At 43.2% G+C, this 72,089-nt stretch overlaps 2 protein-coding genes across 2 annotated transcripts; both read right to left on the bottom strand.

Moving 5' to 3' along the window:
- Window positions 1-14,272: 14,272 nt before the first annotated feature.
- KCNK17 (potassium two pore domain channel subfamily K member 17) lies at window positions 14,273-47,627 on the bottom strand. The gene is made up of 5 exons (XM_063125400.1): window positions 47,379-47,627; window positions 36,648-36,759; window positions 21,790-21,956; window positions 17,968-18,136; window positions 14,273-14,865 (listed from the first exon to the last, which is right to left on the bottom strand). Exons 1-5 carry the CDS (start codon window positions 47,625-47,627, stop codon window positions 14,603-14,605), a joined length of 960 nt encoding a protein of 319 aa, XP_062981470.1. The 3' UTR covers window positions 14,273-14,602.
- Window positions 47,628-54,391: 6,764 nt separating this feature from the next.
- Window positions 54,392-69,404, bottom strand: KCNK16 (potassium two pore domain channel subfamily K member 16). The gene is made up of 6 exons (XM_063125399.1): window positions 69,358-69,404; window positions 68,014-68,284; window positions 59,496-59,610; window positions 58,682-58,848; window positions 56,651-56,816; window positions 54,392-54,615 (listed from the first exon to the last, which is right to left on the bottom strand). The coding sequence occupies exons 1-6, from the start codon at window positions 69,402-69,404 to the stop codon at window positions 54,392-54,394; spliced, it is 990 nt and encodes a 329-aa protein (XP_062981469.1).
- Between the last annotated feature and the right edge of the window lie 2,685 nt (window positions 69,405-72,089).

Genomic DNA, 72,089 nt, shown 5'->3' with positions numbered 1-72,089 from the left:
GTAATTTATGTGCCACATAGTACTGGGGCCAGTGGAGACTGATGGCTTCGATGTCAGTGGGGGCCCTCCAAGTTTTGGCTGCCACCACCACCCTGCTGCTGCCCCCAAAAGTGCCACCCTGGCTCCTGTCAGACCCCAAATGTGTTCGGCAGGCTAGCAGGAGCCTGATGCCACAGGGGAAGAATGTTGCCGTCCACATGCCCTCTTTCCCTAGAAAATTCCCTGCCACGCCACCAAACAGCAGGCTGGAGAAAACCCAATGCAGCACCTTCCCATAAACCCCTGCAGTACCATGGTGGGGGCAGGAAATCCCCACGTCAGGAGGGAATGCGGGCTTTCCAGCGGACATTTGGCTCCTCGGGTCCACCCCCTGCCCAGCTTCCAGCAACCTATCAGTGGTCACCATCCAACCTGGATGCGAGGTTGTGATGATCCCATTAGAAGGACCATGGTGACCTCACTTCAAAGGAAAAGGTCAGAATAAGTCCCTGACTTTTTAAATGCGGAGCTTCGGGGAAAAGACCTGCAGTGGCTACAAATTGGCAGCTGTGTCATATAACTGATGCAGCGCCACCGTGCAGCCACCATAGGACAAAAAAGCTGCATAGACAGGAGGGTTCCAGGTGGGGGAGGCTGGCTTAGCCCATAAACCTAAACCAAACAACATTCTAGTCAGACACAGTTAGCTCCTTTTCAATGAAAAAAAAAAGTGGTTACAGTGATGTTTAACAACAACTCCAGGTTGGTGCTACTTCATTTAACAGCTATTTATAGTCAACATGGGATTTTAACTCCTCAGCTGGTGATATCATCTCAGGAATGCAAGAAGCACTTTACCTTTAAGTACCCAGCAAAGGACAGTGCTCCAGGTTGCAAGGCAACAGAGATAACAGTTATCAGATGATATTGTCTCCAGATGCTGGAAGCACTGGATTGGTTTGAAAGAGCTGGAAAATTTCCACATCAAATGTGGAGAACAAACAGAAAGATATCCAGAGCAACCAGATTAACTGAAGTTAAAGGAACATATTTTTTTTGTAAGTGTAATGTGTTAGAGCTATGCAATCGAGGCCTGTTGTTTCTATTTTGGGGCAGAGGCAGAGAGAGAGAGAGAGAGAGAGAGAGAGAGAGAGAGAGATGTTCTGCAAAACCTAGGCTTCACAGAGTTCAAGGCATAAGAGTTGGCTTTGAATTAAATCTTCTGGTAAAATAACGTGAGTTGTCTGTGTGGGAAACGAGCAGCTGAGCGTTTTATTTGGACAGTCTGCTTTGCAAATATTACTTTACATTAATATCTCTCTCAGGCATTTGGCAACAAATGCTGAGTTTTTAATCAGGGCCTGGATTTGTCTTATGGGTGATTGTTTAAAATTGTTTTAGATGTTTGCTTATTTATTTATTTACATTTCTATATCATCCAATAGCGAGCGCTATCTATAACACCCAATAACTAAGATGGATGTTAACGGTGTAAACTGTTTATTTTGTGTAAATGGTTTTACACTTTGCATAATGCGTTTTAATAGTTTTGAATTTTTGCAAACTGCCCAGAGTGCTTCAGCCACAGGGTGGTATAAAAATACAATAAATAAATAAATAAATCACAAATTACAGGGTAACGTCATCTGCAGTAGGGGTACACAAGCAACCCTTAAAAAGTTTTATGACAGTTTGTTGTCTTTTTTATGGGCCACATTTCTCTCCATTATTTATTTACGCAACACATGAATTTCATTATTTGTTGCAATCACATTCATTTTCATTACTCACATTTTTGATGTGTGCTTGGTCCTTTCTTTAGCTTAGTTTTTGCTGATGGCTGTCTCCTAGTGAACACTATTTGATTAACCCACAATGCCCCAGATATATCATTTTCCAGGGCATTGTGGATAAATAATATGGCAGCTACCAGGAAACAACCACTAAGAAGGCTCCCAGTCAGTCCCAACCTTTGAACGTGTAAGCCCCAACCTCTGAATGGCATGAACAACATGGAAGGTGACTGCAAGGGGAATCAGTGACAGTTGCCTCCCCCATGTCCCATCAGTGGTAGCAGTGAAAGACAAAATTTGCAGAAATTCTTTCTTCTTTATTTATTGCATTTACATTCCATCTTTTTTCCTCCAAAAAACCAAGACAGCACACATAATCCTCCTCTCCATTTTATCCTCACAACCACAAAGCTGTGAGGTAGGTTGGGCTAAGAGTCTGTGATTGGCCCAAAGTCACCCAGTCGGTTTCCATGGTTGAATGGGGTCTAGAACCCAGATATCCCAGTCCAGCCACTGTACCACACAATTGCCTCGCACGTTACTCCCACCAGCAGAAGCCTCTTCATAAATGGAAAGAGCACTTCCAGTGGTAGCTCAAGATCCCAGCCATAATAAATGAAATAATTCAACCATGGCCACCTAGATCAGGTCTACAGTCGCGTCTTCCAGTAGCCCCCTGCAGACTGCTCAGTCTTTTGAAAATCACAGGCCCCAGGCTAGAGCTTTGTTAGCCTGTTCAGTAATCTGGGCCTGCTCAAGAACAACGCCCATCTCTCTGTCATTAAAACTGTGTGTGTGTGTGTGTGTGTGTGTGTGTGTGTGTGTGAGAGAGAGAGAGAGAGAGAGAGAGAGAGAGATGAAATGAAATGCAAGGTCAATTATAGATATTCACAATTGTTCTGCAACCTTTCTGTGGACCACCTGAATGGAGCTTGCAGACCACCAGTGATCCATGAACCCCAGTTTGAGGACCTCTGCCCTAGGAGACAATCTATATTTCAGTAGTGGAGGAAACAATAAAGGAAGGGAAGGGACCAAAAGCAATAAAACGCAAACTTTGAGGACTGGATATATCCGGAGTAGGGAAATGTTTTTCCTGTTGAAATCCACATAACTTCAGTCAAAACCTGTTGATCCACATTTCAGCAGTGGGTATGGTCAGAGACACAATTGGATGGACTTACAGATTGACTATTACCTTTTGCAATGGAAAAACAGTTACTTACGTATTTTATTTTGTTATATTATACTTTTTAACTGCCCAATAACCCAAGTTCCCATGGTGATGTACAATATAAGATCAAACCAGCGGCAAAGATCAAAGACACTCCAGCACATAAAACCGGCAGCAATAAAAATGCAGTGAGCTAAAAGCACCAAAAATGTTTTTCAAATGCCTGGGAAAATAAAAAGCCCTTTGTCTGGGGTAAAAAAAGACCTCAATTAAGGTGCCAGGCAAGCCTCTTTGAGGACGGCATTCTGTAAGTGGGGTGCCAGCACTGAAAAAGCCCTCTCTCTTGTAGCCACCTGCCTTGCTTCATTTCGCCCTTAGTGTCCAGATAGGTAAATTTGTGCGAGGTTCCCTCCATCAGCATTATTGTTGGAGGACAAAGCAGGATGGAGTAAATCATATAAATACCCTGGAGCAGGGCTCATGAGCGGACACAGCCTGGGGAGAGTCTGTTGGTCTGCACTGTGAGGTTTGGAGGTCCACATTTAGCCCATCAGGCAGACAATTCCTCATCCCTGGGTTAAGTAATAATAGGTTTAATGAACAGGATAGATTTTTGAGGAGGGATTTGAAGAGCAGGGGAGAGATGGCTTCAAGGACTAGGGGGCAAGCGGTGCATTGGGCTGAGAAGCTATGGAGGCCCAGAGAACTATCTATGGTGACCCAGAGCAGCTCCCCAAGGTCTCAGGAAGGAACCTGTTACCTGAGGTCTCCTTTAACTGGGGATGCCAGAGACTGAACCTGGGATCAACCTGGGACCAATGGTTGATCTTTAGCTCAAGCATTGATCTAAGTCAGGAGATATGAGCTGCTATTTGAAACAGGCTAAGGAAACAGTAGATCTATTGAAAACCTAGCAGCTAGGCTTCCACCATTTTGCTTCCTAGTTTTTGAATATTCTGTGTTGGAAGTCTTGTATATGGATCACATATGGAGTTACCTTCTGCTGAGCAGAACCATCTACTGAGCATGTAGCTCAATATAGTCTGTTGTTTTTAACTCGTAAGTAACTTTCCTGACACTGAAGCAGAGATTCCCCCCGCCCCCATATCCCTTCCTTCTAACTGGAGTTGCCAAGAGTTGAACTTGGGACTTTAAATATGCAAAGTAAGTGATCTTGCAACAATCTACAGCCCCTCCCCATACAGAGCTCACCAGCTCACAGGTCACCCACTGTGTACTAATGGTAAATGAAGCCAATACTGTGCAGTTATGCACGTCGCAACCCATATTTGAGTTCGTTAACCCCAAGGATTAATCAGGTGGATTCCATGGCTTGCTTGGGAATGAGATAAAAGTGGGTCAGGCTCTGAAGCTTAGTTCCTATTGGTGACTCTAAGAACTTCTCGCAGACAAAAGATCAAAGGTTCTCAGAAGGGAAGGGCAGACCAGGTCATTCCATTCCAAGCAATATTCCATCCCTTTCGCAATTTCATTTTGTTTGGGAGATGTAGGTAAAAATATCTCTACTAAGCCTGATTAGAATTGGCGCAGCTAAAAATTTCACTGTGTGCAATTTACTTCTTAGTGCAACTCAACACACACGAAGTCTACCAATGGTGGTTTTTCACAATAGTGATATCATCATGTGTTGCAGTCTGTGATGTCTAACTGTTTCGTTTGTAGCATTTCTGATATATCCTGACCAGAACATCTTCAGAAACTGTTGCTGATGAACAATATACAAGGCATTGATTGCACTCTTCAGCTTTCCACCACTAACTCTCCAGAGCAGATGGGAGGGCATTGGGGACTGCAGGGCAAGGAGGGAGTCAGCGAAGATTGCCTCTTCTGCTGAAAAGCCTCCAGCATGCTAGTCACCTGCTTTTAATGTTTTAAATCAATCAATCAATCAATCAACAACCCAGGAACGCGCCCCCCCCCATTCGTGGGTTGTTATCATGATGTACGGGCCAAGGAATTTTAGGTTGTTTCAGGGTTAAACAACCTAGAATTAACCTATCAACAAACTATGGGTGATTATTGGGTTATCTCTAGGTTGTTTAACCCCTAACAAATGAGAGTTCTGGGTTCAGACATTATGTTAAAAACCCAGGAATGAAACTTGTTGGTTGAAAGTAGTAGCAATGAGCTTCTGTTAGGCTATGACAATTCCTGGATTAAACCACCCAGGAATTGCCATCAGGTGTGAACCGGGGACTGTTCTTTTGAGAACGCAAAAAGGTTCCAGTTACATACAAGACCTTTGATCAGTGCTGGTCACACTCTGCACTGTTTCCTTGTATTCTCCACTTTTTCATCAAGCGAACTCCAATTTTGCCTTCAGAATATTACACATATCAACTCTTTCCCTTTGTACGCCTTAGTCCAAACATTATTTTTCAATTTTCCCAGTGTTTTCACATAGAAGGTAGCTGTGTGGTGGTAGAAAGAAATTTATGGTAAGTGGGGAAGAGCAGTAGAACGATGAAACTTGACTCCTCTCGGTGTGTTCTCATTGTATATTTGTGTGTTCTTTTTAAAATCTCTTGCTGCTTTCCACTGTGTGTATTTGAAGATTTGGTGTGTGTGTGGGGAGGGGAGGGTTTATTTGTTAAGCTAGCTTGAGTGCTATTTCCAGAAAAACAGTGTATACATTTGCTGAGTAAATAAGGGCAGAAACCTATGCATGTTTAGACAGAAAACCATCCTACAACTCCCAGCATTCCCCAGCCAGCCATGTTGGGAGTTGTAGGACTTTTTCTCTGTCTAAACATGCATAGAATTGTGCCTTAAATAACAGGAGGCCTTGAGGGACGGACATTTCCCCAGCCAAGAGGTCTTGGAAGTGAGTAAAGAAAAGAAGGCAGGAAGGAAGGAAGAAGGAAGGAAGGAAGGAAGGAAGTGAAGAGTCTCATGAATGCAGTTTCTGTATTAGACACTTGGTTTTGTTCCTATGAAGTTATAGTAACCCAATAGGTCTTGTCTGAGAGTGTTTTGGAAATGCCCTCTGGTATGCAAACTATTAGATGTATTCCTTTGAAATCCTGGCTGACATTTACTGCTTTCCTGGCCAGATCTACACCAAGCAGGATATAACGGTTTGAAAACAGTAGATGTAATGTGTCCTGGGCCTGAACAGTTGTCAAAACTGCTATAAACCGTTATAAATCAGTAGTGCAGATCCTGCCCTTGGAAAAGCTCTCTTTCACTTGAACTCTAATTAACAATAAGCTCTTGGCTGTGTCCTATATTAGAAATAACCTCAGTTGTATTTTTTGATGTGCAGGAACTCATCTTGATAGCCCCAATAGAGAATCCAGGGTGACTATACTACACACACACACACACACACACACACACTTCTCTATTATGGTGCTTTCTTCTGACTGCATAGATTCAACTGGTAAAGCACTATGAGCTTTAACAACAACTGCAAAATATTCAGATAGCAGAAATGCAGCCATTAGCTTTTAATCAGAAGTGCAAACCACCTTAAAAAGAAGTGTTAGCATTGAAATTGTCAGCCTGAAGCAGGAACCTCATTGAAGAAAAAGGAAAGAGCTATCTAGCCTCCACGGAATTATTTTTCTCCCTCAGTGACTTCCTCTATGCTAAGCTGCCACAAACCATAGAAGACTTGAAAGCTTTGTTATTACCTCATTCATTTGGCGGAGCCAAAGCAGCCTGTCAATTACCCTGAGGTTCAGACAGATGACTTCATCACACCCACTCTGAAGAAAGTCCTGGACAGTGGAGGCTGGTGGCTCCGATGTCAGGGGGCAGTGAATCCACTCTGGGCTTCAATCAAGGTGCTTCACAGCTTGGACAGCTCCTTTAGAGTTCTAACTGGATCCTGAATAGAGTTCTGACTGAATCCCAGAGCGGATTCATCGCCCCACTGACAATCCATCATCTATTGCAGGTCCTGAACCCTTGTGCTCTTCTCTGCTTTATATCTTTTCTTACTGGGTTTACTAAGCTTTGGAAAATTGGTCAGTGTTTTAATGTCCTAACCTAAGGCTTATTGATTTAAACTCATGTTTGGAACGGCACTCTGTTTATTCATTCTGGTGCAGGGATTCTTCGGAACTTGTGAAAATATTCTAAATGGGAAGATTAAGCAGCAGCAGCAGCAGTGGGGCCATAAATTTAATCACAAAAAAAATATACATAGAGATCACTGGAATTGCTTTTTAGTTTTAAAATAGTAATAATAATGAATTCTTAGTTTTGATCCCAGGGTTGTAACAGGATCTAAAATCCAAACACATATTCACATTAATGAACCAAGGGGCTGTTCTGGAACATTTGGGGGAATATTTTGCTAACTCCTGAACCTTCTAAAAGAGGCCCTACACGATTAATAGCTACAGGGTGAGCAGAATGTTGTAGTGACCAAATATTTTTGTCCTGTGCAGCTTTTAAAAGCATAGGAGCGTCCCAAGGCCTGGTGTCTATAACTTTAGAACACAGGAGGTACTCTTAATAGCAGATATTAAGCAGCGGCTATTAAGGAGGTACTCTTAATAGCCGCTGCGGAGCTCCGATTTGGATCCGGACCTCCGCAGTGAAGCGAAGCGGACCACTGGCGGATCGGTGCGGAGCGGACCCAATTCAGAAGTTGCGGATCAGGATCTGAAGCAGATCGGGGGGTCTGTGCACAGCCCTACCCACAAGCAGGACAGGAATGCAACAGCACCCTCCCGGCCATGTTCCCCATCAACTGGTATACATAGGCGTACTGCCTCTGACACTGGAGGTAGCCTATCAAGACTAGTAGCCATTGTAGCCAAGCAAATAAAGCCAACAAAATAAAGAATATATGTGTAGAACAGAAAAGTGAAAGAGTTGGAGAACTTTCACTAATCAGGATTCCCCACCCCCGAACAGTAAAGAAAGGTCATAAAATGCAAGAGACATTCGCCCTATGCAGGCATTCAACCTACTCATGTGAGGGCTAAAAGGGTGGTGGGGGCATCACCATTCCAACCTGCTCAGTCCTTGACTTTCCCATGTTGGAAGGGAAGGTCTGAAGAGCCTTTCACATGTTTGGAACATTCAAGAGGCAGCTGGACAACCATCTGTCAGGGATGCTTTAGGGTGGATTCCTGCATTGAGCAGGGGGTTGGACTTGATGGCCTTGTAGGCCCCTTCCAACTCTGCTATTCTATGATTCTATGTACTCATTTGGACATGAGTAGACACCTCCATTTGATCAGGAATACTGGGTTCCTGATTAAGTGGAGACTTTTACTTAAATTCAAGTGTACACAAATAGAAGACCTCATGGCTCAAGATGCAACAATGGAGTACTAAGTGGGTGGGGGTGGTAACATTGGGGGCAGGGCTTGTGTGCATCCTCTTGTCCCTGCTACTCTTTTAGCCTTCATGTGAATAGACTGAACATAGGGTTAAGATTGATTGAAGTTGCCTGATTCATGGTAGTGAACTCTAAGTGGGAACAATTTGTAACATTGTTAGTTAGTTATTACTTATTTGTTATAAAGAACTGCATTTTACATTTTATAATATAATCTTAAGAAAAGTGATATAAAAGGGTAAAAGAATGGGGCGGAAAGAGGAAAATAAGCACGCTCAGGTACCAGTTTTTTCATACTGGCTTTCAGCTCCATCACACCTATTCCCCCGCCCACCCTGGTGTACCTCCGAAGGTTTTTTTTACCTCCATTTCATAAACGCTGCAAGGGATCCATCACACACGGTCCCTTTCACGTGGGTTTTGGCTTGTTTGCTCTTCCACTCCACCCCGCTCCTTCTCCAGTTCATTGGTTGTAGTGCTCTGATGGGTGTGGGCTGTTTTCCCCCCTTGCTCTGGTTTTGTTATCTAGCAATTACTGATTTAAGGTTTCATCAGGGCTTCGTTTCTTCGGGCAAGGGTGGGTGGGGTGTGGAGCACTAAAACGTCCATTCAACTGATTCAGAAGTCCCTATGATGATGTGCTGGAGGAGAACCACCCTGCCCTCCCCTTTCATCAGCAAGACTCCATTAGCACACGCCCCCAACAAAGGAAAAAGCAGGAAAATAATTGACTTTCCCCACACCAAAAAAAAAAAAAAAAACCGCAACAAGAGGGGAAGGGTCAAGATGAGTGCAAGACAGGGACGTCATGTGAGTACCATGCTGCAAAACCACATACCAGGCATGACGGGTGTGTGCTAAATCACTGGTGTGATGGAGCTCTCTATTCAGATGTGACTGGGGGTGAAGGGAGGTTAGGGTTATGGAGTGGGGAGCGTTAGCGAATCCACGACGTGCACGCCTGTCACACAACTGGGAACCGCACAGCATGTGTGGTTTACTTACCGTTCTCCATGTTGTAGTTAGTCCCCTGACCTCCCGCCACTGCTGGTGATCCCAGCAGCTGTTGCACTGGGAAAGCGCGTATGCCGGCTACTCCATCTGTCGCTATGTGACAATGTTCATAGAGTCTGGCTGTGACACAGTTTGGCTTATTTTTCTTGAATAAGTCACCTTGAAAAACCGTGGTTTGTTGTTGAGTTGTTCAGCATGATTAACAAGCCACACTGCATGATTAACATTGCATGCCAAAAAATGTCCTGGGTTCAGACAAGACACCAACCCACAGTTCAACAAACAACCTACAGTTCAAAAAACAACCCCCACTCAACCACTGAGTGCAGGTTAGCGCATTGTGTGAACAGCCCCATTATCGTGCTTCTTGCCACTGAAAATGTTTGGGCAATCTAAAAAGTGGGAAACAAGCATTTGAGCTTCTTTGAGTCACTTGTTTTAAATGTAATGTATATTTCGACAGGGTGTGAACTATTTAGTTGGCCTTCAGCTTTGAATAAACACAGTACTAAAACAAAATGTAATTGCAGGTTCTTTAAGCAAAACCACATATATCACCTCAGAACAAACCTTTGAAAGACCTTAAAATAACTCTTGTAATTTTCCAATGCAGATTGTGGAAGAATCCAAGCCATCTGCGGCAAGCACGATAGCAGTGGAGCGGGCATGTTTTTCTTTAGTCACCCTTGAACGAATAACCTTCCACATTTTGGCAGACAACCATTCTGTGGATGATGGTGTTTTCTCTGAGTTACAAATCTCCTTCTGCTACGGCTACTTTATCCTGCCATAAAGTCTGGACACAGCAGAAACTTGCAGAGAAAACGACAAGAAAGCTGAGATGTTGGAGGCATCTTTTGAAAGGGATTAGAAGGAAGATGATGGAGCTACAATGGGAGCCAACCCTAATAGTATATAGGAGCTAGGATTTGAGGGAGGCTCCAGAGGTTAAGTCCATTCAAAACTTTCACCAGCACAAAACGCTCTGAGTGTACTTCTCAGATGGGACATGGGTGCCAGTGTTGAAAGGGGTACATGCAGAGAAGCAATAGAATGGAACGGATTCATTTTTTTTCTTTTTAAAGGAAAGGAACCTCTCGTGCAAGCACTGAGTCATTACTGACTCTTGGAGGGATGCCAGCTTTCGCTGATATTTTCTTGGCAGGCCTTATAGCGGGGTGGTTTGCCGTTGCCTTCCCCGGCCGTGATTACCTTTCCCCCAGCTACCTGGGTACTCATTTTACCGACCTTGGGAGGATAGAAGGCTGAGTCGACCCGAGCTGGCTGCCTGAAACCAACTTCCGCTGAGATCGAACTCAGGCCATGGGGAGAGTTTCAGCTGCAGAAACTGCTGCTTTACCGCTCTGCGCCAAACGAGGCTCATATTGGAATGGATTCATAACATTGTGATGGACACCAGCATAAATTGTTTTAGAATGGATTAGAAAAGTATTCCATGAATTTGCCTATTTATTCCATCTATTATCAATGATATTAGGAAAGGGAACCAATTGGCCTCTACCAGAGATTCTACGAACACCCTACTTACTGCAAAAAAGAAAAGAAAAAAGCAAATGCTATTTTGGACTGCATTAACAGAAGTATAGCTTCCAAAACACGTGAGGTACTGGTTCCCCTCTATTCAGCACTGGTTAGGCCTCATCTTGAATACGGCATCCAGTTCTGGACACCACACTTCAAGAAGGTCGCAGACAAGCTGGAGCATGTTTAGAGGAGGGCAACCAGGATGATCAGGGGTCTGGAAACAAAGCCCTATGAGGAGAGACTGAAAGAACTGGGCATGTTTAGCCTGGAGAAGAGAAAACTGAGGGAAGACATGATAGCACTCTTCAAATACTTAAAAGGTTGTCACACAGAGGAGGGCCAGGATCTCTTCGCAATCATCCCTGAGTGCAGGACATGGAATCATGGGCTCAAGTGACAGGAAGCCAGAATCTGGCTGGACATCAGGAAAAACTTCCTGACTGTTAGGGCAGCACAACAGTGGAGCCAAGTACCTAGGGAGGTACTGGACTCTCCCATACTAGAGGCAGCTGGACAGCCATCTGTCAGGTATGCTTTACTGTGGATTCCTGGATTGAGCAGGTGGTTGGGCTTGATGGCCATATAGGCCCTTTCCAACTCTGCTATTTTATGATTCTATGATTCCTTCACCTTTGCTTCTAGGATGCTTTCTACATGAGGCTTTTATTGTGCACTCATACTTCCTCACTCACAATAGCTTGTGTGTCCTTTACATAACTTTGTCATCCTCCAGGGTCTTTCCCATTTTTTCTCATTGGCATTGTAATTGTGCGATTTTGGTTTACCACTGTGCCACCTAATGGTTGTGTAACGGACCACATAGAAAGTCAGAGAAAGGAAACACCACCATCCCCATCCCCAGGGAAAAAACACTGTAAAGGAGCCAATTTTAATTCTGCACAGAATCTAGAAGCAGAAGCCTCAGTAAAGGTGCAGATTAAAAGACTCATGTAGAAAAGCCCTAAATGTGGTTCTCTAGCCACACGCTTAGGAACAGCCATGCTGGATCAGACCAAGGGTCCATCTGGTCCAGCACTCAGTTCACACAGTGGCCAACCAGCTGTCGACCAGGGACCCACAAGCAGGACACGGGTCCAACACCACCCTTCCACCCACATTTCCCAGCAACTGGTGCATACAGGCTTACTGCCTCTGATACTGGTCTCTTTGCCTTGCTCCCTCATAGCCCGTTACTCACCAGCACACAGTTACTCACAAGCAGGCTGCTATCCATGAAGGGTTCCCTCTCAGAATCACAGGAACTGGACCACAGGAGGTTCCAATAACAGGGAAGAAAGTGTTCATTTCTCCTTCCATGCCTGCTGCAATCCTGATAATTATCAGTCCCCCCCTCCCCCTGCACTGCAGCCCATGCCATTTGCATTCTTTAAAGCCTGCATTTTAAATGCAAAGATGTAGTAAGGTGCTGTGTCTAATTTGTCCCTGAAAGTTAATTTAAAGTTGTCTTTTCTCTTTCGCTAAGCCTCACTCTTTTATCTTGGCATAACAGGAGCCATATATTATCCTAAACAGCAATGTGTGGAATATAAAAGCCACATTTTTGAAAATGTACATTTTACATTGCCTGTAAAACAGAGATGGTGGCTGCCTGGAGCAACGAAGCCCCATAAACAGACTTGAAATGCAGTTTGTTCCATTACATGCAAATTGCCTTGTTTGCTCCTCAACTCCCCACTGTGCTTTTGCACGATATTGTTAAAGCTGCTCCTCAATAACAATAAGTGTCAATAAGGTGCTAATCAGGGCAAATCCCCCCACAGCTCCCTTCTCAAATAGCTGTGGAAAGCAAGGGAAAGTTATAGTGAATGTTCTTAATGTGCAGAAGGGGAAAAATTATTTTCTAGCAGGGCACCAAGGCATTGCAGGGTGGTTTATTGTTCTTGAACAAGCCACCTTGAGGACCCACAGATTCTTGTTGGATTGCTCAGGGCAGTTAACAAGCCACACTGTATGGTTAACAAGCAGCCCCTCGGAAATCGTGCTGTAACCCACCTTACGGAAAAAGCGCTGCATTCAGACAACCTGATAAGCCATGGTTCAACAACCCACCCATAATCACTGGTCTACTTTGGTGGGAGGATATATAGCTGAAGAATGCATTAGCAGAACTGACTTAGGCAAAGTCTGTACTCAGTTCCAGTGTTGCAGAGCAGAAATCACCGGCATGTTCTTCTTCACTAACATCGCAAGAAATGTGCAGTCGCATGGACAACCACGCCAGCCATTGCTTCAGCCTGCAGTTCAGATATCGACAGCCATTCAGGCATTTGCTCATTTTCAGTGCCCAAATATATGCTCTAGATCAGCCTTTCCAAAGCTGGGGTCGCCATATGTTTTGGGCTACTACTCTCCCATCATCCACTGTGTGTGTGTGTGTGTGTGTGTGTGTGTGTGTGTGTGTGTGAGAGAGAGAGAGAGAGAGAGAGAGAGAGAGAGAGAGAGAGAGAGAGAGAGAGAGAGAGAGAGATCTGTATGGTGTTGATGGGCTTCTTGCCTGAATGAATTCAGACCCCATCCTGCCTTGTACTTACTTCCTTGAGCAAGTTACTTTTCTTTTAGCCTCAGCAGTTGGCCTTCTGAGAAATGGGTGTTTTGGGGGCTGGCTACACCCTCCATGGCTGCGATTTTGTGAGAGTGCCCACAACACCCTCTCAAAATTCCAAATGTGCCCAGAAGGCAGGGGATCCTTGACCTATGCTATACTAACTCCAGGTATGTGATCCCTTCCAGATACTGCTAGTAATTGATGCTTGAAACAATACGCAGTGATGTGCACATCATAGCAACTGCCCATTGAACACAATCAGACTCAATTCTAAAGAAACATGCAAAGAATTATGCTGCCAGTACATGCCATACCTGCCCATTGTCATAGTTGTACCGCACAGCTATAACTATTTTCTTGCTCCAAATTCAATGAAATTCTGAGCACGCAAATATCACAGAATATCGCACTGAATGCAAAAGGGATCAGGAATGAAACCTTTTCCCAGCTTTTCCCAACTTTGGGTTCTGAGATGTTGTTCGACTACGATTTCCATCAGGCCCAGCCTGCATAGCCAATCATCAGGGATGATGAGAGCTGTAGTCCAACAACACATAGGGATCCAAGGTGTGGGTGTTTTAAAACAACATAATGATCAACATTGTAACACTTCCATCAGTTTTTTTTTTTAAAAAAAGCTTTATATATACACAACAACAGTATCTGCCAAGCTGTCTTTCGGAAAGTACAAGTGTTCTGTATTATGTACAAGAGAAGCATCTATACAGTGTTCTATTAGACAAATATCCCTACAAACTTTGTGTATTACAATACTATACAAGCGGCCTTTTAGCATTGATTTATAGGCAAGAAACTCTTCATTCCTCACACTTCTCCTGCACAGAAAAAAGCCGTCATATAGAGAGGGGAGAGGTAAAACTTTATACATTGCCAGCTTCAGATGCACACAATCGAATGGTGATGTTCATGGTCATCCAACTCATATGCCCACAGCAATCTAAACCCTTACTGCTGATTGCTGACCCAAGATATACTCTTTTATTCTTCCTACCCAGCAAATGATTTTCTTGTAGTTGGCAGTCCTTGGATAACCCATGGAGCTTACTTCGATTTCCACTGTGGCCTGAGTGACAAGTCTAGCAAATGTCTGTTAGGGCCAAAACATGGCACCCAAGTGATGGAGGGCCCAGCCAGATGTTTCCCTTGTGTAAGAACCCAAACACGTCAGTTGATCAAGAGGTACATGCAATTCAATCTGGCCCTGCAGGCTTTGTGTCTTTCGTGCTGCAGTTCTGCCCATCCTCAGTGCCCAAACAGATATTTGGGTTGCCATGTATTAACTCCTCCTCCACATCTTTGCTGTTCCTCTTGCAGCACTGGCAAAGACCTCCGGAGTTCTCTAGCAAGCTGATGCAAAGATTGATGATTAGGGCTAGCCAAGCCATCCCAAAGAGAATCCACAGAGACACCACATTCTTATACCAGCCTGGGTAGGTGCGCTCTGGGTTCATGCCTAAAGAAAAACAACATATGAGCCATTTATAGGTACACAGCATCACTCCCTTAATTCGTAAAATTAGCAGTCAGGTACTAAACATTTCATGATGAACTGAAGCAAGCAGGATACTTTTGATGACTGAGAAAACTAGAACGTAAAATCCTACAACGTCTGGGGAAACTGGGAGTGGTCAGAGACCAACTGAAAGAACACACTGAACTGTGACTTCATTACCCAAGGATGTGTAGTACAAATAAACCATGAATGAGGGAGCTGTAGCTAAGAGACATTCTCCATACACAACATCATGAAAAAGTAGCTAATGAATGTCCATCAGGTTGAGGAGGGAATGTAATGCATTTCTGTGTACTCTACACGAAAGAAAAGATGTCCCCACCTCTTGTGATATCCCAATTTGTCAATGTGGGGGGGGGGGCACACAATGTCAGGGATGGAAGGCAGACTCTTCCCTCATTGCAGTAATAGGTATATCCCAGTTTCTTCCCCATTCACATATATACACAACCATTCACAACCATTCACATATATAGGAGGACATAAAGGGATGCATTTAGGAACATCATTGGGGTGGGGGCTAAAATCAGCCCTTTGTGACCCTAGCCATTAAGGCACAATCCTGGCTCTATCTGTGTAGCCCTAACCTGGGTACTCATTCTTGGTCACTCTACTGCAGTAGGCTCTTGTTCATATCAAGTGTAGCTCTCTATGGGCTCACCTACACCAAGCAGGATATTCCACTATGAAAGTGGTATCTAAAAGGCAGGAGCCACACTACTGCTTTATAGCGCTATTGAAGTGCACTGACAACTGTTGGGGCCCATTGACTCATGCCACATATCGCTTTCATAGTGTTATATCCTGCTTGGTGTAGATGTGTCATGGGCTCCAACAGTTGTCAGTGCACTTTAGTACCACTATAAAGTAGTAGTATAGATCCTGCCTTTTATATACCGCTTTCATAGTGGAATATCCTGCTTGGTGTAGACGAGCCCTATGTCTGCCTGCCTGCCTGCCTGCCTGCCTGCCTGCCCCTCTCTCTCTCTCTCTCTCTCTCTCTCTCTCTCTGTGCAGTAGCTGCTCATCAGCAGCTCTCTAGCTTAGCCTGTTTGCTTGCGTTAGTTGTGGGCTGTTGGCTGTGATCTGGGCTACTAAAGGAACCTTTGGGGTGGAGAGTTAGGAGACCTGCAGCTTGCCAGCTGTACAGCGGCCGAGTAGGAAAGGGAGAATAGAATGCAGGAGCAATAAAGGAGGAGTCCAATAGGCAAACAGAAATATGATTGGCTAGCTGCAGTGGTGCCCCCAAGTGGCTTCAGTGGTGGTGCCCGGAACCTTAGTGGCTCCTGCTTGAAAATTAGTGAAGATCACTGCTCTAGTGTGACAGAATGTTGTGAAAGAGAGGCAGAATGTTGAGAACTGCCTTTTAGAGAGATGGGATAGGACAGACTACCATGCCACTTTTAGAATATATGTAATTTACAATTTTTGCTCATTAGTTCTCATAAATGTGTTCATATTTAGCTCTCTTTCTATATCCAATATTATGAAACTGGAATCCAAAGGTATGACTACCAAGCAAGTCCACAAGCTAGAATTTAACCCAGTTCTTCTAATCTAAGGAGCTCATTCCACCCACTAAATTGCCCTTGCTTTTATTGCAGTTGCAACCCAAACTCCAATCCTAAATCTAGTGTTACATATTTTGTTACGGCAGCAGCAGCATTTGTTTTCAATGTGACTTTATATTGTCATGCTTATATTTCATCCAAGAAGAACTGATTGAGTGGAAAGGACATCTTCCTAACTTATGGGAATCCAAATGGAAGCAACAGAAGCAGCTCTGTGCAGAGAAGACCAGAATGGCCCAGTCCAGACAGAAATAGCTCTTACTGCCATTTGTTAATGAGAGTGGCATTATCTAGGTAGACTGCAGTCAATATTCAGGGCTTGCGTATACAGGGAAATGAAATATACTTACACCATATCAACTAGTTTAACGTGGTCAGGTTAACCTGTACGAAATACCCTACACCAGCCTATTTATTTATTTATTTATTACATTTTTATACCGCCCAATAGCTGGAGCTCTCTGGGCAGTTCACAAAAATTAAAAACATTCAAAGTATAAAACAACAGTATAAAACCATAATATAAATTACAATATAAAAGCTCATCCAGATAAAAACAGCAGCAATGCAAAATTACAAATTTAAAACACCAAGTTAAAATTTATTTATAGACTGTTAAAATGCTGGGAGAATAAAAAGGTCTTCACCTGGCGTCTAAAAGCATATAATGTAGGTGCCAAGCGAACCTCCTTAGGGAGCTCATTCCACAGCCGGGGTGCCACAGCAGTGAAGGCCCTCCTCCCTCCGCTAGGCTGAGGCACTCCAGATCTTTTGGACTACAATTCCAGGGTCATGTTAGTTGGAGCTCAAGGGAGTTGAAGTTCAAAACATCTGGCAGGCACCAAGTTGGGGAAGACTGCCTTATACTGTGCTTCAAATACCCTCAAATTACTACTGCAGAGGCATGAATGCGGTGTTCCATATGATGTACCATGCAGGGATGCCTTTTTCATTAGCAAAGGGGAGCTTATCTCTAGCTGGGTGTGTGTACATGCTCAATATGTGAGAAACACCTCTCACATTGGAAGGGTTTAAAACCTTTTCTTTGCTGCTGAAAAGTTAATTAGGGCGCTTGTATTTACAAAATCAAGCAGAGAGTTAAGACCTTCCCTCACTGACAAGGAAGGGCACTGCAGCAAAGCACAACAAAGTTGTTTGTGAAAGTGAAGCAAGAACTGTCCTGTCACAAACTGAGTCTGTGTAAACAAGCACATAAGTGCTTGGGGCAAAGGGCCCTTCATGTTCAAGTAGGGCTAACTCTTTCAGTTAATACTGCGGAAGAAGCAAATGTTTACTTGTCAGCTTTGAATTTGTTGTCACTATTGGACTTACACTTCAAAAGGCTTCTTTTCTTTTTTTGGTCCATAATGAGAACATAAACATAGTAGATACTGAAAAAACAAACTAAATAAACCTACTGGTTTATCCAAGTCCCAGAACATTCGGTGTATAATAGGCCTGGACTACTTACCGATGACATAATCTCCAAAGCCTATTGTGCTAAGAGTAATGAAAGAATAGTAGAATCCTTCTTCGTAGGTCCATCCTTCTATGGCTGTGAACAACAGCGGAGGTAGCAGGAAAAAGAGTAAAAGGCCAGTAACCAGAGCACAGCTTCGTGTCAAGACAGCTGCCCCTCTCTAGCAAGACATAAACAAAAAGCAATGCTTGAGGTGTGAACAGAAAGAAGGACGCAGACTCTGGTTAACTCTCATTAAGGTGGATAGTGATTGACAAGCTTATCCTTGGAGTGGAATGATTCTGTAGAACAGGGTTGTATTCCCAGTGGCTAAACACATGGGAAAAACATAATGATCATGGTCCAGAGAAGGTTTATATTCAAGTTCACTGGGTACCATCTGTACTTAACAGGCCCTTTTCAATGTAATGCTCCCAGCTTCCTGAACCAAAGCTTAGGAAGCCAGGAATGAGGATCAGAAATAAGTGTTGGGCCCATGTGCTCCTCCCCTTGCATGCCATTTTTGGTGCCACAATCTTGGACTCCTAAATCTGCATAATAGGGTGGTTTATGTCTGATATGGGGAACTGTGGATTAATGTTGGTTTATGAGCCACAGTCTGAAACCATCATTAGATCCTAGGTAGTAAACTGACACTAGAACACAATTCCCCATTTCAGACACAATTACCTGGTTTGCATATAATGACAACCCAGAGTACAGATTAAGTATGGGTTGCCATTGAATTGTAGGTTGTTATTCAATTGTTGGTTGTCATTATGTGCAAACTGGTTTATCTAAGAATTGTTAACCAAGAATAACCCAGAGTTCACAATCCATCAACAAACCTTGAGTTCTCTTCCTGGGTTATCTGTGGTTAACAACCCACAGATAAACCAAAGTGCAGGGTTTGCATGTAACACCAACCCATGATTCAATGATAACCCTATGTTGTCGCTATGTGCAAACCAGACCAATGAGGAACTACAGTTTAAAGCAGGGTTGGGCAACACAAGGCCCATGGGCTACATGTGGTCCCCACTGTCCCTAGTTGAACCCCAGAATTGGAAAAAAAAAATCTGAGGCAAAAAAGGTGTCTGTAGTGGCTACAGAGCACCAAAAGGATCAAAATTGGCTTATTTGCAAGCTAATTTAAATCCTTTAAGTGCTCTGTAGCCATTATGGGTGCCATTAAATTATTATTTTTAATCATCATCATCATCATCATCATCATCATCATCATCATCATCATCCAGTGCTTCTCGGGGGCAGAAATGGCCCTGACCTCCTGCAGTTGCCCACTCCTGGTTTAAAGACATTAAGATTGCAATGTGGAAGCCAAAATGCAATGGGGGAAAGTGAGGAAGAACATTGGCCCAACATTCATTCCTGGCTTAATAAACTATGGTTTACTAAATCAGCAATGCAACATCCAAACTGGTTCAATGTCTGTGGACAAACTTATGGTATCAAGACTCTGAGAACACTTAAGGCAGAAGTTAAGTGTTAACACTTAAGCATGTTTAACTAGCTGTCTATAATTCCAAATGGCTGTGTGTTGCATTATAGTTTTCCATATGAAGTATCTGCACAGCATCTGATTTTTCTCTCAGTCCCCAAGAGGATCTCAACTCACATTGTTAAAAAAACTCACCACATGTCTAACCCTCATAAATGTCGGAAGAATCTTTAAAACATGATAGTGTACTCTGCTAAAACCAAGGAAACCTGGGGGCAGGGTAGCTTTGGATGGTTCTTCTAGCGCCTAAGAAATGGAGACTTCAGAATGCCTTCTCATTAGCCCTAGTCATCTCAAGTTATTTGCTCTGTAAGCACCTTGCTGCAGTAAACCTGACCTATGCTTGTGATGCACTGTGGCTTGGACGCCATAGGTTGGTTTGTGGAGGAAGGCTGGTAGATCCATTGTCTCGCTTTTGATCCCTGTGGGTTTGGCCTTGACTGGTCACCCTGTGACTCAGAGACCTCAATTTACAGATGAGAAACGGAATATTGTTCCTTCCAGTAGTTCATGGCTTAGCTTAAATTTGATCTTGGATCTTCCAGGAAAATCCAATGCTTCTCAAGGCAGATTTAAAAGATACATGACTAATGAGTAGAAATTGCCACAAATGTGGTTTGAAAGAAAGTTCTCACCAATTAAAGCAGACAGCACTATCAATTTTAGGGCAGAAGTTTTTGATGTTCCTTAGCTTTCAATTACAATGGCTGTAGTATATTTTGTTTTATTTCCTTTCTTTTGTTGATACGGAGAAGTTGGGATGGTGGCACAGCTGAGATTTCCCTCCTTCTCCCCCTCTTCAGGATAAGTGGACCTTTCTGGGGCCCATTTTTAAAAATCATTTTTAGGCTTAGGAATCCTGTGTTATTGCATGTTAGAAAATATCCTTGACCAACACACAACGCATTTTCTTTCACTGACATAATTTTTTGAGCTTGCAATAAACATAGATTTTGGCAATTCGGCATGCAACGTTTTGGATTTTGACTTGCAGGTGCATACAGCTTCCTGCCAAACAGAGGCACAGTAAATGGAATAGAAACAGATCCTTAGCCTGCTCTGAGCCTGGTGTTTTTCTGTAAAAGCTGCTGTGTTGCAGTGTTTAGGCCTAGCAGAGGAAATGAAAAAGTTGCACAATTTTTTTCAGGAATACTATGCATGTTACTCTGTCCTAGCCTCCTTCAGATACCAGGACAGGACTGTGTACATGCGTCATGTTTTCTGGATACTTGGCGCTAGAGACGCCAGCAGATAGCTTGAGGAATGTGAGGACTGTCCAGACATAATATGAGACAAACATGGAGGGGAAAAGGCAACAGGTAATAAATCAAGCAACAAACAACAACTGCTTAGTTGTTGTTACATCTGGTCATTTGCATTACATTTTGGTGATGCCTCCCTTTCCCCCCCCTCCTGATATATTTTACCCCAAGTTTCGCTTTCTGAGTGAAAGCTATGACTCACACCTGCTTAGGATCACCTTTCAGCATTATACTGCAGCAGCAGAAGACTAAATATTCTAAAGTTGTCTCTGTTGAGAAGGGAAATCCTTTTCCCATCTCCAAATCACCCTGCTAGTTGCATTTTGATACTTTTTTTTTTAAACACAAATTATCCATTTCTGAATTCCACAGCAATATAATCTGATGACATATCTGAGAAGGGACGAACATCTAGATGAATTGGCAAATGATGGTAGGTAAGAGTTAGAAAGTAGTAGAAGTGTTTTATAATTTACTGGAAAGCAAAAGTGTGTACACACACACACACACACACACACACACACACACACAGAGAGAGAGAGAGAGAGAGAGAGAGAGAGAGAGAGAGAGAGAGAGAGAGAGAGAGAGAGAGAGCTACTGCTTCCACATGTGAGAGCCCTGTTTTTATGTGTGCTCAGTTTGGTGCCAGTTTGAGCTACAGTCCAAAAATGTTCCTAGGCTGCACTCACAAATACACTTACGAGGGAGCAAGCCCCATTGACTGGGACTTGCTTCTTAGTCCTAAACATGCTCAGGATTTTGTTGTTCATAGTTTTAAAGTATAGTTTCAACAGACCACTTAAACATGGGGAGAAGTGAGCATTAATGTCTATGCTCTGGAGGCTGTATTGTAACAATGCAGCAGCATGTGTCAATTAAGACACCATTCTGTTATTGTACTGGGATAATGGACTGGTCTGCAACATATTTAAGTCAAAACTGTGACTTTTATCTCCCTGTGTTAACTTATTAGAGGCCAGCCTGGGTAAGCTGGGTACCAGTTAACTCACCCATGTTGGCCAAACTGACACATGAAGTATCCACATTTCTTACCTGCCAGTGGAACTTCTCACCCAGGCGGAAAGTACACAGCTGAACACCAGAGAGCATCAGCTGTCCTATCCTGTTCAGGAGGACAAGGTTTAAGGGGATCCCAAACAGGGCAAAGAAGATGCACAAGACTTGTGAAGCCACTGTGGTAGGACTCAAGTTACCATAGCCTAGAAGGTGAAGGAAAAGGTTGATAATTAGTTTAACAGGAATGATCAGAGTCAGGTGGTTGTAACAACAGGATCTGTTTCAGTGTTTCTTGGCAAAAGAAGAAGTCATTGGTTAAGGACATGTGACCTATATGCAGTGACTTATGGGTGACTTATGTGCTCCTATCAGAGAATCCCAGTTTGCCGTGTTGTACAAACCTGGTTAGCATGGATTATGTGAGGGTTAAACAACCCTTGCATAACCCATGGTCTGTTTTAGGGTTAAATAACCCATGACGAGCCATGGCATATTGCCTGAACCCAGGTTCAGATTCACATCCACCTCTTCCTCTCCTCTTCCAATATGACCAAGAGGAGTTTGGAAGCTTCTGCTTCCATTTTAACATTTCCCACAGTTTACCATTATTTCCAAACTCTAAACTGTAGTTAATCTTTGTAAAGAATGGTTTGAATTTGATTTGTACCCACTACTCAGAGTTAAGATTAAGTTTGTCCTGCTTTTGAGCTTACAACAAGTCATGCATCCAAACTTCTCTCTGTAGCCATACTGGAGTGGGAGGGGGTAGCACATGAGCCCAAGGCTCACTGTATCCTCATATGCTAAACGTCTTCATATGCTAAACCATGGTTCAGCTTTACATGTGATTACAACCTCTAGAAGCACTACCCTCCTCCAATCACAGTTCCCACCAAGCCAAACCTCTACCCCTTTCCATGCAGGAAATACTTCTGAAATCTCTTCATTGGCTTCCAATTCACTCCAGAATCCAATATAAACTTCTCCTGTTGACCTTCAAAGCTTTTCACGGTCTAGCTCCTGCCTATCTCTCCTCTCTCATCTCACATCTCGCTCGTGCTCTCCGCTCCTCTGATGCCATGCTTCTCGCCTGCCCAAGGACCTCCACTTCCCTTACTCGGCTTCGTCCTTTTTCTTCTGCTGCCCCTTACGCCTGGAATGCTCTTCCAGAACACTTGAGAACTACAAACTCAATCACAGCTTTTAAAACTCAGCTAAAAACTTTTCTTTTCCCTATAGCTTTTAAATATTGAGTTTGTTCTGACTCTATACTGTTAGCTTCACCCCACCCGGTGCCTATTTACACTTCCCTGTGCCTGTTTGCATTCTCTTTCCCTCCTCATTGTTTACTACAACTTTATTAGATTGTAAGCCTATGCGGCAGGGTCTTGCTTTTTACTGTGTAATCTGTACAGCACCATGTACATTGATGGTGCTATATAAATAAATAATAAATAAAATAAGAACATTCTGCTAAAGGGAATGGACCAGCTCTTTCTATATCAACGTTTTCATTACTCTGTTAATAACAGAGTGACGGGAAAGATGGAAAATAAAACTGCTGTTCCTCCTTTAAACCTTTTTCTTAACTCTATTTTCAATTGCCAGATACTGGGTTTTCCCCAGTGGCCCACCACCCTTGGTAAGCATCTGATGAGACCCACTCGACTGATCACAACCAAGGAAACATGTTAAATGTCATCATGGCTAAAATGTGTTTGGCTGCCCAGAGGCAGGTGCCAACAGCACTCTAGATTACAGAAGTGTCCTAAAATTAGGATATGTTCATGTTTGCACATTTCAAAAGACACTGTGCTCCATTGCAAACCCATATTTAATTCTACTGATGCACCCCACAGAAAACAATGTGAAGTTTTGTTAGCTACTGCAGGGGAGGTTAATTCTGCCCAGTAGTAAAAATAGATATCAATGCGCCACTTCTGTATACTTTTACAAACACTGTTATGAGTTGCAATGGCCATTGGCTTGGTGCAAATAACATTCGATTTGATTTGAACACACTTCCTCATAGAATTGCTTGCTCTTTCTTCTGTGTGTTCTCATGTATGCTTTAAATAGAGAGGGAAAGCAGTAGGCCATTTAAAAGGGAGGTTTCAGAGGAAAAGAAATGGTCATAAACCACAGCATTCAAAATAACCACAGTGATTAGTGTCAATAAAAACCATTTTGCTTAATAGCACACTATTTACTCCTGTCAGTTCAGAACTCTGTAAAAGGCAGACACATTTAAAGGGTTCAAGCTGATTTAAAATGCAAGTGAAAAGGAACATTAACTTGCAAGTCCTTAAACTGGATTCTAGAGCCTGGGAATTCAGAAGCATAGTTCTTAGCACCACTGGCTCAATTTCTGGAAGTTTATCAGTGGGCTCCTGTGTAAAAACATGGTAATTGGCACCATGCAACAGACTGGGTTATTAGTGTACTTTTAAGCAATTGCCCTGATATTGGCTTTCCAAAGATCGCTAGCTGTTTTGAGTTGCCTTACCCTTTTCATTCCAGGTAACATAAATGGTTCATTTTTCTTGGATTTGTGTTTGCATGATTGGTTGCTTCCCTGTACCAAAAACTCACCTGTCCCTAGGAAACAAGCACATGGTTCTAACCTAGCCAAAAGCGCTACATTTGTATGTGTAGAGGAGCATTAAAATAATGTGTGAACGCATTCAGAGATGCAAGCCTCCACCCTTTGCCTTCTGAAACAATATACTCCACAGGGGACTTCAGCCACCAGCTTTTTTTTTTTCTGAACGTGTAAGATCAGGTTACATCAGCTCCGATTCCATTTTAACATCCTGGAAAAAAATGTTAAATGGGTGCCATGGAGCTCTCCAGAAGAACACAATGCAGAACGGTCTGTCCTACTACACCACAAGTATGGTTTTCTTTGATCAGCTTGGTTTATATTGGCATGCCATTTGTTAGCTCAAGAGGTGAAGATGGCAAGCCCTACACTAAAAACTCAAAATACGACATCAACCCACAATATACAAATAGAAGCAGTTCTAAAACAGGATTATGTGGAAAGAGGGCACAGTCCATTAAAAAAAGCTTTGCAAGCAGTCTCAGGGTGCAAAAAGATGAGGCATAGGGGATGTCCACAAAATCCCACATCAAAGACCAATTTAACCCTATGGCATTTCAACTACCTCTCTGATCACTCAGCCAGACCAGAGGTTACAGTGACACTCAAAGCCTAGATGTTTTCTCTTTATCTGATCTTGAAAGGCTGAGGCAGGGATTTGAAGTGACAATTGTGAGCACAGAGCCAAGGCGTATACTTAGACAAAACCCAAAATCCAATCTGAAATTGTGTGTGTTTTTTATCTGAGTGGCCCTTCCTAGTTAGGGAGATTGACACTTGTCAAGGTAGTGATTTCTGGTGAAAAGTATTCTCTTGAAGATATTTAAGCAGGTCATGGGGCTGAACATGAAACCACTGGATTAAAACTTGACCAAGAAGTTCAACCCTATTACCTGTGGCATGAATCAACATAAGGGAGAAACAAGCTTGCAACACATGTTAATTAGCTTGCCAAATGTCAGGATCTTTGTGTTATCATCAACATTACTTTACGAATGGTCACTATAATGATTTTACATATATTTAGGATGCGATCCTATGGTCCCTAAGAAGGTTTTCTAGGACACATGGGTTTTTTTGGGGTCTCCCACTCTGAGGACAGAGAGAGCGAGATCCGACCTCAGGGAGGGAGAACGGACCTGCTGGGATGCTTCCTCTGAGAGGCTGCAGAAAGGTTTGCAGCCAGCACTACTCCGAAACAAGAATTCCAGCACAGTGGAGCACAAAAAGGAGGCCCCTGATATAGTCCTGAAAGGTGTGTGTGTGGGGGAGAGAGACTGGACATTAGCGCTTGCCTAATTCATTTCCCTCCCAATGGGAGGGAAAGTGTTTAAGTGAGAGGGGAACCTGAAAACGGGGGAAATGCAGCATCTCCCTCCCTTCTGCCCTGCTGGTGTGAACTCAGCAGGGATTCAGATGAGGCAATTCCTCTGTCTTTGAATCTCTCCCTATCCGCCACTCCCACTAATAGCATTGCTCTGCTGAGCTTTAATGTAATTGTCAATGACGGTAGTTTTTGCGTTTTATTTCCCTCTGACCGCACTGCTCAGACTTCCCCCCCTTCCTCTACAACCATGAATATTGTTATGCACATGTATAACTGTCAATTTCAGCTGACACTTCATGCATCTAATGACGTGAACTCTAGTCTGTGGAAGATTATACACCCTAAAAAATGTGTAACTATTTAAGGTGACACAAGACTCTTTGTTGTTTCTGGTGGTGAGCAGTTAGGCAGGAACCAGGTTTTGTAAATCAAGCAGGAGAGGTTTGTGGGCCAGCAACCCGAACGTGAATAGGTAGCCTGGACTGCACATCTATGGTGGAAGTAGCAAACAGTAACAAGATGAATGGCACATGCTGGGGAGGCCAGAAAAAATTGAACAAGCCAGGATGGAAATATGAAGGCATAAATAATAATAATAATAATAGTAATAATAATAATATTAATAATAATGATGTCAACATTTAAAGTTCAGTGCACAGAAAGCAATAATCACATTCCATGTATTAAATGGCATTAAAAGCTTGTATTATCATACATATGTAAAAAAGGAATGTGTGTGTGTTTGTGTACGTAGCATATGTGTAAGTAGATATACATATAATGGAGAGAGAGAGAGAGAGAGAGACCTTTCCAAGAGAAGCTAGCAAGACAAAACACATGATGTGAACTATATTTATCTACAGGTGGTAGTCAGAAAAAATCTGAACTCCGCACCCTCCAATTTCATGTTTTTCTCTAATTATCATGTTGGGAGGGATGAGGATCAATTCATGGGTAAACAAAAAAACCTAGCTCACATTTAAGCTCAGTTTGGAAAGGAGTAAACTTCAGACTGGATCTAAAGATGGAATGAGAGGAGCTGTGTGAGACTGGAAGGTCTGGCAAGGTGGGAGGTGAAAGACTCGGAAGGTCAATGGGAAGATAGGCAGCAGGATCATGGAAACAAGAAGGGAACCATGATGGGGAGAAGATAGGGCATGAAGAAGAGTGCTAAGAAGGAAAGCCCTGAGTGAAGAATGGATGGAAATGGCTGAAGCTGAGGGAAATGTAGTGCAGAAGAGCAAAGGGTTCAAGAAAGGAGGAGCATCTAAGAAAAGCCTCTCATACAGGGCCAGGCCAAGACATTTTGCTGCCTAGGGCAAAGGACAAGATGGCATTACCCTAGCAGTCGAATCTGAGATCAATCCTGGCAAGAGAACAATGACCTCCACCACACTTAAGGCCGCAAGGCACAGAGAAGCTCCACCCTCCAACACCTCATTGCAACTTCCCGCTCCCCCTCCTCAGCATTTGCCACTTGAGGTAGAGCTGCCCATCTGCTTCATGGTAGGGCAGCTCTGCCTTAATGAGAGAACTGAAAGGTAAAAGGCTCAAGGTGATACTCTTGAGAGAGGTGCAAGGAAATGAAACTCTGTCTGGCAACTGTTGTAAGAAACATATTTACTCAAGAGCTGAAGACTGTTCCCATGTTATCTGGGAAGTGTTCTATTCATATAGGATTTCAGATTCCTTGTTTTCACAGTCTGTTCTCCCATAAAGTTAACTCAGGGTGTTACGTGGTTCTGAGAGAAAAGAATGAGATGTTTACGCAGCAGAACCGGAATCGGCAACAGGTCATGGTGACCTGCTAGGTAAATATATCACAAGATACTCAGTAGCCTGCCCTCATCACAGCACTTGATTTTCCTCTGTCCTCCCATATGCATCTTACGCTGAGCTCCTAATAGGTTCTTGCTGGTTAGAGTGACCATATGAAAAGGCGGACAGGGCTCCTGTATCTTTAACAGTTGTATTGAAAAGGGAATTTCAGCAGGTGTCATTTGTATGCGTGCAGCACCTGGTGAAATCCCCTCTTCATCACAACAGTTAAAGCTGCAGAAGCCCTGCCCTCTTTTGTATCTGGTCAAGAGGGCAAGTCTCCTGCAGGCTTTATCTGTTGTGACGAAGAGGGGATTTCACCAGGTTCTGCATGCATACAAATGACATCTGCTGAAATTCCCTTTTCAATACAGCTGTTTAAGATACAGGAGCCCTGTTCTCCTTTTCACACGGTCACCCTACTGCTGGTGGTACTTGTACAAACAGCACCAATCTCTCAGTCTCAGCTCCACGTAATAGGGTTACGTGGACCTTCAGGGTTGTTTACTGTAGCGATCTATGTGAGCTGTTTTGAGTCACGTAGGTGAAAGCACTTTATTATTCCTCATACTACTTACGGGCCCATAAAATGTCAAGGAGAAAGTGTGTGAGTTTGCAGACTTGAGGGAAGGGTACCAGTAGCTGTAGTTTCTATACTGATTCTCCCTTCAGTCAATTTGTTAGAAGGATTATAAACAAAACAAAAAACTTTACTTCCCTAGTGTTCCTGTCAGCAGGGCACTCTGAGCACATTCTGCAGAGAGGGAAAGCTTGGACACAGCTCTTGACTTCCATTGGTCCCCTTATCTGTTGGTTGTTTTTCCCCATCTCCTTTGCCCCCCCCCCACTGCAACCTGGCAAGTTTGGGTAAAAGGTGGGTGGGGAAATGTAAATTGGCTGACTAGAGGGCTGCCAGCAGTAAGAGGTTCAGGATGAGTGTCTCCACACTTTGCAGAAGTCTTGTGGAAAGCCAACACTCTTTCCCAAGGATTCTTCCCCCAAAAAAGGTTCAGAAAGACCAAATCCATCCTAAACCAAGATGAGCATGTTTCTTTCACACAGACATGCACACACGATACCCAATACATCAGGCAGCTGAGTATTTGATATATTACTTTGCTTTGGGCGGTTTGTTAATGTAACCAATTCAATAATTCATTTGTTTGCAATTTGCTGGAGGTAATCATAGGATGATGAATCTGGCTAGATAAACTTCCAGAAAAATCACATCCAGGCAGGATCTCAATTTTCTAAACAGGGAGCGTTCTTTGTATTAAAAACACACACATGTGCACGCGCACCCCAATTGCACAGAAAAATTAAAACGGATTTCCCCCTCAGACCTAAAATGTGAAGTGGAAAAGCCACAAACACAACAAGTTTCAGACTTACTTTAGATGTACAAGCAGCAGATCTCGGAGAAATGCTTTCCACCTCTGAACCATCTTGTACTGTTTTCAAAAGGTACACCAGCCGTAGGCATTTTGATGCCCTCCAGGTGACAACTCCCATAATCCCTGACCACTGCCCATGCTGTCTGGAGCTGATGGGAGTTGTAGTCAAAAACATCTGGACAGCACCATGTACCTATCACCCATGTACACTCACAGTAAAGAGAATGTATAATTCATGTACCTGATTCTGGCAATACTGATCGCCATCAAACCGTTTCCATTGACTATGTACTGCCATCTAGTGGCTAACTATACATTAAATAATACATTCCTCAATATAGGAAATAAGTCCTAGAGCAGTGTTGGGGAACATATGGTTCTCCAGAGGTTTGTGGAAAGTAATCCTCATCAGCTCTAGCCAGTACAGCCAGTTGTGATGGATGATAGGAGTTGCAGTCCAACAACATCTAGAGGGCCACACATTCCCCATCCTTATCCTATAAAATTAAAAAATATTTTGTAGAGGGGCAGTGCTAAGAGGAGGATATTTTTCTTTACTTTACCCTCACTCTCCAACCACCCCTACTCACAAAGCTTTTCATCCTGGTCCAACTAAGAATGCACATGCACATCTCAATATGGTTGGGTAAGAACATCTGCAAACACATTCCATGCAGAGCTATGCAATGCAGCATGGTGCAATGCAGTGACAGCCAGTGTGGTGTAGTGGTTAGAGTGTTGGACTGGGAATCAGGAGATCCTGGGTCTTGGGCATGGAAGCAGATGGGTGACTTTGGACTAGTCACTGACTCTCAACCCAACCTCACAGGGTGGTTGTGAGGATAAAATGGAGAGGAGGAGGATTAGGTACACCGCCTTGGGTTCTTTGGAGGAAAAAAGTGGGATATAAATGCAACAGATAAATCAAATAAAAATAAATGCAGAGGGTGTGCCTACATCCAATTCCCATCTGATTTTCACCCACAATTCCCAAGGCAGCAAGTAGTACTCACACAGATCTCTTCAGCTGGATTGAGTGGCTTGGCTCTATGGAGGTAGTTCTGGGGACAGACCTGCCTGAGCCACAAAATGTCCACAATAGCCGAGGGCATGCAATGGGTCTTCCAGAGCTCAGCTTCATGGAGCTGGCTGAAGAGACAGCCTCCGCTGCCGCCACTGCCACTGCCCTGCTTGAGATGGGAAATGCATGGCACAAGCAAAAAGTTTGGAGGGGGGCAAGGAATTGGGCTCAGAGCAGTGAAGGCTGGTGGTTCCGATGTCAATGGGGTGGTGAAAATCTGCTCTGCGTTTTGGCCAGAACCAGCTAGGACTTTAGAGGAGCTATCCAAGGTGCTGATCTCATTTTGGGAATAGGGTTCAAAACTTTGGATAGCCCCTTTAGAGTTCTGACTGGTTCTGGCCAAAACCCACAACGGATTCACTGCCCCACTGACATAGGAGCCACCAGCCTCCACTGGCTCTTTTCTTAAAACGTCAAGTGGGCTGCTCCCTTCACAGTCTGAAAGGATCCCACTGGGCTGAGAGGATGCACAGCCTCTGATCCCAAACCCCTTTAAGGGGTAGACTGGAGGGAAATAAGCAATTTCCTTTATCCTAACTCCCTGCAGCAGGTAAGAAAAAGCTTGTGACTGCCTGCTGCCTGCCAAAGTTCAGAGATTCTGGGGTAGGTGCCCTAGCACATGGGGAACAGAACAATTGTGTACACAGAAAGTTTTCAGGGAGTGAGTTCGGAAAGAAGGAAGGCAGCTCCTTGCAAGTGTGAATGTCTGTGTAGCAGCAGAGAATATGTTTTTGTTTTGTTTTTAAATCTCCAAAGACAAAGCAAATGGCCACTAGTAGTGCACCCCATTTATAATTTTTTAATAGATTTTTTACAAAATTAAGTTAAAATTAATATTTTATAAACTGGATGTGCTACTACTGGTCATTGGTTTTGTCCCTGGAGTGCTGTATCAGGAACATCACATTGCCTGCTTATATTTTGAAATCTGCTAGACCACAGCATAGAGTTGATCATTATAAGGCCCAACTCTACTAATCTGGTCCTGATGGTAGCAGGTCTCTAAATATGCTGCAGTATTTCATTCGCACGATGCTTTCAAATCCCAATCAAGCACTTTCGAAACTTTCCTGTCCATTTTGGAATGAGCGCCGTTTTGATGTGATAAGAGTAAGTAATAATTCAAGGCCTGCAGAACGACAGACGTACGGTGAGGGAGCCCTGCCACCTTGTGACTGAACTGGAGACTAGTAAGAGCACAGAGACAAGTGTTACTGAGTCATGCGTTTAGCTATATGTGGACGTGCCTATTTTTCAGTGCGAGACGTGCTGCTCAGTTCCCCTTTTCGGCCCAGTGCACACACTGTGGAAGTAGAAATTAGCAACCAGATGCACACACATTGTGGCCTGAGAACACTTGGTGTGCAACTATTTTTACACTGCAGAATGCAGGAGAGGCAACTCAGACTCAAACTACATTTGATGGCAACATGACACTTTCAGACTTATATAAGGGAGGGGAGGGCCCCCTGTTTTTTTCAGGAAAAGGGCTGCACAGATGGGGTGCTAAATGTTCCCCCTTGCAGCTTGCTTCCTCACAGGCTCTCCCCAATGCCACTTTTCCCCAATTTTGACCTTTAAAGTCCTAAACAGTTGGAACCTAGTTACTTGAGGGACTGCCTTCACCCATGTCAGCCTGCCCACACTTTAAGATCAGAAAGAGAAGCCCTTCTTGTTTGCCCACCTGTCAGGGCAATTAGGTGGGTGTCCACATGGGAGAGGGCCTTCTCTGTGGTGGCCCCAAACCTCTGGAACAAACTCCCATCAGAGGTCCGCCATGCACCATCCTTGCAGGTTTTCAAGAAGGTCTTAAAAACATTTTATTTTACCATGGCCTTCCCGTGATAAGTATTATTATTGCTGTTATTGGTATTATTGCTGCTATTGTTGATCCTGCTAGTTTTATTGTTTTAATTGCTGATTTATTGCTTTTAATATTTAATTGCTTTTAATATTTTATGTATTTAATTGTTGTAAGTTGCCTTGTGAGGGCTTCTGCCCTGAAAGGCGGCCAAGAAATGTTTTAAATAAAATAAAATAAATAATACATAAATTTGGCTCCAATACTAAAAGTTAGCCTGAATGGTAGCGGAAGAAAAGCACCCAGGCAGTAGAGGCTTGTGGCTCTGATGTCAGTGGGGTGGTAAAATTGCTCTGGGTTTCAGTCAGAACTCTGAAGGAGCTATAGCTCTTTAGAGTTCTGACTGGTTCTGACTGAAACCTGGAGCGGATTCACAGCTCCACTGACATCGGCGCCCCCAGCCCCCATTGCACCCAAGGGCGAGCTACAGACACCAGGCCTCGTCTGGCTCTCGTCACGCATACATCCCTTTTGCCCTTCAGGTACTCCCCCAGAGCCCAACTTTATACAGACACAGATTGATACCTTCTCCGTGAGCCCTTGCCAAAGGAAGTGAGGAGGAGGGCCTTCTCTGCTGTGGCACCACGGCTGTGGAATGAGCATCCTAGAGAGGTTCTTGCCTTCTCCTCGTCGATTTAGACTTATGCTGTTTCTAGAAGTTGTCAAGTACAAGTATTCAAATCCTACTGAACTGTATGGTTTGTCAGTCCCTGATATAAAATGTGAACAGTGATTCTGAACTTATTACTTTTATTCCTGCAGAATAGAAATCTTCACCACAATTTTGGGCATAGAGTCCAACATTTCTCTTCAGGAAGGTAACGATTACCATTCCTTCCTTAAGGCGTGCTTACCATTTTTATAAAGGGTAAAGCCCATGGGAATCCTAGTGGAAATTAATGTTTACCAACGTCCATTTATTTGTCTGTATTTCAGCAAACAGTCTACCACGGGGGTTAGAAGCAGCCAACATGCCAAGTTTATATGTTTATGTTATGGTGAATGCTTAACTTTTGAAAATTGAAAACGTGTATTACTGACGGAGTTGGAAACAGTGCATACAATTGGGAGTCATCGTTTATGTTTATGTAATGGTGAATGCTTAACTTTTGAAAATTGAAAACGTGTATTACTGATGAAGCTGGAAATAGTGCATACAATCCGGAGTCATAGTTTCATATTACATTTATACGTTTTCCCTTGTTTGTATTCTTTCATGTTTATGACATGTTTTTGTCCTTGTTAATCACCAGTAACTTTGCTGTTTATTAAATGTTTGCTAAACGTCCATTGACATTCATTATATGACTGCTGGCTAAGATAAATTGTGTTAAGGCTTTTGGTATATATACACAACACATTGGGCTCCCTATATTTTGTGCGCTCAACTTCAGGAGTGTTGGTGGATTTTTTCCCTTTCTTTTCAGCCCTTGAGAGGTTCACCTGGCACCTACATTATACTCTTTTAGACACCAGGTGAAGACCTTTTTATTTTCTCAGTATTTTAACAGTTTATGAACTCAATTTTTAACTTTGCTGTTTTAAATGTGTATTTTAAATCTGCATTAATTTCTGCATTGCTGCTCAGTTTTATCCTGGTTGTGCTTTTATATTGCATTTTATACTATGCTTTTATACTATTGTTTGTTTAAAATTTTGAACGGTTTTCTTGGTTTTAATTTTTGTAAACTGCCCAGAGAGCTTCGGCTATTGGGTGGTATAGAAATGCAATAAATAAATAAATACCAATGAGCCTGCTGCTGTTGTGCATTGCTTGACACACACAAAACCACACCACATTAGTACTCACATGCTCAGATTCAAATTGTGAGACAGACCCCAGGCAGCACATGAAAGGGCAACCGCAGAGTCATGCAAGAACATTGACTCCCCACCCCTAAAGCCCACAGAAAGTTTTTTATAGGCTGCCGGAGCATTTCTGATGTCAGAAATCAGTGAACCGATCAACAACAATGTTTGGTTTGTGTGGTATATGCGTAAATGTACATCTAAAAAGAGAATAATAATATAATATCAAAGAGGTCTAAGTAGGATGATGCAAAGAAGGGAATGTATTACCACCCCTAGGCAATCCCTTCAGTGAATCACTGGTCCTCTGTAGCCCACATTAAGGCTATTGATGCACTATCTCAAAAAGAAAGGGGGGAAGGGAAATATCAGAGAGAGCTGCAACTCTTTAGTTATAAATAGAGACAGTTGGTTTCTTTATTTATGAAATTTGCATTCCAGCCTATGGCTCCCAAAGGAGCTCTCAAGGCAGCTAACTATATCTAAAGACCATCCATAAAACATCTAATAAAATACATTCAATAAAGCCGTAAAAATCACGAACTATAAAAACAGAAAGACAAAGTAGTCTCAAAAAATCCTATGTGCAAAGCAGGAAAACTAATTAAAATCCCCGAATTATTTCCATGAATCCTCGAAAAGCACAGCTGAGACAATCATCATGCCCCTGGTGTTGGCTAGTCTCACATCAGACAGCACTGGTGGACATCCATTGGTAAACCAGTGACTGAACACGCAGATGAGAGTTAGAACACAAAATCTGAACCAACATCAGCAAGCAATAATCAATATTACTTAATGCAGGTTTAGGCCATAATTTTCATCTGTCTTTGCTATCGGCTCCTCAAAAACCTTCAAAATTAGCATATATAATTTAAATGGGGGGGGGGGGGGGAAACCAGAAAGAAACATCACCCACTGCCCCTTTCTTCCCAAATCATGTTGGGATAATGGGGTAGTTGGGAGATAAGTTACCTCCGCAAACCCAATAGTAAAGGATATTTGTCAAGAGGCTCAGTGCACCCTGGTTTCAGCAGATGGAAGGAGGAACACTCAGCATTCTTTCAGTTTCTCTTCCTCCTTCAGATTTCATGTCAACCCCTAGACACCTGTCCCACATATGGACAAATCAGGCATTATGGTGTGGCTTTGTCCCATGATCTGGGATCTACTGTCTCTGTGTGGATCCTCTTCAGAATGCTTGGAGCTTATGGGTTTAGGTGGGTAGCATAACAGACTGGACCTTTTCATACATGGCGCCTCATCTCTGGAGCTCCCTGCCTTTGCCCAACCATCAGCCTCCTTCTTGGCTTTTAATGGGATTTGACGTGTGCTACTTAATTGAGTTTTATGACTGTGTTGTTATTTTGTACTTATCGTGTTATGTTACTGTTAGCTGCCTTGGGAATCCCCAGGGTGGAGAGGTGAAATGCAAATGTTTCATATAAATCTTATCAGTCATATGCTACAGGGGGAAAAAATCCTCCAAGAAAACATGTGAAGGTTAAATAAACTTTCTATGCAATAACTGTTCCTAGTAACTTCTGAAGTTTGAAACGTGATCTGACCCACCTTTTGACTTTCGGCAGTTATGTTTCTTGCAGTTTAACTCCAGGCAACAATGTCTCAAATGTGGCCAAAGACTCCGGACTTAAGGGACCCCATGAGGATATCATGGACTTCTTGTTATTATAGTGGTCCGAAATGTCCCTTTCACTGGAGAACAGGTAATCACTGAATGGTAAAGCCTACTTTTTTTGCAAAACTAATTGACATGCGATGTTTAGAGCACAGTCCTATCAATTGCGCCCTTGATTATGAGAAGCCCCTGAAGTCGGAAGGTTTTGATTATTCAATGCAGGGCGGGAAGAACTACAGAGGGGATCTTTGCCTCCATGTCCCCCCACCCTTATATTTCGCTAGATGGGCTTTTTAGCCTATCTAGTGATGGCACTTCATAGAAAGCGAGGAGGCTGGCAGAGGCTCAGAGAAGCTCATACCCAGACCTCTCCAATATTCTCCCCTCCTGACCCACTTGGAATACCCCCTTCCCCCACCCTTTCTGAGGTTGAGTTTCTGACCTTGGAGGGCAGCCAGTGCAGTTCTTTCAGTGCCTGCTGTGACCCGGGGGCGGGGAGGTGGCTTCAGATCTCTGACCCCTCCCCATTCCAAGGTTGGAATGCTGTCTCTGGCTTGGGAGAGGGGTGGGGAAACCCCAGGATCCTATGGCCTCTAAGACAATGTCTAGGGGGCATAGGATTACTCCCTAAATGTGTCTATGAATTTAATGTGCAGGTTTTGTTTTTGTTTTTTAAACAATGTAAACAGCATGGCTGATAATTTGCCTACATTTGTAACTTCAGGAGAGATAAGGCTATTAGTGGCTACTAGTCATTACGGCAATATATCACCTCCAGTAGGAGGATGCTGTTGTAGCCATGCCCTACTTGTGGACTTCCCATTGGAGCCACCAGTCGGCCTTTATGGGGCAGAGGGTGCTAGACTGGATGGGCCTTTGGGCTGATCTTGCAGAGCTCTTCTTATGTTCCTAATTATTGGAATCACACCAGATAGGCAGAGGGAATTTAACTCTTTCCTCTCCTGCTGTGGGCCAGAGTAAAATCCCTCTTCTGAAGCTCATAATTGCTTTGGGGGGGGGAAGGGAGAAATCTCCTATTGTCACCTATAAGGGGATTTCTTCCCAATACAAATACTAGCTAATGCTACTTGATTTAAAACAACAACAAACTGAAATCAGATGCAAAGACGCATTTAATGTCATGTCAAGTTTGGCCCTAAGTAGAGACATGACTGCGTTTGCAGACTACCATGCAGATGAACAAACTTTCTGCAAAACAAAGCAGAAGAAGGAAGGAGGATTATTTGCAGGAATCTTCCCATCCATAAGCCAACCTTGTTTCCTCAAGTTGACATTTCCACACCAAGGAAGGAAGCAAAAACTAGGCTTTGTTTCTGGAACTATTTTACAGAAGAACTCCTACCGATAGTCGTTACTGCAGAAACAGAGAAGAAGAAGGAGCCAACGAAGTCCCATCGGCCCAGACTTGTATTTTCCTTAAGGTAAAGTCCACTCTGGTAGGCCTGAATGATGCCCTGCAAAAAGGCAAGAAGAAGGAATGTATGGGTGAGAGTTTCTTCGCTAAAGGCAGTCAAGGCTGTAATTCCTGGGAATAAGTTCCATTGAACTTACTTCCAAGTAAACACAAGTTGGATTGCACAGTAAATCAGCTTAAGTTGCCTGTCTAGCTGGCATGACAGGAATGCAAAACTTTAATACCCCTTTAAAGAACTAGGACAAGTTGTGCCATGGAGTTTGGAAGTGATGAATATATAAATATACTAGTGAATGTACCCAGCTTCATGTGGGTTCATACAGCCCTTAGTCATGCAAAGTCAGGCAGCTTTCACAGTTGTAGACATTGTACCTGCCCCATCTGAGTTAAATCACAGCCACTGTGACTCCTAGGTATAGTCCCTGCCATGGTGCACCCTTATAGCCCCCTGAGAAAGGGGTCTGCTCAGTCCATGTTCCCCCACAGCAGGAGAGACAGGGAAGGCATATAGTTTGGTCCCTCAGACCCCACACAGCCTTCAAACTATATCAACTGCAAAGCATTTATTTAGTTATTACATTTCTATACCAGCCAATAGACGAAGCTCTTGGTATGTGATGTCTGTCACCTAGTGGAACACAGGAACCTACCTTAAACAGAGTCAGACCATTGGTCCATGTCGTCCAGTATTGTCAACACTGATTGGCGGCATCTCTCCAGGGTTTCTAGCAGGAGTTTATCCAACCCTACCTAGAGTTGCTTGGAATTGAGCTTCCAAGCTTCTGCCTGCAAAATATGTGCTCTACCACTGAGCTGTGGTCCTTCCTCAAATGACTGAAGATGGATCAGCAGGCATCAAATGCATGGATACATTCAAATTAATTGAGATTAATTCATGCATTTAGCAACCAAATAATTTCGAGGTGCACATCCGTAGGATCTCCTTAAAACAAATGCTAAGTTTCATGGTCTTAGTGCTAGAGACATCTTTTATTAGTATATAAGAGGTGAGGTAAGACAGAACATCATAGATCGCACCTCACCCATAGATGGGGGCTGTAGGGCAGCATACAAGGAGAAAAGAATACAATAAAATACAGTAAAACATCAATCCATACAAATAAAAATGGGAGGATAAAACAACAACTCTTCATGCAGTTAAACCCATACCACAGAAACCAATTCAAATGCCCAGACAAATAAATAACAACAACATCATTTTAACCTGGTGCCTAAAAGAGCACAACATCGACTCCAGGCAAATAGGCCCAGGAAAGCATTCGAGAGTCAGGGTGCCACCGCAGAAATTGCCTTCACCTTCGTGATTTCATAATGCATTTCTCTTAACCCCTCCCTGCCACCCACACACTGTGAGCACCTTGGAGGAAAGGGAAGGAAAGGAACCTCTCGTGCAAGCACTGAGTCATTACTGACTCTTGGAGGGACGCCAGCTTTCGCTGACGTTTTCTTGGCAGGCCTTATAGCGGGGTGGTTTGCCGTTGCCTTCCCCGGCCATTATTACCTTTCCCCCAGCTAAATGAGTACTCATATACAGGCTCATTTATAGGGCAACTGGAGCTCCACTGCAACCTTGCCATTAAAAGCAAGTTCTGCGCTGACAAGGGCATAAATGGCATAAAGCAAACACAGGGCCAAGCTAGACACTACATAGGAAACGCATCCAACAGTCTCCCCATGGTTTCCCCCCCTTTTTCATGGAAAAAAATCCATAGGAGAGTGCCAGTCTCTGCACTGGGAGGGGGAAATGGGAGGGGATGTGCAGGACCAACCAACAGTGGTTTCGGCTTTAAAGTGGGAATACTGGGGCAGGGCAGGCATTAATTGCCAAAGGCAGAAGAGACCAGAAGAGGAACTGGTATCTATCCAGAGTTGAACAGTTTAATCATCACCAGTTAATGGGATGTTTAAATCAATCTGTTTCTTGGGAGGAACTTAAATGGGTGGGGTGTTTTTTAGAAGAATGTGTACAACAACTTGGAATCTACAGGTTTTGTTATGTCTGTGTTTTGCGGATCATTGGGCATCTTTCTTTCTGTCATCTACTCTTGGATGGAATTGGATTGGGTTTTTTTTAGGGATGTACGAAAATGTCATTCCACATGCACAAGTGTGAATTTGCACAGATCCCCACCAAAAGTGGGGCGGGGGGGAAACAGTCTGTAAGTCTGCTGAATCCATGCCAGTCTGCTGTGGAATCTGCAGGGTGGAGTCATAGAAATCCAAACTCATTTGAGTTCATGGCAGACTTCTCCAGCTTCCCTAGCAATGACTTTGATTTATGGAATGAGGTGATTCCCAGCAGAGCAATGATGAACAGAGAAAAGGTGAAGGAGATTCCTCTGCCATTCCTCTGCTCAAATTGACAGTCCCTTGTAGCTTGTTATCATAAATAAAAATTGGGAGTTACACATGCATCTCATGTAACCCGCTGGGTGTAATACAAAGAAATATGAAGATTAAGACCCTTTTCCCGTCCCACAACAAACCTTTCCAGAGCTGTGGAACCTACTGATACCTTGGAGAGGAATTGCTTCATTTATTGAGTGCCCCAAATGCCCCGGCAATAGCCATGCAAGTAAAAGCAGATTAATTCTGCATTCATGGTAAAACAGTGAAGAACTAGAGCTCTTGATTGCCTCTGGCCAACCCTCTTCCCAACTGAAATACAATGACTGTAAGCATCTTGGTACTCAATTCTAAAACTTGAAAAAAAAACCAACTTCAGTGAACACCTTCAAAAAATGAAGCTCAGGATTCAGGTGAATCACTATTACATACATACATCAATATTAATGGACTAAAGATACACCAGTTTAATGGTCCATGGCACTCTACATCTTAGTGTTTTTCTCCATTTCTATGCCCTGTAGCTTTATCTTCTTCTTTTCAGCCTGATTAATCATTCTACTTCAGAAATAAACTTTGAATTTTGCATAGATATTGATTTCCACACTCCCTTTCCAGGCATCCATATGTCTGACAATATCTTCCATGGTACAAGGTTTGCGCCTTCCTGAACATTAACAATCTGTAGCCAGGGGTACTGAAGGTTCTTCTGCTTGCTTGTCCCCTTGCTTCTGACATTGCAGTACACACAAAGGAAGTATAGTGATATTTCCTGCATGTGATACTTCTTAGCTATGCTAATAAGTTTCCAAGGCCACAACCCTGTGCACACTTAGTTGGGAGAAATTCCCATTGAACTCAGTGAAGGTTCCTTCTGAGAACACAAGCATGGGATTATATTGGAAATCACATTGGAAATCAACATTTCCTTGTAGGAATACCTGCAGCTGAGGGCCAGGTTATGAGGATGGTAGAAGAAATAATGATGGCTGTTTTGAAATTAGTAGACCTTGTCCTTTTCAAGCGAAAGTTCTTATTGCTTTACCTTATTGACAGAGGAAGTGTAAACGTTAATCTTAAAATGACTTTTCAGGTACATAGGTGAAAGATCATAAATCCTACTTTGCTCCTTATCAGAGAGTTTGGCTTCAGAAAAAACTTAGCTCCTACACAGATAACGTGAAAAGAAAACGAACCTGTACAACTATGTAAACAAGGCCCGACAGAAAACATCTTTGCACTTCTAAGTAAATCTAAAGATTATGATTGCAATCCTATGTACACTTCTTAGGATTAATCCCCATTGAAATACACACACTGATTATGCTATAAATTACAACAGCTGTGTTGGCAGCTGCAGCCTGTTTACTCTCACTTGGCTCCTCCTGCTAGTACAAGAAGCTAAAAAAACAAAAATAGTTTGTTTAGTGTCCGAAGCAGAAATCCTGGCTTGTTACTCCCAAACAAGCCAGGATTTGAAAGTCACAAACAAATTCTGTTGTACTGTATTCACCTTAACTGTTACTATTTACAAATGGCTTTGGGAGGTTGTATGGCAAAAATGGCATATAAATGCTTAAAACTAAAATAAAATATGGTATGCTTTTGGGGCTTTGATTTTTACAGTCTCAGATAGACGTTTTAGTGGTGTACTCTTCCTTCTCTTTTGATTCCTCCCAGTTCATACCCACCAGAGTCATAGTTGGTGGTAGCACAAGGACAGCCAGCACCTGACCCAAAAATGGCTTCTGCTTGTAAAGCGCTTAAGGACAGGATACACCCCATCAATGCTTTTTTCCTGTACCAAACTTACCGATTTGCCAACCCTCCTCCCACATGCTACTCAGGGGCAAAACAGCATTAAAGACATAGCTAGCAGCTATGCTTTTTCTTCTTCATTTTTACTCTATTGTAAGCACAGGTCCTGATCCAGATCAGGACCCTAGCATGGGTGTAGGGGGTCTTTAACCCTTTCCTGTGCTATGGGCCCAATCCAGATCAGGATGGTCCTCACCTGCAATTTACACTGCAAAATATTTGGATTGGGGCCCTGCACTTACACTAGAGTAAAAAATTAAATTAAAAAGACATAGCTGCTATCTACATCTTTAAAGTAGTATCTGCTTTTGTCCTCTATGAAGTTGAAGTTGCTATTCAAACCTGTTAGAGAGATCATTTGGATTCCCACTAGGCAATCCAATAGGCAAGTGGAGATATAATTTATTACAGATAAATAGAAATGACCTACTGTATAAGAGAGAGAGAGAGAGAGAGAGACCATGAAATGTAATTTATGAAGCTATGAAGTTAATATTCTTCTGGATAAGCCTACTCCCAATTGTTTTTAAAACTTATGGCAGATAGAAACTAAGCACAAAGAGACTGTGCAGCTCATTAAACATGCCACATAAAGAACATGAGTGAACTAAATTGTTGACATGTCATGGGATCAGGGAGGAAGTTAGTAGAACAAAGGTAACTAGCCCAATAATGAAAGTCAGCCCCAAAATGTGTTATGAGTTGAATGGCTGTAGCTAATTCAGCTCTTTCAGCAACATGTGAGTTGATGTCATGCACATTCTCTCCATGGACAAAGGGTGGACATCCTGTAAGCACTACTGTGGAACCACAGCACTGTCCCCTTAAAATCTTGATACAGGCATGAGGCTTGGAAGAAGTAATACATCCAGGAGCTTTTCAGTTCTTCTCCCCACCCCCCGCCCCAAGCCTTGCACCAATGTTAAAAGTTCCATTCCTTTTATACGTCCACCACTCCCCAAAAAGGTTGAAATGCCTCTTCTAAGGCTTTAGTTACTGGTAGTAAGAGTTTAAGCTAAAATAGGGTGACCATATGAAAAGGAGGACAGGGCTCCTGTATTTTTAACAGTTGCACAGGAAAGGCATTTCAGCGGGTGTCATTTGTATGCATGCAACACCTGGTGCATGTTCAGACAGAAAAGAGCCCCACAACTTCCAGCATTTCCCAGCCAGCAGGATTGTGTCCTTAAAATAGCAGCAGAGGATATGTGAGAGGCCTCTTAAGATCAAGTTAGGGCACAGTCCTATGCATTTTTTTAGATAGAAAACATCCTACAACTGCCAGCATGCCCTAGTCAGCATGACTAACTAGGGGATGATGGGAATTGTAGGCTTTTTCTGCCTAAAATGCATGGGATTGCATGCTTATGCTACCACCAAACAGGGTAGATAGATCATTGGTTTAATTTTCATAGAAGAAGCAGTAGAGGCCACAACATGCCATGGAAGTGGCATGCCACTATCCCATGGCAGGAAAGGTTGAAGGAATTTACTCCCAACAAAATCAACGGCAGGGAATTGTGTTCAAAGTTTATATTTACAGGAAAAAAAAATCATCTCTACACTTTTTATGAAGTCTCTAGTTTGAATTCTTAGAATTTTTGGTAGAAGAATTGGAGAAGACTTCTGTTGATGCCCCTGGGAGCCAGCTGATAGAAGAATTCACCAGTCTGTAGGGTTTATACCATTCAACTTTCACTTCTGCATGTGACATGCTAGCCTCCAAAAAATGTACCCAGGATGAGTAATTTCCTGCCTGTACTATTTTAAAGTTCTGCGTCTTGTCCATGTTGGAGATAAGCCAGATAAACAGATAAAAATGGGCATGCCAGCCTTCATTTCATAGAGCTAATCTCTATGAAGAGATACAGTATCTCCGCTTAGGGTCTAGCAATCTCTATGGGTATTTTAATGCAGTAAATGCACAGCAGTCAACTCATTTGTTGTGATTAAACCATTTATTTTCTGTTGGTAAGGGGAAAATTTAATGGCGCTTGGTATGTCGTAATTGAATTCGCCCTTTCCCAAACAATGTAGCCATGCAATTGTCACATGAGGCATAGATGTGCAAGTATTGTGGACACCTGCTGTAAGTTGCCTAGATCCTTTGAACGTTGATGAGTGGTCAGTATTCTACAACCTACTGCTTTGTAGGCCAAGTGTTCCTCTCCTGTATTGTTCAAGCTCCAAAGGATTTACCTGGCTTTTGAAAAGTAATGAAGACCAGCAAGGCTAAGCCCGCTTCCCTGGAGCAGGGATCTACCACTTTGTGAACTCTTGCTTTTAAAATTATAGTTTTAAACCTCTGAAGGATGTATATGACAACTTCATCAGTCCCCTCTCTAATACGAGAGTGTCCACCTTTTTTATGGTGCAACCATTCCTTTATAACCATTCCTCTCCACCTACCTTCAATTGATTACATGTGAATCAGAAACCGCAGTGATGTTGAATCAGGATTTGGAGAACTATTTAACAATATATGATTTGGATACAAAACTGCAGATTGTCCATATAAGCATGAGCAGAAGGGACACATAGAAAAGCAAATTGTAAATAAATTGTTTATATGAGACTTCTGGAGTTTTAAAAAATCCCCAGTAAGGTGCCCTCCCTTCTAGTTAGGTTATTTAGGGTTTTTTAAAAGAGAGAGGGGGGTAAATATTCCCACTCAGTGAGTGAAACCGTTCCTTGTGCATTATTATTGGAAGCTTGTCATTTAAGTTCTCAGAAGCTCCCTGGTGGAGAAGAGACCATAAAATAGTAAGTAGAGTGGGAAGAAGACACCAGATCTAACACTAAAAATCCCTGCCCCACAAGCAAGGTTTTCCTAAAGACTAACACACAAAGCCCAAACCACACTCTGCCAGAGGCAAGAGTAGAAGCCAACAGGGCAGAGCAAAGCGCCTGCATATTGCACAAGCTTCAGATTACTCCAAAAAGTGAGCCAAGTTTGTAATTTCTTTGATCAAAAAAAAGCAGCAGCAAAACTGCAGTAGAAAACGAACTTGCAATTCTCTGAGCTCTTTTTATTATTATTATTATTGATCTACTTTCTATAACCCTTACCCTTCCTCATCGACTCACTGTGCTGTTTGCTATTTTCACGTACCAAATCGTATCTAAGCCCCCACTTATACTGGAAGTGCTGCGCTTTTGTGTTTATCCTGCAAAGCAAGTGGAACACATTAGGTGGTGCATCAATGATAAAAAAAGGATCATCAAGTTCAGGAGGACGGATGTGAACTACAAAAACATGGCTACGCTTCTATATTCCACTTCATTTCGGCTACTTAACTCAAAGGCCTCTGAAACTGAAGCAATTGCCCAAAAAGAGATATGAGCTATTCATTTAATCTGCCAGGAGCTGTCAGAAACCAGCAAAAGTCATATCCCAGTAAATATTTTAAGGTTTCCCATGGATACATCAGAAAAGTTCCCAACTAAATATGGGAACAATATGTACATAGTTCAGCACTGAGAATATTTTTAAAATTTCTTTGTCACTCACTGATAAGAACATAAGAAGAGCCATGCTGGGTCAAATGAAGGGTCCATCTAGTTCAGCATACAGTGGCCATCCAGCTGCCCACGGAAAACCCACAAGCAGGACATGAGCGCAATAGCACCCTCCTGCCCACTTTCTCTAACCATGCATAATTTTGTACACCTCTGTCTATCACATCTCCCCTTACCCGTCTTTTTCAAAGCTAAACAACCCCACAGTTGCTGTAACCTTTCCTCATAGGGGGCTTGCTCCAGATCCTTGATCATTTTAATTACCCTTTTCTGCACTTTTTCCAAGTCTGTAATGGCCTTTTTTTTAGTTGTGGCAGCCAGAGCTTTACACAGTATTCCAAGTGTGCCCATACTATAAGTTTGTGTAAGGCAGTATGACCTTGGCAGTTTTATTTTTGATTCCTTTGCTAATTATGCCTAATATGTTATCTACCTTCCCCCTCCCCTTCCACAGCAGCAGCACACTGGGTGAACATTTTCATCAGGATGTCTACAATCCCAAGATCTCTTTCTTGGTCAGTCACTGCTAACACAGTGATCCTATCATAATCCTATTCATAATAGCAGCTAACATTCATGTATCACATCAAAGTCCTTCAAATAAGTTTCTTGGTAGCTCTTACAACAATCCTGCAGGACAGCATCTCCATATTGTAGAAGGGGAACTGAAGGCAGGGCCAACCCAGAGGTTCAGGCACTCTGACCAAGACAGCAAAATACGAGGTAACATTAAAGGGAAGCAAACAGTTAATTAATTTGTTCAGGATTGGATTTTTACTACCTTCTATTGCGTGCACCAAATATTGTCGAAAGCTGAGATGTAGTGACGCCCGCAGTTACTATGGCTTCGGCAACATTTGTACTGAAAACTTTTAGCCACTGCTCTACTTCAGTTCATATGAAAAAAGAAGAGCCATGCTGGATCAGACCCAAGGCAGCATATCTATTCCAAAATTCTGTTCTCACAGTGGCCAACTAGATGCCTATAAGAAGCTCACAACCTCGGGCAACTGGTAGTGAGAGGCATACCGCCACTGTAGCCATGGATAGCTTTATCCCCTATGCATTTGTCAAATTTTGTATGAATTTGGTTTCTTTCAAAAATATACTTTCAAAAATATGTTTTTATTCTTTTATTCAATTTGTCCACTGCTCCGAAATTCTTGAATGGGGAGTAGTATATAAATATTGTAAATAAACAAATAATCCCCTTTTAAAGCCACCCAAACGAACACAGATTCAGTATCTCAATGACAGCTGTATTAAGTCAAATTTTTAATTTGCCTGGGGATCCTGCCCCACCTTCCAATTTTTCTTGACAGCAAGAGCCGGGGTGAATCATCCAGGATACAGTGGCTTGGCATTTCCATCACTCCCTGCATTAAGAACATAAGAACATAAGAAGAGCCCTGCTGGATCAGACCAAGGGTCCATCTAGTGCAGCACTCTGCTCACACAGTGGAGAACCAGCTGTTAACCTCAGGGACTCACAAACAGGACACGGCGCAACAGCACCCTCCCACACATGTTCTCTGGCAACTGGTGTAATAGGCTTACTGCCTAAATATCACAACGTGGCTTTTGAATTTAAAAGCAGGAGTGCATTCTCAGGATCTCTCTCAACAGCTAAGACACAAATAGTCGGTGTCAAAACATTCTAATCTCTGAGGATGTACATGTCAGACCAAGGTCTAGCTTGCCGCCCATTCACTTCAAGAATCCCAATAACCAGCAGGTGCTAAGGAGTCCTGCAGAAATTGTACCCTAAATTGGACAGTGTACCTTCCGGCCAGCATTAGTCTACACCCTGCAGTTACTTAGGGTGACCGTATGAAAAGGAGGACAGGGTTCCTGTATCTTTAACAGTTACATAGAAAAGGGAATTTCAGCAGGTGTCATTTGTATGAATGCAGCACCAGATGAAATTCCCTCTTCATCATAACAGTTAAAATGCAGGAGCTATATCAGATTTATATCAGTGACCAGATTTAAAAGAGGGTGGGGCACCTGCAACTTTAACTGTTGTGATGAAGAGGAAATTTCACCAGGTTCCCCATATATACAAATGACACCTGCTGAAATTCCCTTTTCAATACAACTGTTAAAGATACAGGAGCCCTGTCCCCCTTTTCATATGGTCACCCTAAGTTATTCCCTATTAAGTTTCAGGTATAATGTGGGTTTCTCCCAGTCTTGCTTTGCTAATGGCAGTTTCCCTGCCTTCCTCAGAAAACTCCCTATTTATTGCAAAACACTTTCTGTAGGAACTATGAATGTAATGGGTCTACTGTCCAAAGTGACCAAGCACAAAATTAGGGTGACTATATGGAAAGGAGGACAGGGCTCCCATATCTTTAACAGTTGTAGAGAAAAGGGAATTTCAGCAGGTGTCATTTGTATGCATGCAGCACCTGGTGAAATTCCCTCTTCATCACAACAGTTAAAGCTGCAGGAGACCTGCCCAGTGTGACCAGATACAAAAGAGAGCAGGGCTCCTGCAGCTTTAACTGTTGTGATGAAGAGATAATTTCACCAGGTGCTGCACGCATACAAACGACACCTGCTGAAATTCCCTTTTCTAGGCAACGCTTAAAGATACAGGAGCCCTGTCCTCCTTTCCATATGGCCACCATAATCCACATCTGGCTGCCGCCTCGCCTTAAAATCAGCCCTCCCCATCCTGGCGCAATCCAGAAGCTTTGGACTGCCACTCACCGTGCTAGCGGGGTCTGATGGGGTTGTAGTTCACACGGGGAGGGCAGCCGGTTGGGGAACGTTTCCCTAGAGGGCAGAGGCGGCGGAAGGGTGCCGGGGTGGGCTTTCTCGCGTCCCCGCAGTTCCCACTTTGGACTCGCCTCTCTTCCCTCTCGTGATCCCGCCGTCCAGCCGTCCCCGCGCCCCACCCTGGACCCCCCAAGCAGCCCCTCCCTCGTCCTTCCCCGGCTGGGCTCGTACCTCCGCGAGGCGCTCGAGGTCTTCCCGCTCGAGGCACGTGTAGTTCTCCAGCAGCTCCCACTTCTCCTGCAGCAGCAGGTGCGCCGTGCCGCGCTCCACGGGCGACTCCAGCGCCCAGAAGGCGGTGCTGCCCAGCAGCAGGTAGCCCACGTAGGCGAGCAGCAGCAGCGGCGTGGAGGGAATCCGCCAGCGCCTGGCCCGGGAGGCATCCCCCGGGGGCGCCTTGCCGTTGCTCTCGCCGCCGCACATCTCCTGCCTTGCGGTGCGTCTGGCCGGCGGGCCAGTAGGAAGCGGCGCTGAACTGCTTGGGAAGGCCGGGAAAGCGCGGCGGCGGCAGCGGCCGTTACAGGGCTGGCTCTGGCTCCGTCTCCGGGGCGAGGGTGTTGCCTCCTTCCAGAGGACACCGGCGGCTCCCCCACCCCCTTATCCTTCTTCCGCCGCGCTCATTGGGCGGAGTTAAGGGGAGACATCACCTTGCGCTTTTCTAAACCGGGCGAGCAGTTCAACTAATAAATGCCTCCGTCAGAACCTTAGGAGGGCTGGGGGCGCCCAGGGGACAATTGTCCCAGGCCTTACTTGTGGAGGGAGCCGCGTCTGCCTCGGCATTGCTGCCGACGCTTCTCTTCCTGCATCCCATTGACTTGTGCTCCATAAGGGGCGGGGGCGGGAATCGAACTTGTGTCCTTTTGTCGGGACAGCAGAAGCAAGAAGGTGGCAGCTGCAGACGGTGCCAATAGCAGCAACCGGCTCAGCTAGTGAGACATACGCGATGGGGTCGTCCGTGCGATCTCTACAAGCACCAGTGTGCTCACAGAGACCTACATGATTGCCCTCCATTTGAAGGGCCCTCTAGTGATCATTCTGCCCTGGGCCTCTCAGGGTCCCTAAAAGCGCCACTTTCCATGGTTCTTTCCATGGTTTTGAGCGGGCCACTTTGGCTTTAATGTTTTGAGTTTGGGTTTGCTAAGGTTTTAGCCCCACAAGAGCCTCTGCAGTAAAAGTCAAGGGAAGGGGGAGGGGTGCTTCAGAGCTAACTGGAGACTCCCATTTCCCTTACCCCTGAGTAACCACCTGATTTCGAGCATGCAACTCGGGCTTTCATTTTTCAGCCAAGGTTTCTTAGGGGGGTGCCGCAGTCATAAGAACATAAGAAGAGCCCTGCTGGATCAGACCGAGGGTCCATCTAGTCCAGCACTCTGTTCACACAGTGGCCACTGGCCAGCCAGCCGTCGGCCAGGGACCATCAAAGCAGCCCCACAAGAAAAGCAGTGAGCAACTTGTGGCACTCCAGATTTTTGGCAGCTTGTGACCCTCCCTATCAGCCTTAGCCAGCAGAGCCAGTAATGGATGTTGTAGGCCAAAAAACCTTGAGGAGGGGGCACAAGTTGGTAAAGTGTGTGGTGAAAAGAGGCAGCTTCATCCTTTAAATCGCAGGTGGGCAACTTGAGACCTTCCATATGTTTTGGTGTACAGTTCCTAGTCACTATTGCCATGCGGGCTAGGGGTGATAGGAGTTTTGCACAAAAAGGTGTCATATAGTTAATGCTTCTTTTGTTCATATGTTCTGGAAATGCCCAATATGCCCACCAGTTTTAAAATCTCTTCACTGGCTGCCAATTAGTTTCCAGGCGAAGTATAAAGTTTTAGTTATTACCTTTAAAGTCCAACAGGTTTTGGGTCCAGGTTACCTGCAGAATCGCCTTCCCCTGTACAATCTGCCCCACACACTCAGGTCCTCTGGGAAGAATTTACTCCAGTCAACAAAAACAAGGCTGACAACTGTTTCCCAGAGGACCTTCTCTTTTGCCACTCCCAGACTGTGGAATGGACTGCCAGGAGAGATCCGCCAGCTTAATAGTCATTCTGAATTTAAAAAAGCTATAAAGATGGATCTTTTCCAGCAGGCCTACCCAGTCAAATTTTAAGATGACTTAAAATATTTTAATATTTTAATAATGTATTCGTTTTATGTTTTTAATCAGTTTTATGTATTTTATATTTTTGTATTCAGTGTTGTTCCCCACCTCGATCCAGAGGGAGAGGCAGGTAAGAAATAATAGTAATAGAAATAATAATAATAATAATAATAATAATAATAATAAGCCTCATTTGGGTAGGAGGTCATCAGATGCATAAACTTTGTATTGGAAAGCTCTTTAATATTTTCTGGTGTACATGTTATCTTAAATCTCTTCATTTCATTTCATTTCATTTCATTCTGAAATCTCTTCATTGGCTTCCAATTCACTTCAGAATCCAATATAAACTTCTCCTGTTAACCTTCAAAGCTTTTCACGGTCTAGCTCCTTCCTATCTCACCTCTCTCATCTCACACTATTGCCCCGCTCGTGCTCTTCGCTCCTCTGATGCCATGTTTCTCGCCTGCCCAAGGGCCTCTACTTCCCTTGCTCAGCTCCGTCCATTTTCTTCTGCTGCCCCTTACGCCTGGAAAGCTCTTCCAGAACATTTGAGAACTACAAGTTCAATCGCAGCTTTTAAAGCTCAACTAAAAACTTTTCTTTTTCCTAAAGCTTTTAAAACTTGATGTTGTGCAGACTTTATACTGTTAGTTTTACCCTACCCTGTGCCTGCTTACCCTACCCTGTGCCTGTTTGCATTCTCTTCCCCTCCTTATTGTTTTACTATGATTTTATTAGATTGTAAGCCTATGCGGCAGAGTCTTGCTATTTACTGTTTTACTCTGTACAGCACCATGTACATTGATGGTGCTATATAAATAATAATAATAATAATAATAATAAATCATGTACCTATTTCTTGGAATGTAACACATGGTCAGTGTAAATGGATTTTTTGTGCCCTCTTGATTGCAAAAAGACTGCTACTACAACTTTGGAAAGATAAAAGCTCACCACCGATAACGCAATGGATTGATGACATAACAACACGAACAACATTTGAAAGAGTGTTATATAGGCACCATTCATGAATGGGCTCATATTTGGTCTGTCTTTATTGAAGTTTATGTATAATTTTCTCCTTCCTCCCTTCTTAGAATGTTGTAATATTTGAAACTGAGACCTTTAAATTATGTAGTTACAATAAAAAACCCTTCCTTTCCATAGAAATGACTGGGTGGCTAAGATGTGTCCTTCTGCTGCCATACTGTAGTTGCTGACTGACTGCTTCTTTCAAATGTTAGTTGCCTGTTGTATGGCACAGCGGCTGCCCATATGAAAGTGGATTGGTGACCACTTTGGAGAGATAACTAGAAACTCAAAAGCGTTGGAGAGCTACAGCTCAGTGGCCTAGCATATTATGGGGTAGTATAACATCGCAGGTTCAATCCCAGCTAGTTCAGGCTATGTTGGTGGTGTGTGTTCTTCCCCATGTGGTGACCTATATTTGAGCATCTATAGAACAGCAGCTTGGAATGTTTTCCTGGCAGTGAAATGCTTTCAGGTTTATGACTGGCCCCACCCACGTACCCAGACCAGCCATTGTGTCCTCCTGGACAGGAAGGACTATAAAAGACTTCCTGTTTGGAGTGGGACCTTGCTTGAGCAACAAGGTCTTCCTTGCTCTGGTGTTCTGATTCCTTATTCCTATTTGAACATTCTCCTCAGTCACATGAGGAGGAGAGCAGGATTGCACTCAGTGGTCCCACCCTTCTGCAAAGTCCCCATCATCCATCCTCTGAGCGATCAGGGCTCTAAATCGTGCAGGGAGACTACATCATTGAAGGCAGCAGGGATGGGTGAAGGGGGACATGAAAGAGAAGCCCTGAACAGGGCTCTTGTCTCAACTCTGATAGTTGGCTACAGTCCTGACAATGTGCTTGTAAAAATACCAACCCAGCATAGTTAAAGAATAGCCTACCAAAACTGCTAGTGATTCTGATAATTTTGTTACCTGTGGTTTTATCTTAGCACCTGAACATTGTGGAATACAATCGCTTCATGTTGACTTTTCCTTAAAAGATTGGTCATGTCAATTACACATCCATTTAGGAAAATGGCTTTCAATTAGGCAGGCAGAGAATAAGCCTGCTGTGAAACACAGGGTTGGGCTCTCTGAATTTATATATTAAAGGTACCTTAACAAACCCTTTCCATGAAGCAGCTCTTCATAATCTATAAGTGAGTACTGATCCTGAAACTTCTTCCCTATTAGCCAAAGATGTTAGCATCAATAATTTATTGGCAGGTAAAGAATTTCAGCATCTGCAACGGCCATACAATTTTTGAAGGATTATAGAATTAGTTATACATACTTTCAACTTCCTGATGTACATTATCTACCTTTCTGTTTCAAGTGTGAGCTTTTACAATGCAAAATCAGGTCAGTTAGAAAATGATGAGGGAAGGATTCATGCTCCCCGCACACTTTGGGAGGGCGCCATGATGGCAGTATGAAAAATGGAGATGACACATTCGAAGAATCAATACAAAGCTACATACGTATAAATCCACGTCACTTATTCAAGTGATAAAACAGCTCAACGAGTTCAGATTTTGTATTAAAGTTGAATTCACTTACAGGTCTCAAGATTAGGAATGTGTTTTCAAGGGAGACACTTTTCCACAGCGAGGTGGTATATATCAAATAACCTGTTGGAGACGATTTTTCTGCACTGCATGGTAGTATTTGTTGTCTTTAAAACATTATGGTCCAGGAGAAGGAGGAGGATAGTGTTGATGGATTTCTATGTTTGGTGACAGGCAAGTGAATTTGGTATGTTTGTTGAATGGCTTATGTCAAGGCACGCCATGGGTATAGGAGGTGGGATGGAAAGTACAAAGGCATCTTTATTCAGTAGTACATGCTAGAACAACTTTATTCCATACCTGGCAGGACATTCTTGTAGAAAGGGCAGGCAAAAAAAATAGTGTCTTGAGCTGTGTAACATAATTTTTAAGCTTTGTAAGACTCTTTGAACATTTAGATCAGGTGGCATATAAATTAATATAGCCTGTTCATCCAATCTGATTACAATAGTATCTCCTGTGATACTATTTAACTATAATTATTGAAACGGTCAGACAAGTCTGATGGATGTATGAGCTTCTTTCTGTTCTGTCTGTCTATCTGTGAATGGAATGTCTAGGCCAGAAGCTGGAGGTTGTGTGGGCCATGTGTCTCCATTCTTTACTGTTGTCAGAAATAAAACTAGCATAGATCCAAAAATCGAACAGCCTCTGGATGATTCTGGTGTTGCCAGGCAAGCAGTGTTTTAGTTTCCTGTCCCAAAAATTGGATGGAGACTGCATGATAACTTAGAATCATAGAATAGTAGAGTTGGAAGGGGCCTATAAGGCCATTGAGTCCAACCCCCTGCTCAATGCAGGAATCCACTCTAAAGCATACTTGACAGATGGTTGTCCAGCTGCCTCTTGAAGGCCTCTAGTGTGGGAGAGCCCACAACCTCCCTAGGTAACTGATTCCATTGTCGTACTGCTCTACTCCACAAAAACAACTTTTTCTTTTAGTTCCTGGGGAAAGTATAGTAGGCAGTCTATTACAATTCAAACCTTTTCCCAACAAGGTGTATTTTGGGGGCTGGTGGTGGAGAAGGGGCTTAGGGAAGAGGGCTACGCCAACCTAAACAAAAAAGTTGCTTTTGTGGAGTTACCAACAAGCTATCATGCATTCTCCATCCAATTTTTAGGATAGGAAATTGAAGCATTGGTTCCCTGGCAACACTGCAATCACCCAGATGCAGTTGGATTCTTGGATCTATGGCAGTTTCATTTCTGACAACGGTAAAGAATAGAGACTGTGCCAGAGACCACACAAGGTGGTAATGTGCAGTAAGTAGCTCATATTCATTCAGTGGCCTTCCCTGTAAAGTTCTGCAGGATCTCATCTCACTCCCCTTCTGGACAGTGTGTATATGCAGCTGCTTGGCAAGATCCTAAGGTGCAATCCAATCTTTGTTTAGACAGAATACCTACAACTCCCAGCATTCCTCAGCCAGCCATGCTTTCTTTTCTGTCTAAACATGCATAGGATTGCACCCTAAGGGGCTTAAGGATGCAGTGCCTTAAAAAATGCAGCATATGCTCTGTAACATACAAGGTTAGTTCCTACCTTTGCATGTAGAAGCAGGGACAAAAGGAAGCATGCATTCCACCTTTTAAAAATTTCCCTCTGCTCAACATGCTGTAAATAGAAATCTGTTTGTCATTCATTCATTTTAGCTGTTGGCTTAGCATTTCAAACGGTGGTTTTGTGCTCATTCTGCTACCCAGAAATCACCCAGGCCAATTTACCAGAAGGGCAGGGGGAAGGAAATCACTTGAATACTGGTTGGCCCAGCCCAGCTAGACTCTCAGAATTTTGATCTCTGCCCCAGAGTATATTGAGAGAGAAGACAACAGGAGTGTTCAATGGGCCATCGTAGATTTAAGGAATCCTAAAGTGGATATGTTAAGCTCATGAAAAGGCTTAATTACCAAATCACTTCATACCTCATCGAGATTTAAGAATTTAAAACCATGACCTGCCTGAAAGGTTCTGCACAGGTGGAATGAGGAGCATAATGCAGATAAAACTTGTTCTACCACAAAGGTCGAAGCTGTTCAAGAGATTTCAGGCTACAGTTTCTTAAGGGGAATAGTGAGAAGTGACTGTTCCTTGTTTTTCTTTGTATCAGCTTTGAAGGAAAAATGATCTCTACAAAATGATGTGCAGCAACTTTGATGGTGTCAGCCATTTCACTCCTGCCTCGAGCAGAAGTATCCAACAGCCCATACATGACAGTCTGATCTTGGTAGTCTGAAAGTGATGCTTGCTCAAGGAATCGGTTGCATGGAAAACGTGTGACAAATTTCAGTTCATTTTCCTCTCAGGGCTTAATTTAGCTGATTTATGTACACCTTCAAAGGGTTTCTTTTCTTCTGGGGAAAACCATCTCCTTTTCCTTGTGAAATTACCCACACGTTATGGGTTTTGATGCAATATGTCTTACCCACAAACCTTGCTCTTCAGGCATAAGGAAAGGGACACAGAAGTTCTCTTTAGAAGATGCCTTCAAAATCCAGAAGCCACTCTCAGCTAGGGATATGGATCCTCGGTTGATCAGGGTTATCCTCTAATTTGGTGACGGCTGTTTCCGCAGTGCCTGGATCAGGCTTTTGCCAATTCAGCTGCAGGAATTTCTCCATTAGGTCAGCTCCTAGGTTGAAGATCAGAGCAAGCCAGGCTAAGCCCAAAACAATCCAAATCGCAGCCAGGCTTCTATAGACGGAGATATAGTGCTTGTTAGGATCTGTGCCTACAGGAAAAATATCAAAGAAGACCCATGTGTTAGATTTAGTTCCCCTGTGATCTGCAGGAATATGCTAATAAGATGAACACAAATGCACACACATTCAGAGCTCAAGGCACATGTGCACACATGTACAAAACCATGCAAGGTGAAGAGCAGGCACTCCACCTATGTAAGCCAGTGCATTTCCCACACATTAGGGATGGCACGACATTTTCCAGAATACATGGTTTGAGCTGAAACCATGTGTTTTTCTTCTGCACATGCACAATAGGTCTGGGTTTTATTTGCCCTTTGCAAAATGTGTGTGGTCTGCCTGGATATGTCAATCTTCCATTTGTCTTGGCCTATAAACTCTGCCAACTTTCCCACTCTGTTACTTTCCATCGCTGGCCTTACCACTGCCAATGTAAGTGGGGTCCATGTGGAACGACTGCTACATTTAGCCACGGCCTGTACAACACAACAGCCACCAATGTCCTTATACCAGGTCAGAGTATTTGTCTGTCTATCCAAGTATTGTCTGATCGGACTAGCAGCTGCTGTCAGGCTAAGGTTGGTGTTCTCCATCACCTGTTACCTATTCCTTCTAAATGGAGATGCCAGGATTGGAACCTGTGTGCTGCCATTGAGCTATGGTCCCTCCCCTGACGGACCAAGAGGGAGCAAGCAAGCTGTTTATCGAGGTGCTCGTGGGTGGTGTGTCACAATTTTTCTCTTCCATGCCTAATCGACATGAGAGTCTAGCTCACGTCTGTACCTGGACTTCTTTCGCAGGCCTAGAGGGCCTTCTGTGTTACACCTCTTCAATTAGATGTGGTTCCCCATCCTCTAGCTTCAGATGTCTACCAAGGACAGCTGTAGCTGACTATCGCCACCTGACTTGGCTGCTTGCTAGTGATGGAGGCTAGTTTGTTTCTCCCAGCTTCTGGGAAGATTTGGGAGGGGGGAAGAAAGAGACCACAAAACTCTGAGGGAGGTTTGTGACTCAGAACTTCACAGTAGGCCAATCCATACATTCAAATCATAAAGGAATGTATGCTTTATGCTTTGAATGTATTGCCTTTGCTTTCTCTTGTTTTAGCTAAATAAATGTCTTTCCTTCACTCGGTGTGTTCATTGCCTTTGAATATTCCAAAAGAACCATTGCCTATTGACAACACGATTGGCCAAAACACAGGCAATGTGGGGTACATGTAACCTCAACCTGGTTCTTTAGCTGAGTGTTGGGGGGGGAGGCATTAGGGGCACATCTGCAGAAGTGTTTCACATGTTGCTGGCTCAGCTTTAATATGAAACAGAAATGCAGGAAGCAAGACTTGAAGAAAGAGGAATTGATAACTCTAGATTAAGCAAGGGCAAGCATGGGGCTTTTGTCTACAAAAGGCAATTTGCTGCCCCAATCTATGGGAATTGCAAGATCAAATTGCAAGTGCAAGTGGATGCAAAAGTGGATGGGCAAAAGCTACCCCAGTGAGGGAAGGTTGTTTTACTTGAGGAAATCCATTCTGAATACGGAATGGATTCCTTTTCTTCCAAAGCAGATTCAATAGAGAACAAGAACAGCCATTTGTGGTAGGAAGCAAAGAGAAAACCACATGGTATTATCAGACTCCGCCCCTCCCAAAACTGGTTCCATAATTCCTAACACAGCTAGTTAAACACTGACCCTGTTCAGATGACTCGCTAAGCCACAGTGGTTAAGCATTTTGAGCTAAACATTATGGCCTGGCATGTCGTGTGAACCATTCCTGACCATAGTGGCTGCATAACCATGGTTGAAACACACTCACTAACCATTTGCTGCAGAAGGGTTAGCGGCCTAACCATGGCTTAGCATGTCTGAACAGGCCCTATTAGGGAATGAAAGAATTTGACTGAACATATTTGCATATATTTGGCACTTAATAGCCATTTTAGTAGGGCTGTCATGCATAATCCAGACGTTACATGCGCCGTTTACAATGGAGCTCCTCCTCATCAACACTGAAGAGAGAGGCCTCTCAGAGTCAGAATAAGTCACCACCACTCTTTCCATTACCTACTACATAGTCTCCAAATCCGATGGTGCTAAGGGTAATGAAGGTGAAGTAGAAGCCTTCTCCATAGCTCCAGCCTTCAACATAACTGAAGATCATGGGTGGAAAAACCAGAAAAAGCAGAGTCCCAGCTGTCAGAAAGAACACCATTGTCAGGGTCTGAACCATCTGAAAAACATAAGGAGGAAAACAGCAACTCAGTAGCACCCTGCTTCTGCCAGAGATGACTTGATCCGGCTGATCAGAGAGTTCACAAACTGTGCTGTCTAAAAGCTGCTGTCATAGGCTACAGGTCCCAAGTGCAAGCTACCAAAAGCCTACTCCTTGTGACTGTGTAAATTGATCATGGTTGTAATATACCTTTTGTAAGCATCTTACCCTCACAAAATAAAAAAGAGGGCATAAAAATAATAATGCAAGCCTCTTTCCATGAACAGATACTTAGATGTTTGCATTTTATCTAGACTGGAGCAACCCCAAGCACATTAGGCGTAGAGAAGGTTATTTTTTAAAAAATAAAAATAAATTTTAATAAATATAATAATTATCTTGAGTTCTAAAATTTCTCTTGCTCTTTCTTAGTCCTGTTCCCTATGGAATTGTTTTCTTTCTAAGGTGTAGGTTATGCATCTTCTTCCACAGACTCTGGGCAGATGTATGCTAGTGGGGACCCCCAGCCTTGACATCCAGAAAACATTTTATGGACATGTATATGCAAAGATTAATTAGGAAGGAAGCAGACAGATTGCTGATACAACCAAGGTCAATAACGTAAGTATGCAGTTTTTTTGGTAGTCTGGATAAAGTTCATGATTTGGGAATAGGATGGGCAGAAACAAAATTAGACAGGTCTGTATAGAAGAGGAAATTGTTATGTAAGCTACTCTTGCTGAAGTTCCCTCTTCTCCAGTTTTTTATAGGGGCAGGAGTCCTGTCCCCTTTTGCGCCTCGACTCCTTTTCTGGAAAACAGCTAGAACAAATTCAAGATGTGCAATTCCCGTGAATCCAGGGGAACAGGATCTTTGTTCCAACTTCGTTGCTACTAAATCAAAGCAAAGTAGAAAAACCTGTTTGTGGCAAATTCCCCAAAGTGCCATTCCCTCTGAATTATGACCTTAAACCAAGAAATGTCAGTCTTGCGCCCTGTTTCCAGAATTTCAAGTCTTGATGTGCACTGGGAGAGCAACAGTGCTAGCCTCTACATGTCTACTTAGGAGTAAGTTCCCTTGAATTACTTGCAGCTCAGTATATATAGGATTGCACCTCCCAAGCGTCAAACACAGAAAACCCCAGTGCTATGTGATTGCTCTGTCACCCCTGGCAACCACATTTATGGGCCATTGGCTGAAGGTTCCCTAAATCTCTTTTCCAGGCCCAGTGGCATCAGATTTGAAATGAAATATTTTAAGGAGAGAAGGTGTGTAGCAGCCAGGTGAGTGGGGATAGACTGGGCTGGTGGTATCTGAGAAACACAGTGTTAGACCCAATATTCTTTCGTGTCTTATCAACTTTGTAAAGGTGCCTGTCGTATATTCAAGGCAAGGCATCAGCCACTATTCCTTAGAACAAATAGATAATGGAAAAGGGATGGAGAAAACCCCAGGAAGCTGAGGTGGCTACGTTGCTCCTGCTCTCTTGGTATCCAACCTGAGGACTTCAGGAGTTTCAGCATGGGCCCTTTGTTTCTTCCTGTTCATGCTTGCTGCCCCAGTTGCCTGCAATCTGACCCTTTTAATGATGAAGTGGTCCTATTTCTTCCATGAGAATCCTCCACAGTTTCATCCCATGACAACAAGTGCAGTATGTCTCCTGGAGCTTTCAGAAAGGATGGACAACTCAACGTAGGTTATGATATTGTCCTCCCCAAGTCCAAAAGTAGTCAATGCTCCTGACCTCCCTGGGCCAAGGAGTGGAAGCAACAGCCATATGACTTAGAATGAGTCCAGGAGAACCCCACCTGCCTTAACATGATACACAAAAATCATCTCGAAAAAGTAATGAAAACGTAACGATAATAAATGAGCAACAGTACCCGGGCTCGGCCTGGCTTGTGGACCCATCTCTCCAAGTTGATCAGGTGAGCGCTGAGCCCTTTTCCGAGCTGATTGAGAAATGCCAGATTAAGGGGCACCCCAAACAAGGCATAAAATACACAGAACACCTGCCCATCCACTGTGCTGGGGGCCAAGTTCCCATAACCTGTCAGAAAAGCAAAAAGAAAAGAATCACACACTCTCAATAGGTCTCAACATTTGCTTTACCACTCTCTATATGTTCCTTCTGTATTGGGGAAACTAATGCCTACACTTGACTTGACGTGTAACACAAGCTATGGATGAGAGCCACAATCTAATCAAAGCTAAGCACTACCAATGATTTGTAGGACATCTGTCACTCTCTTGTTGAAATCAAGAAAACCAAAGGTGCAATCCTATGCATTTTTAGACAGAAAAAAGCCCTACAATTCCTAACATCCTCCAGCCAGTATGGTTGGTTGAGGTATGCTGGAAGTTACAGGATTTTTTTCTATCTAAACATGCATAGTATTCCAGCCTTAAAATACTTAATTTTGGTTGGTTCATGCTCTGCATTTCAGACTTCCATGTGCATGTAGAAAGTAGATTTTACATGTGCAAAATTGACATTTCCCACCCCACCCCATTCTACAGGACTAGGCAATTAGTCATGGAAAAGGTACACATAAAAATGGGTGTTGGTTGAATATATGGCTTTTTAAATGCATGTTTCGATGTCTGAGACCATCAGTCACACATGATTCAGCTCTTCCCTGAAAATATTGTGAAAACCCAAAGATTTACAGAATAAAACACAACAGCTCACCTTACCTATGGTGGTGACAACAGTCCCAGCAAAGAAGAAGCTATTGCTAAAGTCCCAGTTGCTGGGATTGGTTGAATTCCCTTCGGGGTTGACACCTTTCTCCCAGGCTTCCATAATGACCTGAAGTAGAAACATTTTAGGTGAAGGGAAAGAAGACTGTTGTCATATCAGCAACGGAGTGAGTGTAGTAAAGAACATGGGTAACTTCACTGGTTCAGTCCCTCCTGTTTCCCTTTAACATGTTCAGTCCCTCATATTCCTGGTTTGAGAGTGACCATTGCAAATCAGCCACTGTAAGCAGTACTGCTAGATATACCATGAATCTGATGGCGCTTAATAAGGTGGTTTCCTACATGTGAAAAATCCCACAAAGGCTGCAATATGGTCTGGGGTAGCTTTCTCTACATGACTAGACTTTCTTACTTGAGACCAGAACTTTTGGACAACTGCAGTTATACCTCTGCATTGCTTCTGTGGTCTACATGTGGCTTTTAACCTAGCACTTTACCAAGGCTTCTGCTTCCGGATTCTTTGTGGGAGTAAAATCATCTCTTTATATATGATTTCCCCCCTGTTTTTTCTTTCTCTCTCTGCTTTTCTATATGTTCCATTACATTACCACTAGATGGTGCTGTAGTATAGCAGAATTGTGAAAATACACTAGGGGTTCATGTTGCCATTTGTGGACAACCCAGACATTCCTCATTAGGGAAAAAAAACCCAGACACTAAAATTGTTCCAAAGAATGTGAGACATCCTGGAGGGTGACGATGTCATGTAAAACACCTGAAAACTACAGTGAGTGAGGAATCACAAGCACACAATAAATGCCTTGTGTAGAAAGGCTTTAAATTGTATGGCTGATAGAAGGGGGCACTTACAAAGGGTTAGGATGGATTGGGGAAGATATGGAAAACGTACTTGTCAAATGTTGATGACATGTAGCTCCTAGTGTTATCATGAAATTGTGTTCCAGCTTCCTGATTGACTGCATTTCTCATGTCTGAACAGACTGGGTTGAATCAAGTGATCCCAAACCTTTCATTAACAGAAAGGTTTTCAATCTAGAGTGAACAGAAAAGGGGAAGCAACTTTTGCCAATTCCCCCTTCCCTTACCCTGTCTACCCCTCAGTCTCCTCTAGAGGGTTGGTGGACCCTCCTGACTAACATGGAAGGTGGTGCAGGAAGCTACAAGAAAAAACAGTGAAATTGTCTCCCTGCTTTTGCTCATGGCAAACTCCTCTTGTTGAAGGACTACTTCTGTGAATGAAAGGGCATCATTGGACCCAACATAAACACTTTTAGCTAGTAAAATGAATGGGATCTTGATGAGGCTGAATGGTCAGGAGGAGCCAACACAATTTTCTGAGCTAACATGAAATTTCAAAATGGCTGCTCTGTAGCATGTTACGGAGTTTGACTCCTACACAGAGAAACATTAATTATATTTTGATGCAATCAAGTTAGAAGATCCTAAACAGAAACAGGCTATCCCATCAACAGCCCCAAACAATTGCCATGATTGCTGTGCGGGCTTCCCTTAAGATTAAGAGCTTCTCTAAACAAGCAATACACATAGCACACTTGTGATTGGCCACTCGTGAAAGTTCGGGGGTCCTTTACACGATGTCACTAACCGCCAGGATATCTCCCACACTATCCCTTGAAAATCACACATTTGGAAAAAAACACAGATAATGGGCTTCTTCACATGAGCAAAATTGGCAGTGTGTAGAGCTAGGGTTGCACTATGACCTTGCTGAGGAAGGACGTGTCTGTGATCAAGGGAAAAGGGTAAAATACTTCCCTGCAACAAAGTGAGGCAGATCTGATCCCCCACCCCACCAAGAGTGCCCTTTTAAGTTCAATGGGGTTTACTCCCAACTAAGTGTGCTGAGGGTCTTCTTTCTACACAGAAGTAAGTCCTGGCTTTCCTGGGGGTGGTGAGGAAACAATTCAACACAAGTTAACCAAGGAAAACAAGATTTCCCCTCCCCTCCTTTGCACAAATGCCAGGAAGGGAGGCGTTCCCTCAGTTCAAACCTTTAAGGAGCCCCGGGGAAACAAGAGGATCTTTCACCTTGTTTCCTCTCTCCTCTGGTGTAATCAGCTCATATTAATCACACCAAGAACCAGGAAGCACAAGAGCCCTGGGTAAACAATGTGATTTCCCTTAGTGTAGAGACACTCAATGTAGTAATACCCAGAAAAAGTGGGATCTATCTACCACTAGGTGGTGCTGTCTCATTAAAACACAAGGGGACTTTCTAAGAAGGAATAAATCACGTGACTGCATGTAAAGGAGCGTGTTGCCGTGGTGGGATTACTGGGAGGAGGAAAGCCACGGTAAGGCTTGGGATTTTTCCTGTGCGTAGAGAAATTCTGTGGTATTTGATGAAATGGATTACTGACAGCATATCTGTCACTAGCACTGTGATTATTCAAAGATTCTGCTTTACAAACAAAATTGGTATATGAGGACATTATATCTTGCATTGTAGAGCTGCAACTGAATGTTGTATTCTTGGGAATTTCCTAGATAACTTGTCACCTCAATATCCAATCTGATGAAGAGTTTTGATTAACTGCAAAGTTTATTTCTTTGTGACTTATTAATTGGTCATAATAAAAGTATCATGCTACTGTTGTCTTTGTACTTTGTCAAGTGGACCGACACAGCTGCCTGCAATTTTGTTATCTTATCTATGGAGTTTGTGATTAAGCAGTCCAATGCTGTGTCCTGGCTGAACCAAGGTTGGCATTGGCTGTGGCCCAAGAAAAGGTCTTTGCTTTTGAAGCCACTTTATTGCAGACCACAACAAATTAGAGATGTGCCAACAGGTTGACCCAGCGGATGGGCTACACACTGCAGTGGTCCATCCTTGCAAATTCAAAGATGCTGAGTGATAACTTTGCAAAAGCCAGGACCACATCATACAAGTGCCTTGGTCAAAGTACAATAGCATAAAGCCAAGGATGACGATAAGGATTCCCATCACCTGACATTATATAATAGGGTTCTGGAGGTTTTCTGTTGGCATGTGAGAGATACTAATTTAAAGGCTGTTATGTTGTAGCTGAAATGTTGGTGCCCTCTAGTGTCCCCCCCCCCAGTTCAGCCAGCACTAGAGAAAATATACTAATCCTTGGCAGCATGGCTATGCCACAATGTTGATTTGCCTATTGACGGCAGCACTGCTGGCTTTACTAAATTTTTATTTATGTAACAGAGTAGAACATGCTCAGTCTTTCAGAGGCTGAACTACATCATTTGTCTTTGGACAGGAATGTGCCAGGGCCTTCCATTCAAAATGTAGCATTGGGGAAAATAAAATGGTAACAATTTGGAGTTTGATTAATGTCTTGAAGCTGCGGTTTCAAGTGAAAACCCAAGTAAGTGATACAAAATCCTATAAAAACATTTCAAGGGGTGAAGCACAGCCACCTTTTCCCTGAAACTGCCAGGATTTTCAAACTAAATGGCAAAGTTGGGATGTTAAAATGACATGTAGGATTTCATCTCCTATTATTCTTTATATCATAGCATTGACATTTACTACTTCATATGCAATTCTTTCCCACACTAATTTCAGACCGAGCTAAATATTAGGCATAGTTCTGGACATTCACTTACTATTGGTAAAGACTGGGAAAGCCCAATTGTCAGATAGACATGCAGAAACATGCATATCACCCCACCCTATCTCTATGCTTTCCTCAGCTATTTATTAAATTATGCTTATTTAATGTCCAAAGTTTTATTTTAACCAAGAAAATGCATTGTCGTGTTTCTACAAAAAATGCCAGGCTTTCTCCGATCTTACAAAAACCCAGACAAAGGTCTAAAGCATGGGAGAGGCCCTGGACATTGATGACATTGTGTAAAAGACCCGCAAACATCCCTAACCCTAACCCTTTTTGAAAAGGGGGAATTGCATGGAGAGTAGTGGGCAAATGCTTTGAGGATGTAGCAGCAGCTGAGCAAAGAGTTTATGGCAAAAGGCAGTGTTATTTGGCCTAATGATAAATCAGAAGAATAAAAATTCCCCATTATTTTAATTAAATCTCTAAACTAATTGTTAGAGAGATTAAGCCCTTCAGTAACCAAAATGAAAAACTGGAAGGCAAGAGTGTTGTACACATGATGAGGCACCTGCAAATCTATGGAGAGGAAGGAGACTCATGACCAGGATCACAGTTGTTGGCTTTGCCCCTGACCTCTGCATTTTGAATAGAATTTGTGAACAGGCCTTATTTATATATTTATTACAGTTCTATACCACCCAATAGCAGAAGCCTGACACACACACACACATACACACACACAGAGTGCACATATATTTTTTCTGTGTGATCTGTTTCTTGCATATTTGCAAAGCTGTTGGTAGGCTGCTGGGCACAAATCCCCAGGAGAAACTTCACCCCAGTTTTTTGGGAATATTGTGCAGAAGAAAATCTGCCTGGCACCCATAAGGAAGCAAAAGCAGGAAGGACTGATGATTCTAGTTGGAATGGGTGGGAGAAATTTCAACTAGTGATTGCTCTGGGGCCCCATGAACTTCTGGTCATGTACGCAGGTAAAGATTCAGCAATGTAAGCTAATTAGCTGTGTGAAAAGGACTGCCCCACATTGGAAAGGGAGGCATCTTCATAGAATCATAGAATAGCGGAAGGGGCCTACAAGGCCATTGAGTCCAACCCCCTGCTCAATGCAGGAATCCACCCTAAAGCATCCCTGACAGATGCTTGTCCAGCTGCCTCTTAAATGCCTCTAGTGTGGGGGAGCCCACTACCTCCCTAGGTAACTGATTCCATTGTCGTACTGCTCTAACAGTCAGGAAGTTTTTCCTGATGTCCAGCTGGAATCTGGCTTCCTTTAACTTGAGCCCGTTATTCTGTGTCCTGCACTCTGGGAGGATCGAGAAGAGATCGTGGCCCTCCTCTGTGTGACAACCTTTTAAGTATTTGAAGAGTGCTATCATGTCTCCCCTCAATCTTCTCTTTTCCAGGCTAAACATGCCCAGTTCTTTCAGTCTCTCTTCATAGGGCTTTGTTTCCAGACCCCTGATCATCCTGGTTGCCCTCCTCTGAACACGCTCCAGCTTGTCTTGATCAGGTGTTAGGTGAATACACTTAGAGAGAGTATCATATACCCCAGAGGTGTTATATAACTACTGTTCAGTGTGAATCTGACAGATAAAAGCCCATTTTGGTTAGATTTAGCAAGGGAATTCTGGTATTTTTGGTTAATGCTGGTATTCATCCTGGCCAGGGTATTTCCCCCTAAGGTTTGGTTTTGCCTAAAATATTATATAAACCCCTGGGTCTTGTGCATAGTATTCATTGTTTGGATGGTTCCATCACTCTGCCCTCCAGTTGGTTCTGGCCATTGGCTCTCAAACCTGCACTTCTTGCTGAAATCACTTCCCCGGCTATAGAACCTGGGGCTTTGCCAGGCAGCCCTACCACAGTTCCCCATCCCCAGCACCCCAGAACACCCAGTTCTGTCCACCTGAGCCCTGCTTCTGTTGAAGTAGAGGCCCAATACTCAACAGCTAGGAGCCTTGCCCAGGGTCCCTTTCCCATGGTACCCACAGAACCCCTTTGCATTCCAGCGATAACTTCAGGATGATCCATTGGGATCCCTGGAAAAGTATCTTTTGAACTCTGGCCTATCCTCTGGAGACCTTTTCCCTACAATTTGTAGCCTCCACCTCTGCTACCACTTTCCTATTGTGTGTGCGCTTGAAGAGGCTTGTTCTATCTTTGAACCTAACTTTTGGCTGGAAACCCAGCTGTGTAAAAGCAGCCATTCCTGGAGTACCAGCGGAGTGGATTGCAGCCAGGCTACCTTTAGGGTCCTTCTTGTAGTTCAGTCCCTCTTTTCCATCTTGCCAAAAGCCTTCAGAGAAATTTGATAGGTTAGGAATTGTTCATAATAAAGATCTGGAAGGGGAAGGAAACAAGGAGGACTAGGAAACAGGTCCGTGGGATGTCAGGACCATTGGGTATGTGTTAGATTACCTTTCCCTAAAGCTGTACTCATCCCTTTATGCCACTGTGACCCAGCGCACGTGCTAGTCACCTGACTACGTCTGTGCTCCAAAACAAACTGCTGTAGATCTCCTGTGGTTTTTTTCTTGATTTCATCATTTTCTCCTTCCTCACATTCTCTCCCAGAAGTCTTAGAACTCCAATTTGCTTATCTCCAACCTTGAAAGGACTCCCAAACCACAGTCTAACCTATCTAGGGCATGTGCAGCTGCAGCCTAGTTTCTAAGAGCCACAGCCCTTAATTTAGACATCAAGTTGGTGCTCCGTAACCTAATTGCCCCACTTTTAAAACCTGTGTGTAAGGAGTTGTATGGTCTCTATGGCCAGATCTACACCAAGCAGGAAAGCATTTTGAAAACTGTATATGGAATGTGTCCTGGGCCCCAACAGTTGAAAAAACCATTATGAACCGTTATAAAGCAACAGTGTAGATCCTGCCAGAGTGCTCTTTTGCCTCATATGCTTAGTATGCACAGTTATGTCAGTTACATGTGAGCTAATGAATTCCCTATTGAAGCTCATCTGATCCCTATTACCACCAAGTTAATTCCCACTGTAATAATTGTGTGCATTTTTAAAAATTCTTGTGCGACCAATAAACCAATCCCCCTTGGTGTGTGTGTGTTAAACAAATCTGCCAAAAAAGCACTACTTAAAAGATTCTTTTTACACACGTAAAAAATCCTTTTTACACATGTATCATCGGGCTCACCTACACCAAGCAGGATATTCCACCATGAAAGCAGCATGAAAGCAGTATATAAAAGGCAGGAGCCACACTACTGCTTTATAGTGGTACTGAAGTGCACTGACAACTGTTGGGGACCATGATACATCTACACGAAACAGGATATAACACTATGAAAGTGGTATGAAAGCAGTATATGGTATGTGTCATGGGCCCCAACAGTTGTCAATGCACTTCAGTCCCATTATAAAGCAGTAGTGTGGCTCCTGCATTTTATATACTGCTTTCATACCACTTTCATAGTGGAATATCTACTTGGTGTAGATGAGCCCATAGATTGTGTGCAAAATTGTACACGTATCTGCAGAAAATATCCATATAGTTTGTATATGCATAGAATCCATTCACAAGGTCTGCACACAGGTGAGGTTTGGAGCCAGTGGGTACAACTGTAACACCCTTCCCTCTATGCTGTCAGACTGTGTGCCATGTCACCTGAGCGTGGCTAAGCTTTCATTGATTTAAAGATTTCTAATGATGATTATTACAGCCGGTTAATGAGCCACTTATAGCATTACAAAGTTTTGCACAAAGAACCTTTAAACATCATAATAAGAAGAGGTGCTTTGTGACTGGTTTTACTGTGTCATGAGCTACAGTCACTTTCAGACATTTGGAAGATGTTCCGCACACATTTATGCCCCAATTACATTTGTGCCTTTGCATAATATTCACACAGTTCTTTTTCACTAATAGTAGTACACTGTCTTCACTACACAGAATTGTAGTGCATCTGCTAGTGCACGTTAGTGCAGGAGGGAGAGTACACAGTCAATCTACGATAACATGACAAAACCACAAAACAGCAAGGAATTGTTTTGGGGCAGAGAAAGATTTACAACAACCTCTATTTAGAAAGAAGAAGAAAAACTACATCACACTCCTGCATTGTATGGGAATATTTAACTTCCAAAGATTAAGAAATTAATAACATTAAATTAGTAGAATTTATCAAATAAATATATGGGTAATAATAAAGATTAATCATATAATAAATTGTAAAAGTTCACCAAGTGATGTGACCATGACACTAGAATAACTGTATTACACATAGTTGTCACAGTGGCAACGAATGCACTTCCCAGGGGTTGGAGAGGCGTGAAAAGAAAGAGGAAAAAACATTTTCCCACCTAGAAAAGTCTGAAATTTGAATGGTAGAAAATTACAACATTCACCTAGTGATATTTGTCTTGCTCAACAAAACAAGATTCTGAAGAGAGGCTTTTGCTGTAATAACATACCTATTTTTGTTATTTATTTGTTTTACAATAAATATTTTCATGGGATAAAATGGAAGAACTGAGATGATAGTATTATTTCAAGGCAGACATTACGTGCGTTGGCAAATGTTGAATAAGAGTTCGGAACACAGAGAGCAAACTAAATAAAACCACAGAGCCCTGGCAGCCAGGAATAAATCAAAATGGATGCTGTGTAAAAGTGGTTTCCACAGCACCAGTTTCTTGTTAGTGTATTGCCTTTTTTAACCTTCTGGGCATTCTCTGCTGGCCTTGGTTAACTGTTTTTCAACCCTCAAAGCCACAAACTCTCTCGAGAATGATCGCATCCATGGGCTGGAAAGAATGGAAGACCAAGTCCAACCCCCTGTCCCATGCCAAGATTCTCTCCACACACCAGCCGCCCATCCCACAGATTAAGTCACTTAATGCCAATGTCCTCATTGTTGGCTCCTTGAGTGGGTCCTGGTTGCTCCTCTTACCTGCACAAACTGCTCCAAAGCTTGTCGATCCAGACAAGTGTAGTTTTGCAGAAACTTGAGCTTCTCTATTTGGAATTGGTCCCGGCTCTTGGCTTCTGCCTGTTTTTCCAGCAGCTGGAACACCATGGCCCCCAAGAGGAGGTAAAAGAGATACCCCATCACCAGGGTCAGAGTCCAGCTGAGCTGCCGGTTGCACACCATGAGGTGGGGCATGGCACTCGGTGAGGCAGAGCCGGCCTTGTGGCTCTGAGTGCTCACTGGGTTAATGTCCCTGTTCCAAGAGGCACAGGAAGAATTGTATGGTCATATTTCAGCTCACACTGTGAAGATTCTGTTTAAACAGCTTTATGAGCATCAGGTCTGGACAACATGAGACTAATGCAAACAGCTTTCAACCCCACAGCCCATCCTTATCTTTCCTTCAGTTGGGAGCAAAACACAGCTAACTATCTACTATAACTCTTGATGGAGTAGTTTGTCATCTGAAGACATTTGCATAGTTGTAGGCTAAGTGAGACAACTCTGATTAAAGTAACTCCTGAAGCTGTCATTTTCAGGTTTCTGGATGGGCAGATTGTAGTCAAAAGTTATTGATTGACTTGCGTAAAGTTACACACATCGGTGCCAGTGACAAGGGGTAGAAGTTCTGATGCTCAGCATTTTGCTGCAACTGCTACACTATAAGGATGCTCTATAATCTTTCTATTTATGGAAGGTTTCCAAGCAAAAAGAATAGTGTTGAATGCTTTCCAAAGTCAGAAAATGTAGCCTACAGTATTCTGTGCCAGCTCCAGGTTTTTGAGGGCCTTTGAGCAAGGCACTCTCCATGGGCCCCTCCCTCAGGTAGTTTACCTCCTCACTACCATTGTCATCAGGAGCTGTTGCTCCTCATCCTCTTTCTCATTATTGCTACCACTTGCATGCTTGACAGGCAGAGAGCCAGTGAGCAAGGTGGCAGTGGCATCTCCTGCTCCTCCTTCTCACCACCGCTGTTCCCTGGGCCAGAGGGAGAGGCTAGCGAACCAGCAAGAGGAGCAGCAAATCCATGGGGCGCTTGTCAGAGGGCCCTTGCTGGGCTGTGGACCCTCGGCAAGTGCCCAATCATACCAACCCTTGACACCAGCCCTGGAAAGATGGAGAGCGCCACTATACACAACATGATAAAATTCACAAGTGTCCTGTATTTTGCCTACATTCAAGTGTAGGCAACCTGGTGCCCTCCAGATGTTTTGGACTACATGTTCTAGGCAACATATCCTACGGTTAAAGATTATGGGGATGGTACTCCACACTCTCTGCTCTTAACCTCAGCAGCCTCAGTGTCCAGTTTTTAAGCTGCATTACTTGTACTGTATATTTCTGGTAGGAGCCTCATCTTTGCGGTGTTCCATATCTAGGTTGCCTTTCAGACCAAGTGAGGTGTGTGTTGCAAGCATTCTTTTTAAAACTCACAGAAAGGGACATATTAACTTATGTTAATGTCAGAAATTGCCTTATGTGCCAAAGGTACATGGTAGATACTTGAATAAAAGCAGTGGCTTTATTGGATCCAGATCCTGCCTCCCAGCTTGTCTTTTGGTCCTGATTTCTAGCTTCACCCCACCACACCTGGCTCCCCTCAGAGATCACATCCCAGCGATGAAATAATCCTAACACTGGCAATTAATATGGGAATGCAAATGGGCATTGAAGGCACAGGACACACACACACACACACACACACACACACACACACACGTTTTCACAACTTCACATCTTAGATATTACTTTTTAATTTTGTTAGCTCTCTTGAGTGCCTCTGGATGAAAAGACAGAATATAAATCAGAAGAAATAAAGGGAGGGAGGGAGGTGATGATCAAGCTCAGGAGAATAGATAGGTCCAGAGGTCTCTTACTGAGGTGAAAACCTGTTTGTTGAGTTTCCATCTGCTATTAAAAGCAACAAGCAGCTTTTCCTGAATTCAACAGCAATTCTGTGTTCAGGTTTGGACATCACACTATATTGGAGGCTTTCATAGCTGAAGCCAATGACTGCTTGCTGAGGCAGAAACAAATCCATTTGGTTAGGTGAAATGCAATGATTTCTAATGACTTTTGACAGGATTATTATCTCTAAATGGCAGGAATAAACTACCATGTTAAAAGCATATTAAAATAGCAGGCACAAATCAATTAATGGAAAATAAAATATACCACACAGATATTTTTTTAAAAAGAACCACAAAGACTCCCAGATAAGGTATGTCCAGAGATGGTTTAATAACGATGTCTTAGTATAAAGAAGACATGGAGAAATATTTATTTTGAACGAACCAATTGTCCATGCAAGAAAGAAAATGAGGATTCCAGCTGAATGGCCCAAGAAGTAAATTAACCATGCAATCCTAGACGTATCTACTCAGAACTTCCAAATTACATCTGTGATAGAACCCCAATATCTGCATTTGTATATACATCCCAGAATGACTCTGCACAGTAGAGGCTGGTAGCACCAATGTCAGTGGGGCAGTGGATCCTCTCCGGGCTTCAGTCAGAAGTCTAAAGGAGCTATCCAGGGGCTTTGATTTGTACTTTGGATAGCTCCTTTAGATAGGGTGACCATATGAAAAGGAGGACATAGATCCTGTATCTTTAACAGTTGCATGGAAAAGGGAATTTGAGCAGGTATCATTTGTATCTGGCCAAGAGGGTAGGGCTCCTGCAGCTTTAACTGTTGTGATGAAGAGGGAATTTCACCAGGTGCTGCATGCATACAAATGACACTTGCTGAGATTCCCTTTTCTAAGCAACTGTTAAAGACACAGGAGCCCTGTCCTCCTTTCCATGTGGTCACCATAGATAAAAGGATGTCAAGTAGCATCTCCTACTTCAAAGGGTTGGAGATGCAGCCCAGAGCTCAGTGGTAGAGCTCATGCTTTGCATGTGGAAGGCTCCAGGTCCAAAACCCCAGGACCAAATCCAGAGGATGGAGTGCCCAGGACCAGCAAAGATGGCCCACATTGTCCTGTTTCTGTATTGCTTTATGAAGCATCAGAATCTTACTGTACTACTAGAGGCATCCTTCCGTGAGTTGACTTATGCTTGTTTGTTGCTTGTAAGCAACTATTCCTCCCTTTTTAACTTGCTGTATCTGTGGCAATTTAGATTGGTTTGAAATTTTTCAGAATTGCAGACTTCATCAGGTAGTTTAGGGCTGCTACGTTTCAAGTTACTAGCTCAATAGGTGTCATTTATATAAGCAATAGAATCTGAGGCTTATATGGCAGAGTCTTTTTGTGTGTACCTCACCTTAAATAAAGGTGCCCTCCTGTGATCCTTTTAACAAACGCTTTAGAGAAGATGAAAGATTCTGATTGAGCCTTTGCCTTGAAAGAATGTTCTTTTAGTTGCATTCCATGGCTGCTGCTGCTGCTGCTGCTGTTATTATTTCACCCCATAGCCAGAGCACTCTGGCCGTTTTACAAAAGATTAAAACATTAAAGCATTAAAAACAATATACAAAATATAAAAACTTAAAACACAGTATACACAAAGGCAACATACATTTTTTTAAAAAACAAAAAACAGCCACTGAGCTGTCAGCCAAACCTTGGCAGGACTTTTCATTACCACGGTCCAATAAGCAACATTATGCAAACTGAAAGATCTACCCAACAGCCTGCAATTCTGCTGATTCTGTTTTTGGGATTGTTCTAAAAATACCCAGACCACATAAAGAACAGGCTCACACAGGGGCAAAAAGAAAAACACACACCTACAAATAGAGCTCAGGATGCTTATATTTGTTTGGCTAGATTAAGGTTATTTACTGCCTGTAATCAACCTTTCTTGACTTGGAGGTTCTGCTGCCAACAAAAACATAGCAATGTAAAGCAGGGCAACAGCAGAACAGTTTAGGGTTGAGGTTAAATTTGAGAATTACAGAAACAAGGTGTGATTAGGGCTTATCAAGGCTGTATAACTGTGGATAATTGGACATTTGTGTCTAGGTTTGTAACTGGCCTCTTCTGAAGGCAGCAACATCCTAAAGTCTGGTTACTGTGAATTAAATAACGCCCCACTTTTTGAGCATACAC

Source organism: Elgaria multicarinata, chromosome 4 (genome assembly GCF_023053635.1).
Source record: "Elgaria multicarinata webbii isolate HBS135686 ecotype San Diego chromosome 4, rElgMul1.1.pri, whole genome shotgun sequence".
NCBI lineage: Eukaryota > Metazoa > Chordata > Lepidosauria > Squamata > Anguidae > Elgaria > Elgaria multicarinata.
The sequence above is the reverse complement of the archived record's forward strand: the minus strand, read 5'-3'. Positions and strand labels throughout refer to the sequence as shown.

Excerpts from the sequence above, each read along its gene's own strand:
- KCNK17 (XM_063125400.1), bottom strand. The coding sequence starts at position 47,627 with ATGTGCGGCGGCGAGAGCAACGGCAAGGCGCCCCCGGGGGATGCCTCC. Across the intron at positions 36,760-47,378 it reads ACCTCGAGCGCCTCGCGGAG|GGCATCATTCAGGCCTACCA; the intron begins GTACGAGCCCAG and ends GCCTTTTTGCAG. Across the intron at positions 21,957-36,647 it reads TTCTGCAGTAACGACTATCG|GCTATGGTAACTTGAGTCCT; the intron begins GTAGGAGTTCTT and ends TTCACCTTCTAG.
- KCNK16 (XM_063125399.1), bottom strand. The coding sequence starts at position 69,404 with ATGGAACACCGCAAAGATGAGGCTCCTACCAGAAATATACAGTACAA. Across the intron at positions 58,849-59,495 it reads GACTGTTGTCACCACCATAG|GTTATGGGAACTTGGCCCCC; the intron begins GTAAGGTGAGCT and ends CTTTTCTGACAG. Across the intron at positions 54,616-56,650 it reads ATTTGGAGACTATGTAGTAG|GCACAGATCCTAACAAGCAC; the intron begins GTAATGGAAAGA and ends TTTTTCCTGTAG.